Genomic DNA, 72,089 nt, shown 5'->3' on the forward strand with positions numbered 1-72,089 from the left:
TGTTTGATTTATCCGTTAGGTCTGACTGAGCCAAGTGAACATGAGGGATCGATATGTCTAGGTTTTGAAAAGGTCGGGGACTTAAATGTATTTTTAAATCCTGAAGGACTTAAATGTCTATGGATCAAAAGGTCAAGGACCTATTTATCTTTTTCTCTTAAATTAAAAATGACTTTTAATAAGTACAAGCAATAATAAATGTATTTGATAAAATAGCTTTTAAAATAAAAGAAATACTATAATAAACATTAATGCAAGAATTAAATTTGAATATTAATTAATGTATGAGGTTATATTAGACTTTTTAATTTTGAAAAGATTTTTCTTAGATGCTTTCAAAAGTACCATTAACTTTTAAAAACTGCAAGTACAAGTACATGAACTTTTTTATTTACCAAATGCAAAATGAGGTGCTTGTACTTTTAAAAAGTCTCAATGTTGTCTCTTTTGGACGGAGCTTGCAAGAATATCCTTCAATGTCAATCTTTTATGGCACTAGCTACTCATTGCAAAATGAACAACTAATAATAGAGGAACTCAAGTGTAACACCCTTACTATCAGAATGTCACGCTTCTAGCTGCGCCACTCTGGTAGTTTAGGTATTACGACGCCTCTAAATATATTTAATACTAAGATAGGAGCCTGGCTAAAACTTTAAACCGTATAACCTTTCAAAAGACTTTTAGTTGAAAACATAAATACATACTTACAAACCATACACAACACTTGACAAGTATATATATATATATTGAGTTACAAGCATTACATAATATAAATTCTATCCCTCTTACAAAATGTGTGAAGATAAAGACGAGAGAAAAACATAATATCTAAAACAATACAATACATCATATAAACATAAACGAAATAAGCTCTTCGTGACTTCTTCACCCATATCCTGAAAAGGAAACACCTGTAGGGGAGTGAGAACATCGTCCTCACTAGTTCTCACTATAAGATTAGAGAATTGCTATAATAAGATACGTAAAATAAAATTATTTTCAGAGTATAGTGATCGTTGTTCGCCTTATGTATCTTTTCAAAAACCAAAGATTTACATTCAAAAATTTGAAATCCTTTTTAAAAGAGAATTCCGTTAATTCTTTAAAATCCAAAACCTTTTCCTTTTGTATCAAATATTAAAAGTTTTCCTAGACAGTATGAATGACCAAGCTGTTCCAAGCATAAGTTTATTAAGTTTATGCTAAACTCATCTTGAAACCTCCACCAATGCTTGGACTTCCAATAAGCTCCAACATTTTCAAGTGAATTCACCAAGCCTTAATGAAGTTCTTCACAAGCTTTGAGCTCCCAAAGTCGATCTTCTTGTATGTCGGGATCCCAAATCTTGTTTCTACACCCTTCTTTAAGTGGATCATCATTGTTCCAACTGGGTGGCACGTAATCTGAATTCTCAATGAAGTATCAAACTCTTCTCTTAGATCTAACAAATTGATCACTAGTCCAACCCTTGCATCTAGCTCTTAAATTCTCAACCTTGATGAGTCTTGATTTGCAACTCCAAGCACTAAACATCCTTCTCTTACGCTTCATTCCACAAAGCCTCCTAAGTTAGCCATCTGTTTCAAGAATACCATACTCAAGTGGGACAGTAAATCTAATAGAGATAAGTTTTACCCACTCAAATGAGGGAGTAGATGGCAACCTATGTAGAGAAGTCTCCAACGATCTTGACAAAGCATATTCAACTCCCGTCCAACCTTGCCGAAGGACTTCCACCTTTTGAAAAGATTCTTCACTTTCAAGCTCTTCCACACTGAGTTCATCTAACTCTTCTTCGTCACTCAAATCATAAATATGAGGTTGAGAGAAATCTACCTCAACGTTGCTTTTAATGTCATTGGGAGAAGGCTCTTCTAATTCAAGGATTTCACTTGTGGATGCAAATTCATGACTAGGATGGCTTGATTCATGATCATCATCACCAAGGGAACTTGCTTCTTAATCTATCCCGTCCAATTCTTCATAAGGAACATGCCTTGGAGGTTATGCACTACCCTCCTCAACATTAATTTCAAGCTTCTTGGAGGAATACTTTACAACTCTAGAGTCCCATGGAGGTTCAGCATTTCCTAAGTCTTCAACGACTTCTTCCTCTTCAACAATTACAGCTTCTTCCAATTGTTCCAATACAAAGTCACATTCCTTACTTTCCACCGGAGTTCCTAGTCTCTCCTTCATGCTACGTTCTTCATTAGATTCTCCACATGTAGCCATGGGAGTACTTTAAGTGTCCAAACATTGGGAAACTAATCGACTTACTAACTCGGTCACGGCAGTCGTGAATTCTAGTGTCGTCCGTAGCATTTCTCTTTGCCCTTGAAAAATAAGATCAAGGGTGTCATCCACTGGAGGTTGGGGTGGATGGAAGGGTTTATCAGTTGGGAGAAGGGGTTCATAATAGGAGGGTGGTTCATCATGATAAGAATGTAGCAGTTCAACACTCTCCATCTTTTCCACTTGTTGCACAACACACTCTAGTCCCTTGTTCTCAAGTTGAGATTCCAAGATCTCCTTCATGCTCCGCTCTTCGGTTGACTTTCCACATTCATCCGTGGAAATGCTTTATTTGTTGCATGAGTCTCATGGCTCGATGGTGGCTCTCGTCTTGGCAATATTAGCCATGAGAGTTTCGTGTGCTTTTTGTCCTTCCTCTCGCTCCATTTGATGGATGGTTGCTTAAAGTCGATCCATTGCTTCCTTAAAATGATCCTGTGGCTCTTGTTCTGCTTGGCTAACATAATTAGGATCATATTGCTCTTGGATTGATGGATATGGATATTCCCCTATGGAGGGTTGTGGTGGAAAAAAAATCATGTTGTGGTTGAAAGTTCACATACATTGGAGGTGGTGTATATTGAAGTGGTGGTTCTTGGGAGTAATTGGGTTGAAATTGGGGTGGCTCTATGTATGGTTCATTTGGCTCATAAGGTGGTTGGGATGGTGGATATAGGTTAGGGTCATATGGAAGTGTTGGATTGTAGGGGGCTTGTGAGTATGGTGGTTGAGGGCAATATTGAGGAGGGGGTTCATAGGTATATGGTGGTGGTTGTTGATTGTCACAAAGAGGTCCACCATAACCATTGTCTTGGTATGCATCATGGAATATGGTTGTTGCTCATAGTACATTGGAGGAGGTTGTTGCCAAGAGGGTTGATCAAATTCTTGTGGCTCCTCCCATCTTTAATTGTCCCATCCTTGATGCAAGCCTTCATTGTAATCTCCACTTTTCATAACATAATTGTAACCACACTCATAGCCAAAGGGGTGAGAATTCATGATAGCGAGAGAAAATAAAGACAAATACTAACAAAAACTAATGAAAATAAACTCCTAAAACTAGCAAAAACTAACAAAAAAACAAAAGGCAAATATATTCATAATATTCACAATAACCATTAATAAGGCACACATTTGCAAATTCCCAGCAACGGCGCAAAAAACTTGACAGAGGAAAATTGTCGGTAAAGAATTTCACAAAAATGTCGCGTTGCAAGTACAGTTCTAAACCAACAAATTATTCTCGGTCAATGTTTAAATTGTTTGTCACTTAAGCAAACCCAATAAAATTAACCAAAGTATTTAAACATTGGGTCGTCTCTCAAGGAATTGCAGGGAAGTATGTTTATTATTGGTTATGAGATTGTATCTTTTTGGGTTTTGAGTTTAATAAGCAAGGAATGTAAATAACAAGAAAATAACCAACAACTAAGAAAAGTCCTAGCAAGGATTGAGAATCGGAATTCCTATCCTCATTATCATTGTCAATTGTGATGGTAATTTTAAATTACTCTCACTTAGTTAACCTCTAACAATTGAAGGAAAGTCAAGTGAGCAAATCAATTTGAGTTCACAAGTCCTAATCAAAGACTAGAGTTAGTGAAGCTCAAGCCAACTAGCAACTTTCAATCACCAACCAACAAGAGACTTTGATAATTCAAGAGTCTCCAAATTACTCAATCCAAGCTAAGAATACAAAAATCTAATTTAAAATCCAACCAAGCATTTTATCAAATACTTGGTAGGCATAAAATAAAAGCATGGTAAAATTGCAACAATAATAAAATCTAACAACTACCAATTGAAAGAAATTAACAATGACAACTGAAGAAAGCAATAACAACATGAACATATAAATTACATTAACAAAGATTTGAAGTATCAAGAGTGCATAAACATAAGGATAACAAAGTGAAGGAAATAACAAGTAGAATTGAAGAACAAAGGTGCTAGAACAATAAATTGCAAGGAATTATAAATAAAAACATAAATTAAATCTAAATCTAAGAAAAATTGGAGTAGAAACCCTAAAACCTAGAGAAAGGATAGAATTCTACATCTAAAACCTAAAATTGTGTGAATGAAAGTGAGTTCCCCTTCCAGCTCCACTCTGCAGCCTCTAATATGTATTTTTGGGCCTGAAACTGGGTCAAAAGCAGCCCAGAAATCGCCCCAGTGAATTCTATTTAATACAGCACGTGACGCTTATCACACGTACGTGTCACTGGACTTTCCACTGGCCACGCATAGGCGTTAGCCACGCGTGCGCGTCATTTGTCTGCTGCACCAATCACGCGTGCACGTCATTCATGCGTGCGCGTCGCTACCTGATTCTGAAATCCTTAATTTCTTGTGTTCCTTCCACTTTTGCATACTTTTTTTCCATCATCTAAGTCATTCCTGCCCTATAAACCCTGAAAACACTTAAAAAACATATCATGGCATCGATGGTAATAAAAGAGGATTACAAATTAGCAAATTTAAGGCAAAAGAAGCATGTTTTCAATCATAGCACAAAATTAGGAAGGATTTGTAAAACCATGCAATTTATATGAATAAGTGTATGAATAATTGATAAAATCCACTCAATTCAATACAAAATAAACCGTAAGATAGTGGTTTATCACCTAGGCCCAAACAACTCCATCAACTAGAATTCAATCAATTTCAATCACAAACACAAAAAAGAAGGTTCAAACACAATAAAAGCAGTTACATCAAGTATAGCAATTAGCAGTTAAACAGAATTATTCACATAGGCAAACAAATTACAATATGCACACTAAACAATATCACATAGATGCATATCATGAATGTCTATCCTATTGGCTCGTGATATTACTTGCCGGTTAAAATGCCAACCCGACACATCCCTGGGATGTCACCTTCCTGCCACACTAGGGATATAGTGCCCTGCTCACTCTCAACCCATGGATATAGTGCCTAGTATACTCTTTCGGGTTATAGTGCCTAAGTTCACTCTTGCAATAGAAAGGTTATGTGAGCTGGAGACTGCCACAGTCTTTACTTCTCAACGTTGGCGGGAGACTACCTCGGCCCCTACGCCGGCACCGCTACCTCGACAAGCGGGAGACTACCACATCCCTTGCTAGAGGCGCATAGCGACTTTCCAAATCAATGCATGTCACGTGAGCGAGAGACTGCCACAGCCCTCACATCCGAACGTAGGTGAAAAACTGCCACAACCCCTACGATAGAGAATAATACATATCATACTCACATACTCAATCTCAGAGATCACTGTTCATAGCATCAGACCATTATTTTCATTATCCATAATCATTCGTTTTCAAGTCTCAAACTCATCATCAGTTTTCAATTTCTCAAATTAATTTCTTTTAAAATCAAAACCCATTCTTTTTTGTAACATTCTTCGAAAATGAAAACAACTTTAAAATCATTCCAAATTGTTAGTTTTTTTTAAAAGACTCAAGAATATTTCACTCTTAAAATTAGAATTTAGTAATTAAAAACTCTACAGCAGAGTCTCAAGACTTTAGGGAAGAAACATCCTATCTCATTTCTTTAAATTTGTTGAAAATCCTTAAGATCATAGCTTCTTGATTTAAATCAATCAAATAAATTTTAAATCAAAACCGAATAATGTAAATCAAACGTGTAAGAACCGGCTTAGTCGCTTTAGTAAAAATAATAATTTTTAAGTGTCTGGAGTAGATTCAAAATTTAGAAGTTTTAATTTGAAAATTTAAAGGTGAAATTTGATTTCAATGAATTTTCTGAGTTGGAAAATGTATCTTTTTCGATAAGTTTTTGTAAAAATGCGTACTGGCACTTAAGCTGGCAGTACCGACTCTAGTCTATCTAGTACCGCATATTTTGGATAATAAGATTTTGAAAGTTGATTTATTATTTTAAAAAGATAAAAATAGTTTAGAATTGAAAACCAGGCGCTAACCTTAAAGGTTTTGGCCCAAAGTGGGCCAAACGGACTAAAAATGCTAACGGATAGTGGGCCAAACGGACTAAAAATGCTAACGGATTGGACTGAGCCCAAGGCCCAACATATATATACATGTTTAATGAGCTTTCAGCTCATTTTAACCTTAGAAACATGAGAGGGGGCGCTGAGATGGTGAAGGGAGGAGAAGAGGGATGGCACTATTCACCTTCTCCTTGTTCTAGCCATAACTTGAGCTACGGAACTCCGACTGACGAGCCGTTTGCGGCCACGCAAAGTTCTTGTCAAGCTCTTCATTTTTATTTAAAAAAATCTGGTAAGAACTTGAAGCTCAAGCTCCAGTTTTCAGTTATAGATTTCTGCATTTTTGGATTAGAGTTTTTGAGTAGATTTTTGTGATTTTGCTTGTTTAGGTGATCTCTAACAGCGGGTAATTGTCGGGCTTTGTCGCAATCACCACTGGATAAGGTAAGAAACCTCTATATCCATGTGGTTTAGTGTAGTGTGAGCTTTAGTTATTAATGCTTGGTTATGTTGTATGTATGAAGCTTATTTTTGGAGTTGGTTGTGGCTTTTGGTTTGACTTTGCTGGTTTGGAGCTTGATGGAAGCTTGTTGGAGCCAAGCTTTTGGTGTTTGCGCATATTGGGAATCAGCCAAGGTATGGTTTGGGTTTTTTTTATGTAATATGTAATGTTTCTGGACACTTAGACTAGTTGACCTTAAGATAGGATTGAATTAAATAAATGGTGGATTGTATTATGTATGTGGCATGTGAATTGAGATAAAGATTTTATGAGTTGTGTATGTTAGAGTTGATTATGATGTTGATGAGAAAATTAATTATTGGTGTTGTTGATGGAAATTGATAGATGTTGTAGTGGTGTTGTGTGGAAGGAATTGGAATAATAATGATGATGATTATATGATTTGATGATGAATGATGATAATTGTGTTTATGGCTTGTATATGGAATAATGTTATTGTAATTGGGGTTATGGAATGAATTGAGGAATGGAATTGATTTGGGTAATTTGGTAGTGATGTGTGTTTGATTGATAAGGTACATGAAGTATAGGATTGGGATTTTGGTGTGTTAGATTTGTGGTAGGAAACGTTAGAAGTGAATGAGTGATTAGGTGTGGAGATGTTTGGGATATGATTGAGGAATAATGGTAAATGTGTGGTAGTGTTTTGGTCATGAATTATGGTTATAAATGTTTGGTTTGGTTTGAGTTTTGGAAAAATAGAGAACCTTGTGAAACTTGGTAAAAATGGATTTTTGGTGAACTTTGACAGATCATATCTTGAGCTACGGTTTTTGAAATTGAATGATTTTTGTATCAAAATAAAGATAATTCAAAGAGATTTAAAACGATATCAATTTTGTAGAAATATGAATTTTGTAGAGAAAGATATGATCGTTGAAAGTTGGTGTTCGAAATCTGAATTTTGTGAATGCGGCAAAATTTGTGATTTCTGGTTTCTGTGCGCACACACAGCCTTGTGCGCACGCATACCCCTGTGAGTTTTTGAACCTGTGCACACGCACAGCCTTGTGCGCATGCACACACAGGGGAAGGCTTGCTGTTGAGAGCGCTAGCACGACCTGTGCGCACACACAACCAACGAAGTTTTGCAACATGTGCGCACGCACACGTTGGAAGGTGCACTCTGTTGAGGGCGTTCGCACGTCTTGTGCAGATGAACAGAGTTAAAAATTTTACTACCTGTGCGTACGCACACCTCTATGCGTACGCACACATTTGAAAACTTTCCTAGGCGTGCACGCGCACACCTCTGTGCATACGCACATGCCCTATTTTTCAACTAAAATCTTGTTTTTTTTTTAACTGCTTCACCTTCCCAACAAGTTTGTAAACTTCTGTGACACCTATTTAGAACTCTTTAGCTTATTTTTCGGGTATCAAAATATGGGAAAGGTCCTAGGAGATTTAATTTGGGTTTTACTTTGAAAAGTTAGCGAACGAAGGTTTAGGTTTCTGGTGTATTAAGGATGAGTTTGGTTGAGAGAGAAGGAAGAGTAGTGAACTTGGTGATTACTGACAACGAATTGAGAAACTGAAGAACCAATGAGTTCGGAATGGAAAATTATGAATTGATGATGGTTGTGATGAGTTGAGAACTTGAAAAGGAATAATGAGGAAATTATTGGAGTATATGAAAGTGTGCAGAGTTTATATCTCCGGCGTAGCAGATTCTCTACTGCATGACTAGTTATTGTTGAAAGTGTGCGGAGCCTATATCTCCGGCGTAGCAGATTTTTCTGCTGCATGACTAGTTGTTATTGAGAGTGTGTGGGGCCTATATCCCTGGCGTGACAGATTGTTCTGTTGCATGATTTGTTGTGGTTGTTTCCTTCTCTACTGCATGAAGTGTGCGGGGCCTATATCTCTGGCGTAGTAGACTCCCTACTGCATGAGTGTGCAGAGAACTATACCTCTGACGTAGCAGATTCACTACTGCATGAGTGTGTAGGGCACTATATCTCTGGCGTGGCAGAAAAGGCTACATCTGAAAGGATGTGTCGGGTTGGCATATACGGACCGACAAGTGATATCACGAGCCAATAGGACAGGCATTCTTCATATGCATCTTTTATGTGTTTGTTTGCTTTGATTACTTGAGTTTCCTTAATTGTATAATATGCCTACTTGCTTCTTGAATTACTTATTATATATGATTATTACTTGTGTATTACTTGCTTGCATTATTTTTTATTGTTTGGTGCTGAGGAGGTTAGGTAGGTGGTGGCGATGGGATCGCACGGATGTTAGGTTGGGGAAGGCTGTGGGATACAGCGGCGTGATTAGTATTAGTTAAAATTCCCCTAAGTTTAGATAACCCGGTTTATGGTTTAAGTTCTTTATTTATTTATTTTATTCTAAGCTTGAATATCCGTATTCGATGTGAAGTTCAAGGATTGCCTTCGGCGTCCCAGAGCCTTACATCTTACATATCGAGCACTGTTACCATACTGAGAACCTCTGGTTCTCATTCCATACTTTGCTGTTGTTGTTTTCAGATACAGGTCGTAATTTACCTCGGTGAAATTGCGGACATGGTGGTAGAGTGGAGTATGGTTTCTTCCTGGTTTATTACTGTTTTATTTTATTGTAGTACTTTCTCTCACCCTTTTTATTTTAGACTTTATGGCCTTAGAGGCTTACTTGAGAGATAAGTTGTATAAGCTATTTTAACTCCAAAACTCTGTATTTTTTTGTTTGTAACTAGTCGGCTTAAACTCCGCAAGCTGCGGCTAGTTCCCTATGATTATTATACTCTTATATCTATATATGTTCTATTCTCTTGCATCTATACCTTGTGTCTTGTGCGTTAGCTTCGTGTGAACGTGTCGCGCTTTTGTAATTCTGTTTTTGAGCTTAATCCTTCATCAGGCTTCTAGAATATATTATTTCCTTCTATATAAATATGTATAAGCCTTAGAATTGTCGTAACCTTTGATTAACCTTTGCTTTACGGCTAGAGGTAAGGCTTAGGGTAATTAGGGTGTTACAAAACGTCCCAATCCAATTTCAAAACCAAATCACTTAAAACAAGGTCAAATCCAATTTCTTTTAAATTCACTAAAACTCCTTCGAATGTGATCCCTTTAATCAAATTCAAAATATAAACTCTATTTACATCCAAATCAAAATCGAAACATAATTATTTTCCAAATAATTTGTACTCAAAAAATAATACTTTTCTTAATAAATAAAGCTCAATCATAACTCTCTTTCAATAATTCACTCAAAACATAATTCATTATTTTCTTAACTAATTCAAGTGAAATGATATGATTCTTAAATTCATAATTTCTAAATAACATTTCAAGCAAAATCTCAAAATTTATAGAAATTTCGGTACCACCTCCCCTAAAATTTGGACTCTACCACCCTTTTCGGGTCCCAACCAAACCATTTCCAAATCAAGCCAATCCGAAATCAAATCATTTTCAACAAATCAAACTCCTTTCGAAAACTTTAAAGAAACAAATTTAGCAACCGTCCGTTTCACAAACCAAACAATAATCTAATCAACCAAACAATCATATTCATCCACAAATAGCTAGACAATATATAAGACTTATACAATTACTAAACACTGTATTTCTCACATCAATAGCTATTTATAACAATTTTAAATTATAAAATTGAGTTTTTAAAAAGAAACCCCTACCTCGATAAGTCGAAACCATAAACCGAACGCGTCAACGGAACTTTTTTATCTCAACCCAAAATCAACGGCAACCGCAACCCAGTTGCTAACCACTCTCGCAGCAACTACAACAACTTAAAGACATGCAACAATTAGAACTCGAACCTCCGTTACCAAACCTCAGAGGCTTTAACCAAACATAACAGAATACTAACACATGGGTTTTTGAAACATAAATACTTACTGTAATAAGAAAATAAAACAGCGGTGGTCACTGAACTAGTTTAACGGCAGCCCGGCAACCACCTCGAGTGACAGCGGCGACTAGAACTCCAGCGACAGTGACTATAACAAACATGCAGTGATGATAACGTTTCCGAAAATTCAAAAGAATGAAAATCAACTCAAAATCCTTACCGGAAGTGGCCATTGGCGATGACAGTGGCGTTCTCCAGCAGCATAGGCTCAATAGGAGCTCCGGTGGTTCAACAGCAGCGGCGGTGGCTCCCCATCTTCTCTTCCATTCGTGTTTCCTCTCCCTCAGATCAGATCGGCGGCGGACCTCCAGCAGCGGCGATGGAGCACGAGACGGCGGGGCCTGGGCTCGTCAACGATCGCGGCAACGATGAGGCTCGGATACGGTGACGGGGTGGTGGCACTGGCTTTCCTTGGCGACGACGGCACAGACAGTAGCAGCGGCATGTATCCTTTTCTCTCTCTCTCTCTCTCTCTCTCTCTCTCTCTCTCTCTCTCTCTCTCTCTCTCTCTCTCTCTCCCTCCCCTCTGGTGTGGGTGGCTGGCGCGATGACAAGCTGGACGGCGGTGAGGCGCGGCGCCGGTGCAGTAGCGGTGATAGCTCCTCCCCTCGGTGCACTCTTCCCTCTCTTCCTCTTTGCTTTCTTGGATCTCACTTTCTCTCCTCCCTTCCCCAATCGATTTTCCCCTTTCTCTCTTCCCTCCTCCCCCCCCCTTTTTTCTGTTTCCGTCGGTGAGGGCTTTGGGGGTGGGTGAGTGGCGGTTGGGAAGAAAAAAATTAGGGTATGTATTTGGGGATTAGGATTTGAGTAGAATTAGGTATAAGAGAAATTTTGTAATTTTAATAAAATTAGGGTAATAGAGTAACTGAAAATTAATTTTAATTCAACAAAATTATCTTTAAAAAAATTTATTTAATCATAAATTTATAAATTAATTTCAAGTAAAAATACTCTAATTCAAGAATTAGAGGTAATATAATTAATTTTTTATTCATAAAAATGAAAATATTGAATTTCAAAATCTTAATTAGTTAAATCAATTTATATAAAATTCTTACTATTTTACAATTACTAAACTTTATAATTTAAATATAAAAATTATCTAATAATTATAAAATTAGATAAAAAAATTCTAATTTAATTATAAAAACTTGTTTTAATTAACTAATAATTTTGGAAATTAAAGTCTTTAATGAATAAATAAATTAAAATTAACTTATAATAATATTTTTTAAAAATTCTAGGTCTTAAATCAAGTATGACAGGTATCAATTAGATACCTTAGCATCATTGATATTGTGCACGATGACTATAAAACAGAAGGAAGCTTATGACAAAGTCATGAGAACTGTAAAACAAATCCAAGGGAGGATTTTTTTTTTCCTTTATATATGGCCACAAGGGTTGTGGACTTGTGGTAAAATATTTCTTTATAATTTGATGTCAGCAAAAATTAAATCAAAAGATAAATAGTGGTTAATGTGACTTTTAGTGAAATAGCCTCACTTTTCTACCAAAAGATAGGATTGCACACTCTACGTTCAAGATATCTCTAACTGTAGATGAATATTTTACGTGCAATATCCGACAAAATTCATCTCTTACCAAATTGTTGATAAGGACATGTTTAATAATATGGGACAAGACATTTATGCTTAACAAGTATTGTTATGAGGTACTGAATAGATGTTTGAGGGATATTATGAGGCACACATTAATTACTATTGGCGAGCATCCATTCAGGGGAAAGGCGGTTGTACTCGGTGGAGATAAGACTTTAGATAAATATTATTACAAGAGAATCTTGACAGGATATAGTACATGCAACCATAAATTCTTCTTACCTTTGGGAGTCTGTTGAAGTTCTATGATTGTTGAGGAACATCAGACTAACTATTGAATGCGAAAATGAAAACCAACAAAAATTAAGTAATTTAGTTATTGGTTGTTAAAAGTTGGTGATGACCTAATAGGAGATAATTTAGATGGAGAGTTGAAAATTGAGATTCTTATGAATATGATAGTTCTACATTTTGAATAGACATTTAATGAGTTAATCAACTTTGTCATTTCGAGCTTGGTGCATATTTATCTGTCAAGCAATTACTTTAATGATAGAACAATACTAGCGCAACCTTAGACGTTGTTGACAAAATAAATAGTCAACTACTATCCATTATTCCTGGTGATGAAAAGGCGTATTTTAGTTCAGACAATTTTTATGTTGAAGAAGGTAATATGAAAAGCCACTTAAAATTCTTTGGTCTAGAAGTATTGAATGCTCTTAATTGTTCTGATCTTCTACCTCATAAGCTCACACTTAAGATTGATATTCCGGTGATGCAACTTAGAAATATAGACTAATCAAATGATCTACACGACTACACAGGTTAGGAGATTTAGAAATTACTTGGTTGAATGCAAAATATTAACAGGGACCAAAATAGGAGGAATGCAACCTAAGAATGAATATGGTTTCAAATAATGATGGCATTCCAATCAAGTTTTAAAAAAGATAATTTTTATGATAGTGTCTTTTGGTATGACAATCAACAAGACTCAAGGATAGACGTTGAAAATTGTAGACCTGTACTTACTAAGATCGATTTTTTACGCATGGACAATTATATGTGGCACTTTCAAGAGTTAAGAGCAAACAAGGGATAAAGATTTTAATTTAGAATCATGAGGATGTCTCTTAAAATTACACGATTAATGTTGTGTATAGAGAAGTCTTTGATAAATTGAGATGATCATGTATTGTTTAATCAATTAGTATCTCTTTATTGTTAATTATGTTTTTTTATTTTTTATTTTTGTATTTGGATAGAAATTTTTATATAAATAATATTTAAAATTTTATTTGATACAAGAACAAAGATAAAACCTATAGATGTAAAATAATCAATGTTGGAAAAATAATATGTACGCATATTTTCTCGTAGAAATTAAGACATTGATTTATTACATATTATGCATTTTTTTAATTAATCTAAATATTTTGTGAATTTATTTGTTATGTAGTATTGTTTAGTATTCACATGAATCAAAAAAATAAATTAGACTTAATTTAAAATTAAATATATTAAAATTTTTTATTAAAAATATTTTAAATATAAATAAAATATTAAATATTTTTTATACATCGCATGGCACCTACATTAATTCTTTTGTAAATACATGTGTAACATGCAATATATTATATATATTTTTTATTGATCTTGATTGGAAGTTAATATAAGTTTTCAATCATTTACATAATACTTCAACTTGAACTCAAATTGTATCAAATATAATTTTAATTTTAATTTATTCACTATAATAGGTCTAAATTATAAACTATGGTTTTGTTCCGTTATTGACAATGAGAAAGAATTACTTTTAACTTTATGTGTAATCATCATGTTTTACCTGAACTGAGTCCTGTTACCTGCATTTTATTTTCATGTTGGTCATATTTAATTTTAATGTATTTTATGTGAGTTTGAGAATTTAAATATGTTTTTATTTTAAAATCATTTTATGGTTATATCTTCAATCTGGGTTAAATATATTATGATGCAGATTTAAATCCTGATTTTAATTATATAATGTCCACTTGGAATAATCATATATCAAATTAAACCGACTAAAAAACTATTTTACATTTATAAAAATACTGATAAACTAGGTTAGAACAAATCTTGTAGTAATTATATTATTTATGTGATGAATTGTTTACTTCTTGAATCTTGAGACATAGTAAAAGTAAGAATAAGAATAATAATTTACCATAATAAGAAAATAAATTCCTATTTATACAGATGAATATTTAAAATGTTAATAAATCCAAAAAATTATAAAAATTAATCTTATGCTAATAAAAGATAAATTTTTGTGTACAAAATTACTCATACATTAAAATATTTACCATAAAATTTCTATACTTTCTTAACCTAATCCAACTCTTCACCACCACATTATTTCACTTGTAGAGAATTAGGAATTAAAAACTTGAGATTTGATTAGATTAAAAGAAATAATTTAAAAATATTGAATATTTTTTTAGTAATTTTATTTGGATTAATATTTAATTTGATCCTTAAAATTTAGAGTAAACTAACATTTGTACCCACGAAAGTTAAAAACGCTGACATATCTACCCATAGAAAAAGAAAATTACCATTTGTATCCATGAAATATGGATTTCGCATAACAAAATTATCCAAACACTAAAAAATTTCCTAAAATCCCTAAAATACCCTTATCTTCACCACCACACCACCTCCTTCACCCAATCACCTTCTTAACCCTAACCCTCTTCACCAAACCACCACCCCTCTTTCCCTTCCTAATCTCAAATCCCACCACCATCCTCTTCACCCAGCTACCACCCCTCTTTCCCTTTCTAACACACTCTCACCATTAAGTCGAAAACCTCAGCTTCATGTTCTGCGTAACAGAGCCCCTCTCTTCTTCTGACTAAATTCAACTTCAGGGCTCAGAGCTTGAGCTACAATGGCGCCGAAGAAAAAGGACGATGGAAGCACCAAGAAGAGGAAGCGGATTCCAGCTTCGGGCTCTAATGCCGAAGCATTACATGAATCCCCTTCTAAGGCTCCTAAACTCTCTGCCTCTAAGAAACCCTTCAAATCCCTCAAAACACGCAAACCAGACGCCGTTCCTAAAGACAAGACCAAGAAGGCTCCCCTTACAGGTCGAGAACGTCGTCTTCATGCTAAGGTCTTAAAACGTTACCAATTTACTTTCAAATGCATTTGAATCTGTGTTTTGTTATTGTTATGAATTGGTGGAATATTTTGTTGTTTGATTTCAGGAACTTGCGGAGGCTAGGAAAAAGAAGAGGAAGCGCCATTTCACTCTTGAGCAAGTTTTACTTTGGAATTTTGTATAACTCAAGGCTGGTGACAGAAGCTCTACAAAAGATGAAGGGGAAATTCCTGAAATTGCAGGCCCGCCTCGCCATCTGCAAGGTCTGCTGGAACGGCGGTTGCTTCGACTCTGACATTCTCGTAGCTTTTGATGCCGCCGTCGCCAATAAGGTAGCGTGAAGAGGAGGGTCTCTGACGTGGTAGGCTCTGGTTTTTGGCTGATGGTGATGGTGGCGAGGAGAAGCTGGCGCGGTGCTCCTGGGCTGGCAGAGATCCGCGACGTTGCTAGCAGAGAAGGGTGAACGATGATGAGGAGGGTGAGACGGTGGTTTGTGGTTGATGCTGGGATTGGGTGGCTGAGAACATTGAGAGAGAGAGAGGAGGGAGGAAGGAGATGATAATGTGGAGAGAAGGGTAATTTAGGAATTTTAGATAATTTTTTAGGGTTTGGATAATTTTGCCTGTAAAAATATTTTTTGATGGGTACAAATGGTAATTTCTTTTTTCTATGGGTAGATATGTCAGCGTTTTCAACTTTCATGGGTACAAATGGTAGTTTACTCTAAAATTTAAAGCCGGATTCAATTAATTCTTAAAATTATATAATTGATTCAATTTGACCTCAAAAATTAGAATAACAACTTACGTTAGTCTCTAAACTGATTTCTATAAATGGCATATTAATTTTGCACGTTAATTACCAAGATTTGGACTCTTCATCTAAATTTTATGTGACTAACAACAATTTTAATGAAACTAATTTTTTGAGTATCACTTTTGACCAATACAGTAACTAAAATAATTTAAAATTAATACTAGCATTAGATATTATCTTTGAAATAATACTAGTATCAGTAAAGAGATACTGAATCATTTTGATGAAAGATCTTAAACCTATTAAATGAACATTCTAATGTTGTAACAAAGACTCAATCAAAATATATTTAAATAAATAGATGCACTCAATTGTACTCATGTATTTTATAACTCTATTTTTTTAGAGTTATGCTACGTGTACACCAAAATCAGCTACCAAAGTCAGCCACCAGTATAAAATACATGCTGAAATACAAATACACATTGAAAATAAATTAAACCACACATATATGATATATTTATACATAAATACATTGGTAGCTGATTTTAATGGCTGATTTTGATGTACAAATAGTATTTTTCATTTTTTTATTATCTTCTTATCAATTTGATAGAAAAATAGATCTGAATTAATTTAACGTAAGTTCTTTTTTCAATTATTTATATAATTTTATTTTTTTTCAATATAAATGCACAAAATTCTCAATCTTTACCTCCACTAAATTTTAATTTTCATTGCATTTTTTTTTCAAATTCAATGATATCTTTTAAATATGGTATATAATTATTAATTTTGTAATTCTATATTTTTTATTTTAGTTAAATTTTTATAATTTAATTAAAATTATTTAAAATAATTAAAAATAATTAAAAATAATTTAAGTTTAAATTAAAATAAAATTAAGTATTGGAGTAACAAATCTCATATTGAGTTTCAAATTAAGTTTTATGATATATAGTCCCACAAATATTTATGTGATACTTTGTAGAACCTAAAATAAAATGAAATTAAAATCAAGCATTGGAGATACTCTAAGACTTACTAGACTTCTTAGAAACTTGATTAACTCCTCAATATCTTCACGAAAATGATAATAATAAGTTCAATTTGAAAATTTTGCGGCTCTAGAAGCAACAATCAAGCTTATTGATCTCTAATAAATCTTGATCACATGGAATCTAAATAAAGAATCTAAATCCTAACAAGTTAATATAATAAATCAACACGTTGTTAACGAAGATTCAGCCGCTGACAGAAAGGTCCCCGAAAAATGTTATCGATAAAACAACCATTAAATAATTTAAAAATACAACAAAAAAAATCAATAAATATGATATTTTTTATAAGTAACAAAAAATTTCATATTTAGCAAATCTCTTATCCATTTGATCTAAATTTTTGTGGCAATATTTGAATAAATATTTAAAAGTACATAAAAAAATTTGGAGCAAAATTTGATACCTAAAATTTTACTTTTTATTTTTCAAAAAATATGTTCATTCAAAATAACTGTTTTTAAAAAATTTTACCGGACAACAAATATCAAATTTTAATAATAAAAATATATTTTTTAATTATATAATTAAAAAAATTTACATTAAAATTTATCATCTAAAATTATTTTTTAGAATATATATTTAATATCTAATATTTTTGTTCCTTTTTAAAATCTTTTACGAATTTATTTGTCGTTAGCATATTTTAAAATTTATTTTTGTTAGCAATACAAATTTTTGGTATTATTTTAATAATTTATTTATTTTTAAGTAGATTGGTTCTAATTTGAAATTAAACACAAAAAAAAACGAGTCACCAAAAAAAAAAAAACAAAACAAAACGGCTATTGTACCCGGACCGGCCCGGCCCATTAAAGTGTAGATGCTCAATATAAAGCGCCCAACTGGAATTAGGGTTTCTTTGGCTATTCCACTCGTTCCCTACTGCAGAAGCTCTCAGCTACTTCGATCCCGTAACCATGGTATCTTCTATCTCTCTTCTCTCATTTCTCTTCCAAAAACTTTCAAATTCTCGATTCACCTCTTTGATTAGAGTTTTTGTTTTCCTTCGGATCTAAGGTTCCACCAGTTAGGGATTTTATTGCTTAGTACTAATGTGATTACTGCCAATGGCTCCCAAGTAAATCATGGTTGCTGAAAACGCACAAGTTTGCTGATTCTGCGTTGGAATCTGTAGTTTTCCTAAAATATAATTAAATAGGACTATTTATTTATAGCTATCATGGATATTTTGTGTTTTCATATTTCACTTTTACTGGTTTTTCTTTTTGTATTGGACATGGAGTTTTAACCCTAAGTTGACACTGGCCCCCCTTTTTCAGACTAAGAGAACGAAGAAGGCTGGTATTGTTGGAAAATACGGTACGTTTTATTAGCTGTGATTGCTAACTATGCTTCACTATTTTGATGCGGTATTTTTTTTCCCTACTAGTAGTTGTCTAGTATCTAGATGAATTATCATTGATTATTAATTGTTTGAGATGTTGATGATAGATCGAGTTATGTACATGAAGACCTTGATTGCATAAGCTTGTGCGGTTATGCCTGTTAGTTTGTTTGTTTTGTATATAGCAAAATTGCATAACACTTGATCTATGTGTAATGCTTTATCTTTGATATGGTCATGTAAGTCGAGCTGTGGGTTAGACAGGCTGGCCGTGTATTTTAGCTGATGTCCAGTTCCTTCTGTTTTGAGCACTTTTTCAAAGAATGAATTGAGTTATGTACTTATTGTAGTATTGTATAGCATGGTATACAATCTTTTTGGGGGTCTTAAAGGTTTAAAATTTTGGTCAAACTTAATGTACTAACAACTGTTATTCTTTACCACTGCATATGTCATTGCTGAAGTATAATTTGATTTTTTTGTCACTGTAAATGCTGTTCCTGAGAGACTAGCTTTGTTTTTTTTCCTGTATCAGGTACCCGTTATGGAGCTAGTCTGCGTAAGCAGATTAAGAAGATGGAAGTTAGTCAACACAGCAAATTTTTCTGTGAATTTTGCGGAAAGGTAGAGCCGAGCCACAAGTTATTTTCTGTGTGCTCAGTGAAGATATAAAAGCCCTTTTGGAAAGGATTGAATTCTGATGATTGTGTTTGCAGTATGCCGTGAAGAGGAAGGCTGTAGGAATATGGGGATGCAAGGACTGTGGTAAAGTGAAAGCTGGTGGCGCCTACACTTTGAAGTAAATTCTCCTGTTCCTCTAGTCGATTGGATTTTAATTATTTTTTCCTCTTTTGAGAGAATAATGCTGTGTACACCAAAATCAGCCACAAAAGTCAGCCTCTAGTATAAAATACAAGTTCGAATACAAAATACACATTAAAAATGAGTTAAACAACACATGTATTTATACAAATACATAGTGGCTGATTGTGGTGGCTGATTTTAGTGTACAAAGTATTTTTGCTTTTGAAATAGTCATTACTGACTTTGTTCTTACTATTTTCCACAGTACCGCGAGTGCCGTGACCGTGCGGAGCACAATTAGAAGGTTGAGGGAACAAACTGAGAGTTAAGGTTCTGCTTGATGCTTTTATTTTGAGCAATTAGACTTTTTATTAGTTTTAAGTTTTGATGAACTGGTATGATTGTATTCGAGGTAAACAATTAATCTTTTGTCTTTGAAGACTTAAAATCTTTGTTAATTCTCTTTGCTTTTTAACTTAAAGTGGCTGAGTTGTTCCCTGTCTGTCATTCATGGTAACCTTAATTTTAACTTAACCCTGGAAAATTACCGTTTTATGCCTCTGATTCATTCTCGGTATGGCAACTCTAGTTTTTGCATGATAGTGGTGACTGCCTGACTGGTGAGTTTTTACCCCTAGTGAAAATTAGATTACGACATTAAATTGTTTTGTACTTATAGTATTCACGAGTTTCATTTAATAAAAAATTTTACTGGATCAAAAATAAAATTTTATAAACTTTATAATACCAAAAAATTTTTTTTTTATAATACTAAAACTAAAACCGGATATTTTACAGATTGAAGAGCGTATTTATACTTTATCTTTACACTTTTTTTTAAATAGAACAGAGCATGTTATTTCGGCTCCTTGTATTAAATATTATTCACAACCAACGAGTTTAAGGGATTTTTTCTTTAAATAAATTAAAAAAATATTATATTTGTTGAGATAAATAATTTTTGAAAATTATTACTAAGGTTACGAAAACTAAACTGGTCAACAAACCGGTAAGGTGACTGGTTTATTGGTTTAACGGTTGGACCAAGGTTTGATCGGGGTTAAACTGGTTTAATTAAATATTAAATAAAATTATTAAAAATTTAATATACAATTTTAAATAATTAAATTCAATAATTTTAAATATTAAATAACATTGAGTAAGCTCCATATTTTTTTTACATTGCTGCTTGAATTTTTCAAAGTAACATTAAAGACAACATCAAATCCTCTTGCTGCTGGAACTCTAGCCAACAACACTCCTTCTAAGTTCAGATTCAATCTGCATGAACTGCAAAGAAACAGTAGTTAGAAGCATAATAATAAGTGTAAAATTAATGAAAAGAACTTATACGAACACTTGCAGTCTCATCTAATCCCAAGCATAGCTTCTTTTGCACCTAACAATGTTTTATTAACTGCTTTTTTATTGGATTTAGAAACTTACTTTATCCATCCATTGTGAGAATTGCATTTTCAACATCAACACAAAAGAAGCAAAAACATGAGAGCCTGAAGTGTAAAAACATGACCAAAATTAACTAAAAAAAAAAAATACAGAATCATTCAGCAACTGAAAATCAGTAAAGCCAGTTTAAATTAACAAAATCAGTAAGTCCAGTATTAACAAAATCAGTGCAAATTAATAAAAGTATTAAGAAAATCTGCAAATCAGCATTCAACAACTCAATATTATTAATAACAGAGGAAATTATAAAACAAGCAAAAATAATTCCAAGCAATAGTGCTTACTGGCGGTGAGGGAGGAAAGGAAGTGACGGCGACGGAGGAGCGGGAACTACCGGCAAAGACAGAGAGAGAGAGAGCTCGAACAGAGGAGACGATGACCGAGAACGATGAGAGTAGAAGACCTTCCTACGACGGCGGCGAAATGAGGAAGGATGAGAAGAGGGATGGCGGTTGCAGGCTGCGTTCGAACTTCCGCCGAACAGAGCTTCCAACCTTCCACACGCGAAACCGCACCCATTGTTAGTGTGGAGGAGAAGAGCGGCGATGACTTCGAAGAGAAATGGTGGCTACGGGCTGCGTTCGAAGTTCGGAGGAGAAGAGTTTGGCCGGGGTGGGGTCTGGGATGGCAAATACGGTGTAACAGCCCAGACCACTCGCTAGAATGATATTGTCTGCTTTGGCACACAATGCCTCACGGTTTTGCCTTTGACGATAGAGATGATAGCCGAAACTCCCCACACTCACTCGTCAAAACACGTCATGCTAGGGGGAGGTATCCACACCCTTATAAGGAATGCTTCGTTCCCTTCCCCAACCGATGTGGGACCTTACATACGAGGGTATTGGGGCAGGGCATTTTTTTTTTTATATATATACTTAAACAGCGCCATTTTGAGGTAGCCACAAAATCGGAAATCTCTAAAAAACCTGGCCGGTTCTGACGGTTCACCGATTAACCATCGGTTCGGTCGGTTTTTTAACCGGTTTTTTGTCAAATGATTTTTATAGTCAACCGAATCGATTAGATGATCGGTTTTCGATTATTCCAGTTGAACCGGTCAGTCCGGTTCGATTTTCAGAACCATGATTATTACTGAAATATGTCATCTAATTTTATTTCGTTTACCATATAAACAATTATAAATGTATCTTGTTTATTGTGTAAATGAGATATATAGAATTTAAAAAAATACACATTGTAAATAAGATATGTGTATAATTGAATTAAACTAGTGTATGTTTTCGTACTCTGTATGGGATAATACATAAAATTATATAAAAATTTTATTAAAAAGTTAAATAAAATATACATAATAATTATTATAAATATTTTATAAAGTTATAATTAAAATCAAACTCTCAGGATTTTTAATATTAAAATATTAAAAATAATTAGTATTAATTGAGTTTGTTGAGTGATCATCTTACTCGTTCGATTAAACATCTATTAGGAGTTAGAACTTCGCCTTGTGTATGTAGCAATCTATTGGTTAGCGACAAATTTTTAATAAATGGAGCATTAATATGTGGTGAGACTTGGCAAGAGTACCCCAATACGCGGGTACCCGACCCGTCCATACTTGACACGACTCAGGGTAGATATTGCTTGGGATAGGGCATAGTTGGGTTTAGGGTATACCCGTCCCGACCAGTTGAAAATAGGCATGCATGAAATCATTTTTGCATGTAATTTCTGATTTTTCTCGTCCAAATTTGATCTATGTGGTTGAGTATTTTAGTATAGCGATCACCGTGATTTCGTTGCGACACTAATGTGATAAAAGTTGCGGTAATTTCATAACTTATATATAAGACAGACCAGATTATTAAAGTAATAAGGGAAATAACATTCAGACGTGCGCATAAAATAGATTTATAAGATGTGATTATTTCTGGAAAATATATATGTATAGCTCAAGTGAAAGATTGTTAGGAAATTATTATTTCTTGATATATTTATGGGCAATACATATATTAATCAAATCGCAAATTAAGTAATTTCAAATTAAATGACGTATATAATGGTAATCTCATTTATTGTCATAAATGTTGAATTAAATAAGTTATTATTACTTTTGATTTGGATAAATGAGATTAAAACCATTGATATTATTTTATTTGAGTTTTGGGATTTAATGAGTGTCACACTCAAATATAAATAATGATTTCAGAATTTTGGTCTCCAACACATCAAACTTGTCTTCGTAGCTCTTTTTCCACTGTGGAGTTGTGATTCAACCATATCAAGAATACATAAGGTTTTGATTGACGAAGATCAAAGAACCACAAAAGCCAAACTCTCTGATCTCAATCATGCTCTCGAATGGAGGGACACTTCTGCGCTCTCAGTTATATTTTTTAATGATTTAACATAGATGATCTTGAAGTTGAGAAATCCTAAATTTTCAGATAAAATATAATTTTTATTCAATCAAATGATGATAAATAATTTTATTGAATTAAATTATATTAATATGATCATTGGATGATAAAGAATGCTAGAAAAATAAATAAATAATATTTTAAGAGTATAAAAATATTAAATGGTCATTTCAATTTACTTTTTTAATCAACGACAATAAATATCTTGAATTAATTAAATTTTTACAAAAAATTTATATACCTAAAATTATTTCATTTCTTCAAAAATCTTTTCAACATACAATGGTTCAATAAGAGGTTGACTATTGAGAATTGAATATAATATTTTTAAATTCATATTTTCAATAAAAAGATGTACTTATCCATCCTAAATAATTCTATATTCATTATTACTTATCTATCTAAATAATTCTAACATTGATAGAATATTATTTTTAGATGCAAAATATTTAAAATATATTTATTCTATTTCAAAAATTAATATTCATATTTAATTTAAGATTTCAACAAATATGGCAGAAAATATTATATTTTTTAATTAAAAAAGTAAAATATCTATAAATATATTTTTGTACTTTAGCTTTAGAGTTTTTTAAAAATTTTTGGCAAGTTAATGGAATCAAATCATATTTCTATAACATATATAAAAATGTATATTACACATAAATAAAAAATGTTAGGTGTAATGAGAACAAATACATAAATTAAAGTAAAATTTAAAAAAAAAAAGAACCAATAAAATATTTAAGGAACGAAATATAAATAGAAGAGAAACAAAATTATTAGACGGAAGAAAAATAATTTAATAAATTTTATGTGTATATAAAAGAGAAATAAAAAGAAGATATACAGTACCTTGTTTAATTTAGCAAGATTTATAGAAATAAATACATAGAATAAAAGAATAAAAATAATAATAAAAAACTAAATATCTGAATTAATATCAAAATAAAAAATAATAAAATAATAATAATCTATCATAATGTTAATTTTTTAATATAATTAATTAATAACAATATAATTAGTCTACCATAATCTTAATCTAATCTTTTAAAATAATTAATTCTAATTAAATAATCAAATAAATTGAATATAAATATATCTAATCTAATCGTATAAAAAAATAGTAGATTTTCTACAATTAGACATATGTAGAAAAAGAAAAAGATAAAACAAGAAAGAGATGATAATACGTTACTTTAAAATGAGATTATTATTATTAATAACATATAAATATTAAAATTATATTAATGCATTAATTGAAATACATTATTAAAAGAAAAAGTTACAAAAATTAAAATAATTGAAATTTATTAACTTTAATTAATTAAATTAGCATAAAATAAGAAAGAGATGATTAATCAGATTAAATAAATTAAAAAATATTACTGAACAAAGCAAATATCACAATAATTATATTACTAATTTGAAAAAATCAACTCAATTTATTCAAATTTTTATTTAAAACAGACAATTAAAAATCACCAATAAATAAAAATGAATGGGATATAATAAAGAATAATTTTGGTAGTATAAATAATTAAATTAAATTATTATATACAATATTTATATTTTACCTTATTATAATTTAAGTTAACATTAATGATAAAAAAACTAATTTTAAATAGCCTCAATTTATATTTTACAACATAATTAAAGTACAATTCATACCTTTTTATTTTTGTGATTAATCAACTTTTTTTAAATTTTTTGGTTAAGTCTTCTATATTTTATGATCGATAATTTTTTTCTATAAAACACAAATTTTTGATGAATTATGAAAATCATAATTAATTAAGAAAATCAAGAAAAAATTATTAAAAAATCAAATAAAAGATAAAAAATAGAGTAAAAATTTATTTTGAAACTAAAAATTTGTCAATTGTGCTAGAAATTCTAAAAATTTGTATATTATTATATAATCAATTTTGTTACTCACTTCAACTTTATTATCCCTTTGTATCCAAAAAAGTATATAATGTCACACTTATTTCAAAAAAGATGAAACTCTTCAAATACATGGTATAATGTATATTTAAGAACAATAAGATAAAAAGATCTAGAATTTTATAATAGTATTTAAAATTTTCAATGACGATAATACAAAGAGTTTAAATCTACCAAATGAATTTGATAGTTATCCTTTACACATCTTATTCAAATTTAAATTTTAAAATTTAATTTGTATCCTCTTTTTTTCCTAATATAAATTATTTTTGACAAAAAATAGAAAAAAATCTATTAGACTAAAAAAGGATTCTATCAAAGAATTATTATAAGAAAATTTAAAATTAAAAAAAAATAATAAAAGCATTAATAATAATAAAGAAAAAGAAATGAAACTTATATTAAAGAATGTTAGAAAAGAAATAATAAAGTTCGTATTAATAATAATATTGAGGAATGATGTTTGCTGCTTTAGGCATCTAGTATTCGCCTTTGGCCATATTTTTTTTTCCTTTTTTACTTTTTTATTTAAATCATCAAGTCGAAAAGTGTACGGTAAGTCGGGTACCGGACGGTTCGGGTTGGTACTTGAGTGGATGAGAGGGGGAATCACCTAGTTCCGGGTTGCTGGGTTGGAGGAGGTGTAACCGATGTCCTGAGCTCTTCGTGTGAAGAGGGGGGTGTCACCTGCAAAGACACTCCGACGCTTTAGTCAGTCAAGTGTGCAGGCGAAAAGTGGGAGAATGGTATGTGACGTACCTTGGGGGAGGGGTAGGACCCTCCCCATATATACCGTGTCAGAGGCGGGTCCCACAAGGGCAAAACCTACCTTCCTCGAAGCTTCCCCATATAGCTGTAGTAGAGAGCTGTCCAGGACGCGTGTCCGAGTCGGTAATTGAACGCCTCGCACCCGACCGTTCGGGTCGGGTGGTTCGTGAGTCGGGTCGGCCCATGTGATGTTTGTGCCAGGCCGTAACAGTGCCCCCAACGCGCCAGCAATGATCGTGAGGGTCGTTGGTGGCGTGTTGTCTCTTCTTTCGTGCATTGTCGCCAGGTCGGCCGCTCGTGGAGAGGGCGTGCCTCTTGCGCGCGTGTCTGTTCGTTGTTGGGGATAACCGTTCGTCGCCTTGTTCCTCGCGCTGAGCATTAAATGCTCATAATGGGTTATTTCAAAACCCCGCGCGCAAAGACTATTTTGCCCCTTGGCCTTTCGCGCTTCTTGAGTCTGGCAGTTTTAACTAGTTTTGCCTTTTGTTTTTATCTCATTTCTTCACTCCTTCCATCTCCATCTTCTTCTCTCTCGAGTTTCCCAAAGCATCATTTCTGTATCCTTGTGCGTTCGTTTCCTTTCATTCCCTTTCAAATCTTTGCAATTGATCCAGGTAAGCATTCGTTTCCTCACTCTCTGCTTCATGTTCATCTTTCCTTTGTTATTAGTGTTTCTGTGTGCATGCTGCTTTTCTGGTTCGATTTGAACACTAGATGACCTTAGTAAGTGCGTTAGGGGGGGTTACCATTCCAGGGCATTTAGCTTTTTAGGCTTTTACTTGGAATTTGCTTCAGCCATGCTTAATGTTAGTTATTGAGTAGGCTAAATGTATTTTCTGGGCCTTTTCCGAGCTCCCGACCTCGTAGACTAACCGAGTGGTGCCCCCACTGTAGGTATGCCTCGCATCGTCTCACGAGCTTCTACCTCCAACACGGGTTACGACTCGTACGCTTGGGTGACCTCCAACGTGAAAGAGTCCCCGAACCAGATGGGCGTAGAGGAGCTTACCGAGTTCCGCCAAGCGGAGTACTTATGCGGCGGGACTGACGAGGAGGCCAACTACGACGTTTTCGTTCCTGCCCCCAACGAACGGCTATACGAACTCAACTTCCATTCCCCCGGGTTGCCGATTGGATTTGGTTCTACAAGTCAATGTTCACCCAAGTGGGGGTTCGTATTCCCTTTTCTTCTTTTCAAATGGCGCTCCTTAACCGGATCTCCGTGGCGCCGTCACAGCTGCATCTGAACAGTTGGGCTTCCATCCACTGTTTCGAGATGGTATGTGAATATTTAGAGCTGTCGGTGTCCGTCGATGTTTTCCTTTATTTCTTCAACCTTACGAATCCTTTCAAGGAAGGGAAAGCGAGGAAAGGGTTCATGTCCTTCCGATCTGCCCAGGGTCGGAGCTTGTTCGAGGACTCTTACCATGGGTATAAGGATAAGTATTTTAAGGTGCGTCCAGCCAAAGCTCGCCACCCCTTCTGGCTGTCGTTAGAAGGGAAACGCCTCATCCTGACGTATTGGAGTTTCGGGGCGGGGTCCAATACCTTTATTAAGGTGACTTACAAAGGGATGTTTGCCGTGGACAAAAAGATTGCCGACGTGTTGTTGGCCGTTTTTGGGAGAAACCATGTGAATCCTCACCTTCTTATGGGTGACCGGGAGGTCGCCAGAACTTATATTTGTGAGTAGCTTTGACTTGTATTTCTTGCATTACTGCTGCTTTGATTGGTTATGCTGATTTCACGACTAACTTGCTTATTTATTTGTTGCAGTGGGAATGTCTGCCGAGATGATAGGCCTTGAGAGTTTCTACAAGACCTTTTTGGAGGAAAGCGATGAGGAGAATGCTGACGGGAAACCGGAGGCCCCTCCTGAGAATAAGGAGGATCAGGCGGTGCCTTCGCCTCGTGATACCGGGATGTCGGACAAGCATTCTGACGGGGCGCGCGTCTCTCCCATTCACGAGGAGGCGGCCGGTACTGGGCATTCGACCTCCGCTCAACAAGTCGATGATGATGACTTGAAGGTTATCCCCACCCCAAGAGGCAGAGGTCATTCTCCAGCCCTGAAGGATCCCTCACCGTGATGGAGAGGAACTTTGACGCCGGGACCTTCATAGACTCCCAGTTGCTTCCCGGCACGGAGGAACACTTCCATGGCTCCGACCTTGCGGGGCAGGCGAGGTGGATGTACCGTACCCTCATCCGCGGCGCTGCTATAGCTCAGAAGGCCGAGTTCGAGTTGTCGGGGATGCAGTCGCTGCGTAGGAAGCTCGAATCTGCTGCTGTCCAAGGCGGAGGAGAAGCTTAAGGCTTCCGAGGAGAAGGCTGCGTCTGCCGAGGGAAAATTGAAGACCTCTGATGCTACCGTATCCCGTCTAACTGAGCGGGAGATGACTTTGGAAAGCCAGCTCAATGCCGCGCAAGGTCGGGTGGTCGCTTTCGAGAAGGAACGTGATGTGGCCGTCTCGTCGGCTAGGGCCGCTCAAGCCGAAGCCGAAGAATTCAAGAAGAAGCATGAAGAGACCGTGAAGCAGGGAAAAAGCGTGATCCTGATGACTGAAGAGGCTCTTAAAGCTCAGGTGAAGATCGTGGCCCCTGACTTCGACACGTCGGCAATCGGGGTCTTTAAGACAATCAAGGATGGCAAGATTGTCGACATGCCCAAGAAGTGACCTCTTGTAACTTTGTATGGAGTTTGTGATTTTGTTGTAGGACTTGTGGAACTTACTTTTTGATATACTTTAATAGTCGCTTGGTCGGCTTGTGATTATCGTCTTTCTCTGCTTATCTGGTAGCGTTTTCATTCTGTTTTGTTACTGTTTTGTTGGTATTGGCTTGTCGCTCGTGTTTATTTACCGTTGTGTTGGTAATTTGGCGAAGCCAAGTCGTTGCTTTAATATTGCTGTAGCCGTTTGTTATGGCTTTAACTTAGTTGGCTCCCGGGGTGATCGGTCTTGGGGCGCCGTATCCTGGTCCCGTTTAACATGTATTATAAGGAACTTGTTGCCGTAAATGGAGAAAAGTAAATGGGAAGGTAATTTTGACAAGTAAACATTAATCGATAGTTAAACAAGTCCATTGCCATAATAAGTACTTAACAAAGGTAAATCACTGAGCTCGCCAGATCGCCTAATCGGCGTGTTTGAGCTAGGAATAAAATCTTCTCAAGTTACCTGCATTCCAAGTTCTCGGGACTTCCTTGCCATCGAGCTTCTCCAATTTGTAGGCACCCTTGCCAATCACCTCTTTGACTCTGTAGGGGCCTTACCAGTTTACCGCCAGTTTACCTTCCCCTTGGGTCGGCAGCCCGATATCGTTGCGCCGTAGGACGAGATCATTTTGTTCAAATTCTCTCATGAGCACTTTGGTGTTGTAGCACAGGGCCATTCTTTGCTTTAGTGCTATTTCTGACAAATGGGCCATCTCCCTAGCCTCATCTGCTAGGTCCTTTTCCACAGCTTCCTCTACTTCCTTCAGAAGTAATCGTGGGCTCGGCTCGCTGATCTCTACGGGTATCATTGCGTCCACCCCGTATGTCAGGCGGAAAGGGGTTTCTTCTGTGGACGACTGCTCGGTTGTTCGGTAAGACAGAGGACCGAGGCGAGTTCTTCGGCCCATGCACCTTTTTTGTTATCCAGCCGTTTCTTGAGGCCTAGCAAGACGACCTTGTTTGCGGCCTCAACCTGACCGTTCGTTTGGGGATGCTCTACGGAGGAAAATCTCTGCTTTATGCCCAGACCGGAGAAGAACTCCGCGAACTTCTTGTTAGTGAATTGTGTCACGTTATCAGAGACAACGACTTCCGGGATGCCGAATCGAGTTATCACCTGTCTCCACATAAACTTTCGACAATTGGATGAGGATATACTGGCCAGTGGTTCAGCCTCTATCCATTTGGTGTAGTAGTCGATAGCAACTATGAGGTATTTGACTTGTCCCGGGCCAATCGGAAAAGGTCCGAGTAGGTCGACTCCCCACTGTGCGAAAGGTCGGGAGGACGTCAATAGGCTTAGTTCGGTTGCCGGCGCTTTGTGGAAGTTGGCATTCTCTTGGCATTTGACGCATTTCCTTACGAATTCTTTGGAGTCCATCATCATTGATGGCCAGTAATATCCAGCTCGGATGAGCTTTCTTGCTAGCGCTTTGCCCCCGATGTGGTGACCACAGCACCCCTCGTGGACCTCTTTGAGTACGTAGTCCGTTTGGTCGGGATGCAGGCACTTCAATAAGGGATGGCTGAGTCCCTTTTTAAATAGTTGACTTTGTATGATCGCATATTTGGCCGCCTCCTTTCTCAACGCTTTAGCTTCCTTCTCGTCGTCAGGGAGTTTGCCGTTTTCTAGGAAATCAGTGATGGGGTCCATCCAGGAGGGGCCTATCTTTGTCAGGTGAAGGGCAACTGCTGGTTCTTTTACCATGCCTTGAATGAGGGACCGGTTGCCAACTCCCGGTTTCGTGCTTGCTAGCTTGGATAAGAGGTCTGCCCGTGTGTTCCTTTCCCTCGGAACGTGCTGGACCGCGACCTCCTCAAATTGTTTGCTCAACTCTTTGACCTTCTCCAAGTACTTCTGCAACAGCGAGTCTCTGGCTTGGTAGCTTCCATTTACTTGTGAGGTAACGACCTGTGAGTCACTGCACACTTCCAGCCTCGTAGCCCCGACTTCCCGAGCTAAGGTCAAGCCGCCCAAGAGGGCCTCGTACTCCACTTGGTTGTTCGATACGGAGAACTCAAACTTGATTGATTGTTCGTATATGACCCCGGCAGGGCTTTCCAAAATGATCCAGGTACCTCTGGACGTTTGGTTGGAGGCCCCGTCCACATGGAGCCTCCACCGTATGCCCGCCTCCTCGGTTGGGTACCCCGTTACCTCTACCAAGAAGTCTGCCATCGCTTGCGCCTTAATTGCATGTCGGGGCTCATATCGCAAGTCATACTGAGATAGCTCGATGGCCCAAGTCATCATTCTTCCCGCTAAGTCGGGTTTTTGGAGCACCTGGCGGATTCCCTGGTCCGTTCTCACGACCACTGGGTGACCCTGGAAGTATTATACAAATCAAAATACATGGGAGAAAAATAATCTATTATATGATAGAATTAGCATGAGTATATTTTATCATTAAATAAACAAAGTTAATGTCAAATAAAATTACACGTAAATAGAAAAAAAAGAGTTAAAATATCCAAAGTAATAAAAAGATTATTTTTACAATTATATATATATATATATATATATAGATGACTATAAAACAATGAACTCCGAACTAAATTAAATTGCATTTATTATTATTAGAAAGGGTAAGAGAGAGTAGTAGAGAAAATATTTGTATATTCAAGTTGTGTAGAATGATACAATATAAAAGGAGATTTATAGGTGTAAGAGAATCAAAATAATAAAGATGTAATATCCTATAATAAATATTCAGATATGTTAAATAATGCTAATTGATCTAATTGATCCTAATTATACTCTAGCATCTCTCCTCAAACTCAAGTGACAACTTGAGTTTGAAACTTATTTGAAACAACTAAATAAAAAAAATGCATAAACTGATGATAGAATGGGTGCAGACGGAACTGTTTAAAGAAAGCGCAGACAGAACTATCGGAAGGAAGCGCAGACGGAACTACCGAAAGGAAGCGCAGATGGAACTGCCACAAAGAAATGCAGACAGAACTTCTGGAAGGAAGTGCAAACAAAACTGCCGGAAGGAAATGCAGATGGAACTGCTAGAAGAGTACGCAGATGGAACAACCGAAAGAGAACACAGATGGAACTGCCGGAAAACTGTTGAAAAGTGACAAAGTACGAAGAGATGACAAACTATCGAAAGGTGACGGAAAACTTATGGTTTCTCCGTGAGAATAAGTAAGTAGTGGATGTTTGGATGAGCTAATCGGTGAGGTCAGAAAAGCGTTAAAACATTGACAAAAGAGAAGGAAATACTTAGAAATAATTAGCTATATTTTCTTAAAAATATTTAAAAAACACATTAGTAGCAAAATGATACTTGAAAGTGATGAGATTATAAGAAGAACTATGATTAAACCTAAGAAAACAAGAAATTAAAGCAAGAAAAAGTACAAAAGATGTGAATGCATCAAGGTTGAACCTTAAAGAAATAGTTCTTAAAATCATGGAATGAATCATCAAAAATAGAGAATACATTCCTTCCCTCAATAGCTTGGAAAGAAATCCAATGCTATTTTTTAGAACTAAATGGTTTAGTAAGCTGGAAAATGTAAAAGAAAACCTTGAAAGACAATGGAAGATCAAGCTCCTGACTAACTAGCTGATAAACTTTTATGAAACCCGAGGAGTTAGGATGAAGCTGAGAAGCGGCAACTCTACAAATACGAAGGATTTCCAACCCAAAGTCAGTAAAAAGAATATTCACCCCCAACTTAGTAAAAAAGCATTCATACATAAAAATGAAATAACACTTCGATTTATCAAGCCGAGAAAATAAAATCCTATCGTCAAGGTCATGGGCCATATCTCATACTTCTCTTTATCTTCCCTCCCCCTACAAAGCTTATGCTACCTACGAAATGTCTTTATATACTCATTATCAACTACGGAAACAGCGTAAAGAACAGTAACGTCTACCCAATCTAAGTCGAAAGGAACTTTAGTAGACATGCTGAGGACTACTGAGCGAGACATAAAGATTTATACTTACAAAACAAAAAGAAAGTTGTCACCATACAAAATTACGAGCTACAAATCAGGAACAACAACACAACAAACAAAAGTGGTTGGACCATCCTCACGAATGAGACCTTCAACCTGATCTACTATGATGCAAAATGATGCCATTACTCAAAACAAAAATGGCACCATTTGGAGACAAGATAAAATCCCCAAAAGTCAACAACAAAGACACTAATTCAGATTTTACAAACATTTTCTACCAGATTCTATAAATTCTTGCAAACAATAATGAAGGTTCACGATAACCAAGATAATAAGCAAGAATGGAAAAAGGTAGAAACTTCTACGAACAAATATTAAGAACCCATATTTGAAAGAAAACAAGAATATTAACGCAACATAAAGCTATACCAAATAACATATACCAACAACGACAAAAAATAGATAAAGAAAAAGAAAAAACCAACTTTCTCAAAGAAACAGGAGGAAGAAACTGCGATGGCAACGATGAATAATCCTCAAATGTCAAACTCGAACTGGAAATGATCTCCAAGATAGAAAAATCTTGGAAAAAGGTTAATCTAAGCAAATAACAAGGAGGTTTCGAGAAAAATGATGCAAGTTTTTAGAAGTTAAAGCGAAAAAGAAGAGAAAGTAATTGTGTTTTTATAGTCACAGGAACAAAACGATACATTTATCCTTCATTCAATGGCAGGAACGGTTATCAAAGTAACTGAAAAGACGTGCGAACGGTTATGAGAAGACGTAACGTTCAAATTCAAAAACACATCGAATATCCGACCTAGTTCAAAGAGAGGCGGTATACCCGACGTGATAAGATGAAGGCCGAAAGAAATCAAGACCGACTTGAGAATGCTTAAGCCCAAACCAATGAAGTTCGGCCTTAAGTAAGGGCACTGTTCATACCTTGACCTATTATCTAGCTAGGCTCAAAATGAATAAAATCCAAATCTACAGACATTAGTCAAGCCGACACCCACCCGACCTCATAGAGGTTGGATATAACGAACGTGAGTTCAATTCTACTTATTTAAATACCAACCATACTATCACTTCTATCCATCTAAACGGGATATCTCAACAAACTTCCTACCAAAAGGGAGCAACTAATCCACCATCAAATGTGTGGCTACTCAAAAAGCGATTATTGATGCTACATTTACACTTATAAATACCCTGACACCCTTAGGTATTTTTCAAATTCAAATCTACTAAAAACCTGCCTAAAACCCTTACTAACTTAAGTATCGGAGCCCTTTACAAGTACCACCTCCCACCTCCTCATGAGGAACTCAGACGGCGACATCTTGACACCAGAAGACTTCGGATACTACTCCAAAAAGAGTCTGGACTTAACGTTTAGACCCAAATTGATCCGTTTCAAGTCATCCTCAGAACAGCCCTAATTCTAAGAATCTCTATTCTATTCTCTTTTATTGTCTATTTAATTCTATCTATTTCTTGATACAAATTTATATAAGTTCATCCATGCTTTCTTTTATATATATATATATATATATATATATATATATATATGTTTTATTTCATTTATTACTAGTAGTCAATTAGTGTATTTCAAAACAAAAATATCAAATGCAATTAATTTAGTTTAAAGAAATGACAAATTAAGTTTGTAATTACTCCAAAAAATTTGTACATGTCAAAATCTAGTAAGAATATTATAATTATTAATCTATTATTATATATGGCACATATATCAAATAATGTGTTCTAGTATCTGCTTTATTATATAAATTGTTTATATTATAATACTAATAATATATTCCAGGGCCATTAATTTTAAAATTACTAATATAATAATTGTATTTTAGTTTTTGTTATTTGTATATTTAAAAATTACACCTAAAGTTATTTACTTAGTATCATAATAAATAATATTTTTAAATTTAAATAATTTATTAATTATTTTATATTTATTATACCATATATTCATGAATTTATTGAAAAAAAACGTATAAATTTTTTTAGGATAAATAAGTCATTAACAATTAAACTCCTAACTAATTTAACGTCAAAACCACATGGTTTTGTTTGAATAAATAGGAACAAAAAAGTTCTTCTGATTTGGGTTTAGGAACAAATTGGTCCCTCTCAATTCCATGTTGGCATAACTCAACATCTTAACATGACGCGTCAGCAACTTCGTTCAACAGATAATGGTAGTACTAACAAAAGGGTTGCATTGTCTTGTTGAAATCAGGAACAGGAGCTAAAGTAGAGTTTTTATTTGTTAGATTGTGCATTGTCATTTAGAAAAAAGGACAAGGGCCGGATTACTACTTTCCTCCATGTTTTTTTATTTCCTTTTCGGAGTCCAAAAATAAAGAGTCAATGTTGAATTATTTGCTTGTGTTTTTTTTTAGTCTTTACAACACAATACACCCACACTCCACACTTATACACACTATATGGATTCTTTTTTTCCAGTATTGGCTTAAGCTAGATTTGAATCTGGATGTGGCTGTTTAAGAGGCATATGATATGCACTTGAACCAAGCCTCCAACCATGATGTGCTTGGTTTATTATATCACTTTTGAAATAAAACCAATGGTGATTGGATTTGATTAAAGTTCAGCAACCAAAGAGGGAGAAAAGGAACCCATGGAGTTGGATGACGCAAAGCAATTGCCAATTGATATAGCAGATTGCGATTGCTGCAACCAAGGTTGAGATCAGGACAATGAAAGACTAGTAGGAGATGGCAGCCATATATAATGCGCTGCTGCCATGCAATGGACAATGATATAAAAACCATATTTTCTTTTTCAAAATCAGTATAAAATGGTCAATAACCAGTAAACCAACAACCTGCTGGTTGACTGACCCAACCGATTACACTTGTTTCTGTTATTAATCTTTTAAACTAATACAAAATAACTTAGCCTGCTTGAGATTAGATTTCTGTCTATCATCTAGGGGTGAGCACGGATCGGATTGGTTCGAGTTTAGGGTAAAATTAGAACCGAACCAATTGAATTATAATTGGTTCGGTTTGATTCGAATTTACGTTTTTTTTGTGTATGTACTCGAATCAAACCAAACCAATTAAGAACGGATTGATCCGATTCGAATAATTAGGTACCCGATGAAACAGAAAATTAAAAAAAAAAAACAAAATTTTTATCTTAAACATTTTCAAGTACAATAAACATGTAAAATCAATAGAAATATGTTAAGTATCTAAGGAAAGTGGAAAACCACACCTTAAAAGCTAGCTATTAAGGGGGAAGAACCACTCTCCTTATATACAACATCAAGCATCTCATACTACTCGATGTGGGACTTTGAACACCCATAATACCCAAGTCCCTAACAAAATAATTCAAACATGTTAAACACCAAATATATTAAAATGTAAACACATTAAATACAGTGGGAGTAGCTGCACTTGGAGAAGAAGTGCATCCAACAACAATATCACTTCCAGGTAATGTGAAGTTTGAGAAAACTCTGCTGGTTTTACTCCGTAGGGTGAGAAAACTGCTGCTAGTATTAGGATAATAGGGTTACTGGGTGAGAAACTCAATCATTAAAAGACATTTTTAAAATTTTTATTTTTTTATTTAATTAATATATAATCGAGTCCACGGGTTGGTTCGAATTCTGCACCCCTCGAAACCGTTACCCGAACCAATTACTAGAGAGAAGCATTAGTTTGATTCGGATCGGACCCGATTACCCATTGGTTCCGGAACCAATTTAATTGGTTTGGTTCGAATTCGAACAGATAATCGGGTACCCGCTACCCGTGCTCACCCCTACTATCATCAGTATAATGTGAACACCCATGTACTAAAACAGCAGCATGTCTTGCATTTCAACAAATAATACATATTGGATATATGAGCAGGGAATATACTTTTTCTATGCCTAGAATCAATTTATAAGTGCATATATACAAAGGCTATACCTATAACGAAAGAATTCTCGCAAATACTGAATCATACATACTGAGACCAACCTCGACGGGTGTTTATATTCCATAAAATTGAATTAATGTTGGAAACACGGGTTTAGAGCTATCATAGAAGTTGTAACTTTTTAAGATAAGAATATATGGACCTTGTGTTATCAAATTGACGTTGAAATACTACAACAGAATAAAACTGTTCCAGATGAGGCAAGATGAAGATAATTGCAAGAATACAAATTTGTAATAGGCCATTAAAAAAAAGTATAGTCAAGTACCTAAGCACTTGCTAATCTGAATTTGAAGCTGAAAGTGAAACTAAGCACTTGCATCACAAGTCAGCATATATTTTCTTTACAACACACTCCTAAGACAGTAAAAAACCGAGGATCTAGATTGTACTGATTTGGAATATCCATGTCATAATCCGCTGGATGTTGCAAGGGAGTACTTCAAAGAAGTGTTAAATAGGACTCACATTCATGAAAAACTGACTTCAGCTTCATCATGGCTTGTGAAGTTTGAACCCAAAAACTCTTGGAACGTAGCTCTGTGATGGTTTTTGTGGCTTCAGTTGTCCATACGTCATGAGGAAGAGGTGTGGAAATGTTGTCCCAAAGTATGCTCCATCAATGTCTAAATGGAGTCAAGGAAATTTGACAAATTCAAGATACTATGATCAACATCAATTCAAAGAAAAAATATAAAGCCAAAACAGCAAAAAATTACAGCCATCCCAAAACACATGGAGAGACAGCATAGTGAAATACAATAATCCCAGAAATCACATGGAATAGCAAAAAGGAAGTATACCTAGAATTGTGAGCATAACAAACAATCAATAAACTCAAAGTTGATAGAAAAATGGAATAGGTCGTCCTCCAAAAATATCTTATTATCTCCAAAGGAAGTGTTCAGTTATCTTGGATTTCTACATCTTAATAGATTTTGTTGAACATAAACAAGTTCACAGTTTGGAAAAAAGTACTTGAGGTATACAACAGTCGGAAAAATGATTGTTGAAAAGAGATTTTTGAATAAAGCAAAGGCCATTCTGGTAAAGTGGCAGTTGCTTTCCAGAAACCAAACAAATATCTCATTAACAGATGTAGACTAAACCCATCCCAGTGCTGTTACTAAGTATATGCATCCGGACAAATATACTACTTCCACAACAAAAACTAAAGAACAAATCTTCACAAACAATGATGCAATAAGAGATGCAAGAGAAATTTTCACGGAGAGGTTGTTACATAGTTGCAACACTTAAAACCCAAAAAATAAGAAAGTTCAATGATAGGTATAAGGATACTGCCTTGATACTTGGACCGAGGATAATATAGGTCTTCACATCTAGGGCAGTATATCTTCACAGTACTTGACCTAGGAATATCTGACTGACCAACTGGAAGGCAAGGTTGTCCAGAGCAGTAAACTCTTGGGCATCTTCCAAAATCATAGTTCTTGTACTTGTCAAGCTGTAAATACTTGGAAATCAATGAAAGAGCCAATCTCCCAGATTGTAAAGCACAGAAACAGTTATAAGTAATAATGAAATCTTACCATGGCAGCCATTCCTTTGCTTGTCAATACGTATCGAGCATGAATCAGACCATAAAGCATCTCCGCTGCTGATTCAATCAACTCATTTTGTTCCTCTGTGAACATGTCACCTATAAATTTCAACAAAACAAAATAGTATTGATTAAACTAAAATGAACAACAGAATGATCAGCAAAGTAACGAGAAAGACAAATAAATATACTAGGATGAAATTTGAATTTAGTTTCAAGGGCGGTCACTGTTGCAAGGACTCATCAAATTACAACAGGTTTGTCATGAAAAATACAACATCCAAACATTGGAATAATGCACTTGCACATAAAAGTTCAAATTTAAGAATGTAACCTTACCATGGGAGGACTCAACATCCAATATTAAATCAAGAGCATAATCATAGTAAGGCACTTGACTGCTTAACCCACACAGGTTGAAGTCATCTTGGATGTAATCATCGTCAACCTCACAAAAGAATTCATTTCCTCTGAGATTGCAGAACCATGAGATCCAAGAGGTGTCATCTCCATCAGAGCCACTAACATCTGATTCTTCACTGTCTGTTTCAGGTTCCTCTGAGGCCAATGCACCCATACAAAATTGAGTTAGCTTGTTAACCAAGTCATGGCATATAACTAATTAAAATGTCACTCAAGGCAATCACATATGCATTAAGTGTCCTTTTTCCCTCCCAATATGCAAGATACTCACCAGTTTTGGGAAATGATTTTATCCTCATTTGAATAGTATCAACATAATAAAATAGAAACAACTACATACCATGCTACAAGAAAACAGAAAAATATAGGTGACAGAAAAATCATGGAGCATATAAGGTGATGGGAATGCATCGAATCAATGTATCTCCTTCCTAGCTTTCCATTTATGTGAATTGATATCTAAAAATCCTTACTGGTTTGTAAGTACATTATAATAAACATTAAAAGCTGAAGCTTTTCATTGCAGCTGCATGAAGTAATCTGTTAGGGACTTGGGTATTATGGGTGCTCAAAGTCCCACATCGAATAGTATGGGATGCTTGATGTTGTATATAAGGAGAGTGGTTCTTTCCCCTTAACAGCTAGCTTTTAAGGTGTGGTTTCCCACTTTCCTTAGATACCTAACATAATCACAATAACTAGCACTACATCCTGCATTAACTTCTCAAGTCCAGAGCAAAATCTATCAAACTCTTCATTGAAGATGCCTACGAAGCTGCTAAACAAATATTCACCAGCACCAGCTAGTAAATATAACCCGACGACCAAGGTTGTCATGCCATAAAGAACATGTATCTATTCTCCTAAAACTAAAGTGCCAGGTTAGATGAATCAAATGCTCAAGGCCTCTATGTCTTTCATTAAATAAAACTACTGCAAACCATTAGAAAATCATGATAAGATGCAAAACACTCATCAAGCATTTGGAACTTGAGAAGGCCGAGACGGAACAACAATTACTAAAGCAAACACAGAAATGCATCATCCTCTTTTTATTCACCGAGTAAACTTGCTAAAGCTTCCCCCTCAACGCTAACGTCCGCTATTCACAATAAACATTCGATGACATAGTTTGACACAAGTAACCACTTGAACCAACAACAATTGTTATTATTGCAATGCCTCCCAATATAGCAAACCGATAAAGCTCCAATCTTTTGTGTCATGTCACCCATTTTAACAAACCCAAAAAGGTTCCAAATTTTGTCAACATAACATGTATATTCGAAAATACTGCATTTTCACCAACACAGATCAGATCCTATGTTAACAAAGAATAAACAGAAAGCATATACAGATTACGAAAAAAAGAAAAAGATTTAAAAGAAAGAGGGTAAGAACCTGAGATGTTTGAGTTCTTGGAGATAGATGTAGAGCGAGGGTCCTTGGAGGAGGATGATAGAAGGGAAGACCTGTCTTTGCTGCCGCCATTGATGCCACCAACCCTCGAAGTGGACGGTGAGGATCGCTCCAGCTGCTTATCGAGGACGTCGTTGATTCGCTTCCGATCCTCCGATTTGGAGGCCCCAACTAGCCCTCGCTCTCTATACATCCCTAACAAACCCTAAATCCCTATAACAAACTCAATTTTCAATTTTTTTCTTCAAAATGTCCCCCCTTTTTTTTCCTGCAATCGCCGCCCTAAAATGTCATCCAATCATAACGATTATTCGTGTTGAAATGAAACTCAATCGCCACCAAAAAAGAGTTGATATTTGTATATTTTGGGTTCTCTTGGAGAGAAGAAGAACAAGAAGAAGAAGAAGAAGAAAGAGGCGAGCGAGGGAGCTAGGGTTTTTGATTGAGGGAGGGACCGATAATGAGCATAACAAAACAAAAGTAGAGAATGGTAATTGGCAATTGATTATGGTTAGGACTTACGATTACGGGTTATGGCTATGGTAATAGTTGTTTGTTAATTGTTATGCTAAGCTAGCATGTTCCTATCACCCACCCTACATACTCACTTTTCGTTTACCCTCGTTGCAAACTTCACTTTTAATTCATAACGTATTTTGATGAGTTGTCGCAATTTTTGTTAGATTTTTATTAATTAATGTACCAAAAAAATTGGGTAGATTCCAATTTAAATTTAGTGCTTTCCTTAACTTAACTAGTAGATGTTTAATATTCTTGTTCGAGGGAAATAATTACCCGATTTTTGTCATTTTTTTCCGAATCACAATACGATTTTTTGTCCAAAAAAAAAAAAATATTCCGATCTTTGTTTTTTATTTCTATGAGATAATATGACTTTTTTGTTAGTATTATTATTATCTATTAACAAAAATTACTGATATATCACGTTACATTTAAGTACTAATATAAAATGAACAAGGACTAATTTATTTTTAAATTAAAATTGATTAAAAAGTTATTTGTTCCTAAATCAATTATTATTATATAAATATATAACTATAAAAAAAAGAATACAAGAGATTTCAAATTCTAACTATAATTCCATAATACTATTACATTAATTATTAATATGTTCATATTTTAAATTTGAATAATTTATTAAATAATTTATATTTATTATATCATGCATAGAAGAATTTATTTAAAAAAATATTAATATAATAATTATTATAACAATAAAATAAAATTGTATAAATTTTTTTAGACAAATAAATATTTGACAAATACGCATCTGATCAATTTAACATTAAAACGACATATTTTGTTTGAATGAATAAATTCAAATAAGCCATAATCAATTTAGATTTAGCAATAAATCGGTTCTCATATATTCCATATTAGTATTTAATGTCTAACTCAATATGTTAACGTGATACGTTGACGACTTTCATTCAATGTTACTGACAAAAAAATTGTTGTCATCTCATGAAGATAAAAAACAAAGATTGAATTAAATTTTTTTTCTTCAAGAATCACAATATCACTAAAAAAACGACAGAAAATAAGAGGGACGAACTTTAGTCTTTTTGTTTTAAATTTTTTAGCTTAACTAGCTTAATGTTTAATTTGATGGATAAAACTTTCAAGAAATAAAAGTCTTTCCAACAACACCATAAAAAAATATTTTACTAAAAAAATGATTAAAATGATATTTTTTTATATATTTTTAAAATGTGTTCAATACAAAATAGTCAAATCGAGAACAAATACTTTTATCATCGTAATTATGTTTTTATCCATTTTGGTCCCCAAAAAATTTTGAATCAGACATTTTAGTCCACAACTAAAATCAGTTACTCGATTGGTTCCTAACAATTAACTTCTTCAGTCACTTAGGTATTTTGTTCCATCACCTTTAACAGAGGACAAAATGGTCCCTAACAATTCTAACGGGGGACAAAATAGTCCTTGATCCCTCTGTTTAGAAACAATACTGTTCTCCCCCAATTTCCGTCATGTCTCGCATAATTCTAACAGTACGGTAACCTCAAGCTACACAATGCACATTCTACAACTTCAATGTTCACAAGAAAAAAAAATCATCAACTTGTTTTCAACCAATTCATACTCAAGAAACTAATGATTATGTCTCTCAAGTACTTGTCGTCTTCAATGGATTCCATGAATCTAGACAGCAAGTCCGATTTGTTAAGACCCATCGTCGTCGTCACCATCTCCCTCCTCCTCTGTCCTATCATCTCCATGGCCACATTGTCCACCACTCTGATTACTTCCTTCAACTTCTTTTCTGAACCAATGTTTAGTAATCGCTTCATTTTTCATATGAGCGGCGACGGCGACAACGACATTGCTCATTGTACTAATAGCTTGGATATGAGGTCGAAGCTGTCTGTTAGCTTGGACTCTGGGAGAGAAGGAATGAAGTACTTGGAGTCCATTCCAAATGAGAATTTGCATATGATGTCGAAGAAAAATCTTCTCATGATGTCCTAATGTCCAACAATCTATATTACTTGCCAGAAAGTGGAGAAAGGCGTGCCCTTGGGGTAGTTGTGGAACTTGGTCTTGAGAATGTGGTGAACGTTGTTGGATTTGGAAGTAATGCTGTTATCGAGGACATGGAGGTGGATGCTTCTGGAAACGACAAATTTCTAACTGCTATAAAAGGATGTGCAACCCTTGGCATTCTCCACATACATTTCATATCTTCTTCTCTCCCCTTTTTCTTACAAAAACTGGACAAAAATGTCCAGTAATAGCGGATAAGTAGTTGTCTATGTGTACCCCAATTGTCGTATGAGAAACAGCAACAATGAAGTGATATTTGAGTGTGAGAATCCGTTACTATTGCACACTCAGCGCGTAAGTTCGTTAACCGAGTTGAAAAGTTTGATATTGAGCAACCTTGGTGGCACAGGGAGAAGAGAGATCGGAAGGGTGGGGTATAGGTTGCTAACATCATTGGGTAATGGAGTTTTCTGGGTTCAACTATTTTGGCTCTTTGGCGACGAGCATGTGCGACTCATGTTCGACATCCATGGGAGAATCATGACGGAATAAATGATGGAGCTTTCCGCCGAGGTTGGTGATGTTGGTGGTGGTGGTTCTGTACACTCAACATTTGTGTAGGATGACCCACCTCTCGCACCACCACCGATTCATGTTGCCATACCAGTGAAAGACATGGAGGTGGGTAAGGAAGACTCCGATGAAGAGTACGTTGTGGATAGCAACGATAGTGATTCTTCAGAAGATGATGATGAGGAGGAGTTTGTACTGGAGACGCCGGCCAAGACAATGGTGTGCTATGTTTTGCCTCCCCCCTGCGCCACCCGATTCCAGCGCTATCAGATATACCCAGTCACTATCATACATTGGATCTGGACGTCATGCATGAGAAATCTCCTATTTCCAACACCGGGGAAGATGATTATAACCTAGATGGTGGGGTTGAGTTTTGGGTTATACAAAGATACAGTAATGCAGGGTGTGAAGAACTTCAGTATTTGCAGAAGTGTTGAGTACCGAGTGGTCGAATCAGACCGATTAAATTACCATGTGCATTGCCATCAAGCTGCAAATGGAAGTCCATGGAGTCTCCGTATTGTCCTCCGACAGAAATCGGATACTGGTGAGTTCAAGTTTAATTGAGGCGTACTTACTCATTTATGATTGCTATATGTTGAGTAGTTTCCAACCACGGATGTTTTATTTCATTAGGGAGGTCTGAAGGGTTGGTGGAGCGATACTTCTCTAGCACCCACCATGTCCCAAGACCATCGACAGTTGGATAGCAGCATCATCTGCAACGTCATCCTGCCGTTGATACAGTCCAACCCATTCATCAGCATCTCTGTCCTGCAAGGTGCAGTCCGGCAGAGCTATCACTTCAAACCTTCCTACAGAAATGTCTGGATGGTGAAGCAAAAGGAAATTACGTAGATATATGGGGATTAGAAGGAGTCATACAACAAGGTGCTGAAACTGCTGCAGGCACTGCAGAGTTGTTGTCCTAGAACTATTTGTGAGCTCAGGGTCGTACCTTACTATGATGGGCACCTTCTGGTCCACGACAGTAGCATGTTCGATAAAGTGTTTTGGGCTTTCCAATCATGTATTGAGTCTTTCAAGCATTGCAAGCCATTTGTTTTTGTCGATGGCACACATTTGTATGGCAGATACGGTGGGATGTTGTTTATTGTAGTGGCACAAGACGGCAATAGCAATATCTTTCCTATTGCTTTTGCAATTGTGGAGTCCAAGAGTACGGAGTCATGGTCGTTCTTTCTTACTAATTTGAGACTACATGTCACCCCACAACAAGGCCTGTTGATTATCTCTGATAGATCACAGGCAATCAAGGATACACTCAGGGCCGATGATAGTGGTTAGCAACCTCCAAGGGCATTCCATGCTTATTGTATTAGACACATGGCAGCAAACTTCATGTCTCGTTTCAAATCAGCCAAGGGCAAGCGATACCTTATAAATGCCGCTTATAGTCTAAGCAAGGCTAAGTATGAGTGGTACATGGATGCCTTGAGAGGTTTGTCGCGAGAGATGGCGGACTGGGCTGCTCGTTTTAACAAAGAAATATGGCCGCAACACTACGACAGCGGTTGGCGGTTTGGACATATGACAACTGGTGCACGAAATTGTGATCATCAACAATGGCGCCAGAGGACTTGGAGCTTTCAAACATGAATCACATTTTGTCACAATTCCGCACAACTAACCAGCAAGTGCACTGGGTCGTCCAAGTAATAAACCTTACATGAGTAAGGGTCGATCCCACGGAGACTGTCGGCTTGAAGCAAGCTATGGTCACCTTGTAAATCTCAGTCTGGCGAATTCAGATAGTGATGGAGATTTGATAATTAAAAGATAAATAAAACATAAAATAAAGATAGAGATACTTATGTAATTCTTTGGTTGGAATTTCAGATAAGCATATGAAGATGCTTTGTTCCTCCTGAACCTCTGCTTTCCTATTGCTTTCTTCCAATCATTCATACTTCTTTCCATGGCAAGCTTTATGTTGGGCATCACCGTTGTCAATGGCTACTTCCCGTCCTCTCAGTGAAAATGTTCCAAATGCGCTGTCACCGCATGGCTAATCATCTGTCGGTTCTCGATCATGTTGGAATAGGATCCATTGATCCTTTTGCGTCTGTCACACGCCCAACAATCGCGAGTTTGAAGCTCGTCACAGTCATCCCTTCCTAGATCCTACTCGGAATACCACAGACAAGGTTTAGACATTCTAGATCTCAAGAATGACCGCCAATAATTCTAGCCTATACCACGAAGGTTCCAATCTTAGATTAGAAACCCAAGAGATACACATTCAAGCTTGTTTGCATGTAGAACGGAAGGGGTTGTCAGTCACGCGTTCATAGGTGAGAATGGTGATGAGTGTCACATAATCATCACATTCATCATGTTCTTGGGTGCGAATGAATATCTTGAAGAAGAAATAGACTTGAGTTGAATAGAAAAACAATAGTACTTTGTATTAATTCATGAAGAACAGCAGAGCTCCACACCTTAATCTATGGTGTGTAGAAACTCCACCGTTGAAAATACGTAAGAATAAAAGGTCTAGGCATGGCCAAATGGCCAGCCTCCCAAAGAGGGTTTAATCATCAAAACATGATTCCAAGATGATCAAAAGATGAAAATACAATAGTATAAGGTCCTATTTATAGAGAACTAGTAGCCTAGGGTTTACAGAAATCAGTAATTAATGCAGAAATCTTCTTCCAGACCCACTTGGTGTGTGCTTGGGCTGAGCATTGAAGCTTCCATGTGTAGAGATTTTTCTTGGAGTTAAACGCCAGCTTTTGTGCCAGTTTGGGCGTTTAACTCCAGTTTTTGTGCCAGTTCCGGCGTTAAACGCCAGAATTCTTGAGCTGACTTGGAACGCCTGTTTGGGCCATCAAATCTCGAGCAAAGTATGGACTATTATATATTTTTGGAAAGCCCAGGATGTCTACTTTCTAAAACAATTGAGAGTACGCCAATTGGGCTTCTGTAGCTCCATAAAATTCACTTCGAATGCAGGGAGGTCAGAGTCCAACAGCATCTGCAGTCCTTTTTCAGCCTCTGAATCAGATTTTTGCTCAGGTCCCTCAATTTCAGCCAGAAAATACCTAAAATCACAGAAAAACACACAAACTCATAGTAAAGTCCAAAAGAGTGATTTTTATTTAAAAACTAATAAAAATATAATAAAAACTAATTAAAATATACTAAAAACATACTAAAAATAATGCCAAAAAGCGTATAAATTATCCGCTCATCACAACACCAAACTTAAATTGTTGCTTGTCCCCAAGCAACTGAAAATCAAATAGGATAAAAAGAAGAGAATATACAATGAATTCCAAAAATATCTATGACGATCAGTATTAATTAGATGAGCGGGGCTTTTAGCTTTTTGCCTCTGAACAGTTTTGGCATCTCACTTTATCCTTTGAAGTTCAGAATGATTGGCTTCTATAGGAACTCAGAATCCAGATAGTGTTATTGATTCTCCTAGTTAAGTATGTTGATTCTTGAACATAGCTACTTTATGAGTCTTGGCCGTGACCCTAATTATTTTGTTTTCTAGTATTACCACCGGATACATAAATGCCACAGACACATAACTGGGTGAACCTTTTCATATTGTGACTCAGCTTTGCTAGAGTCCCCAATTAGAGGTGTCCAGAGCTCTTAAGCACACTCTTTTTGCTTTTGGACCACGACTTTAACCGCTCAGTCTCAAGTTTTCACTTGACACCTTCACACCACAAGCACATGGTTAGGGACAGCTTGGTTTAGCCACTTAGGTCAGGATTTTATTCCTGTGGGCCCTCCTATCCACTGATGCTCAAAGCCTTGGATCCTTTTTATCACCCTTGCCTTTTGTTTTAAAGGGGTATTGGCTTTTTTTGCTTGCTTTTCTTTTTCTTTCTTTTTCTTTTCTCTTTTTTTTCGCCTTTTGTTTTTCTGCAAGCTTTTCACTGCTTTTTCTTGCTTCAAGAATCAATTTTATGATTTTTCAGATCATCAGATAACATTTCTCCTTTTCCCATCATTCTTTCAAGAGCCAACAATTTTAACATTCATAAACAATCAAATTCAAAAATATGCACTGTTCAAACATTCATTCAGAAAAATAATAGTATTGCCACCACATCAAAATAATTAAACTGTTTTAAAATTTGAAATTCATGCACTTCTTTTTCTTTTTCAATTAAAAACATTTTTCATTTAAGAAAGGTGATGGATTCATTTTCATAGCTTTAAGGCATAGACACTTAGACACTAGTGATCATGTAATAAAGACACAAACATAAATAAACATAAAGCACAATTTTCGAAAAACAAAAAATAAAGAACAAGGAAATTAAAGAATGGGTCCACCTTAGTGACGGCGGCTTGTTCTTCCTCTTGAAGATCTTATGGAGTGCTTGAGCTCCTTAATGTCTCTTCCTTGCCTTTGTTGCTCCTCTCTCATGGTTCTTTGTTCTTCTCTAATTTCATGGAGGAGGATGGAATGCTCTTGGTGCTCCACCCTTAGTTGTCCCATGTTGGAACTTAATTCTCCTAGGGAGGTGTTGATTTGTTCCCAATAGTTTTGTGGAGGAAAATGCATCCCTTGAGGCATCTCAGGGATTTCATGATGAAGAGTTTCCTCATGCTCTTGTCCATGAGTGGGATCTCTTATTTGCTCCATCCTTTTCTTAGTGATGGGCTTGTCCTCATCAATGAGGATGTCTTCCTCTATGATAATTCAGGCTGAATTGCAGAGGTGACAAATGAGATGAGGGAAGGCTAACCTTGCCACAGTAGAGGACTTGTCCGCCACCTTGTAGAGTTCTTGGGATATAACCTCATGAACTTCTACTTCCTCTCTAATCATGATGCTATGAATCATGATAGCCCGGTCTATAGTAACTTCAGATCGGTTGCTAGTAGGAATGATTGAGCGTTGGATGAACTCCAACCATCCCCTAGCCACGGGCTTGAGGTCATGCCTTCTTAGTTGAACCAGCTTCCCTCTTGAATCTCTCTTCCATTGAGCGCCCTCTTCACAGATGTCCATGAGGACTTGGTCTAACCTTTGATCAAAGTTGACCCTTCTAGTGTATGGGTGTGCATCTCCTTGCATCATGGGCAAGTTGAATGCCAACCTTACATTTTCCGGACTAAAGTCTAAGTATTTCTCTCGGACCATTGTAAGCCAATTCTTGGGGTCCGGGTTCACACTTTGATCATGGTTCTTGGTGATCCATGCATTGGCATAGAACTCTTGAACCATTAAGATTCTGACTTGTTGAATGGGGTTGGTGAGAACTTCCCAACCTCTTCTTCGGATCTCATGTCGGATCTCCGGATATTCGCCCTTTTTGAGCTTAAAAGGGATCTCGGGGATCACCTTCTTCTTGGCCACAACTTCATAGAAGTGGTCTTGATGCACCATTGAGAGGAATCTCTCCATCTTCCATGACTCAGAGGTGGAAGCTTTTGCCTTCCCTTTCCTCTTTCTAGAGGTTTCTCCAGCCTTTGGTGCCATTAATGGTTATAGAAAAACAAAAAAGCTTTAGCTTTTACCACACCAAACTTAGAAGGTTGCTCGTCCTCGAGCAAAAAAAGAAAGAAGAGAGTAGAAGAAGAAGAAATAGAGGAGATGGAGGGGGCTTAGTGTTTCGGCCAAAGGGGATAGTTAGTGTGTATGTTGTGTGAAAATGAAAGAGTAAAGATGGATTTATATAGGAGTGGAGAGGGGGGTATGGTTTGGCTATTATGGGTGGGTTTGGGTAGAAAAGTGGTTTGAATTTGAATGGTGAGGTAGGTGGGGTTTTATGAAGGATGGATGTGAGTGGTGAAAAGAATGGTGGGATTTGATAGGTGAGGGGTTTTTGGGGAAGAGGTATTGAGGTGATTGGTGAATGGGTGAAGAAGAGAGAGAGAGATAGGTGGGGTAGGTGGGGATCCTGTGGGGTCCACAGATCCTGAGGTGTCAAGAATTTCTCATCCCTGCACCATGTGGCGTGCAAAACGCCCCTTGCTGCCAATCCTGACGTTAAACGCCAGGCTGCTGCCCATTTCTGGCGTTTAACGCCAGCTTCTTGCCCATTCCTGGCATTAAACGCCAGTCTGGTGCCCATTTCTGGCGTTAAACGCCCAGAATGGTGCCAGACTGGGCGTTTAACGCCCATTCTGCTACCCTTACTGGCGTTTAAACGCCAGTAAGTTTCTCCTCCAGGGTGTTCTGTTTTTCATTCTGTTTCTGCTTTTTCAATTATTTTTGTGACTTCACATGATCATTGATGAATTGGATTTTTGACGGTTTAGAATTTCACAAATGAAATCTCGTTGCAAGTATAGTTTCTAAACCAATCACTAATCCTTTCATACAAAAAAGTTGTTTGTCACTAAAACAAACCCCTAAAATTTACAAACCGAAGTATTCAAACCTCGGGTCGTTCTCCCTAGGAATTGTAATGGAGTGTCTTGTTATCGGTTGTGAGTTATATTTGGGGTTTTGATATGAAGCATGAAAGATAAATGGTGAGAAAGTAAACTAATGGCTAAAAAGGTCTTGGCAAGGGTTGGTGGTCAAAGATCTCTATCCTAATCACTAACCACAATATGAGAATTGGCAAGGATTAATCTCATTAAATCATCCTCTAACTAGTAGTAAAGGAAAGTCAAATGAGCTATATCAATCCTAGTCCATAAGTCCTAACTCTCCACTAATTCAATTAGTGAGAACTAGAGTCAATGAATCCCAATCATCAATTACTTGGACATTAGTAACTCAAGAGTTCCTAAGTTACCTTTCCAAGCCAAGAACATAAAACTCTACTCTAAAATCCAACCAAGCATTTCATCAAACACTTGGAAGGCATAAAAGGAAAGCATAGTAAAATTGCAAGAAAAGTAAATCTACACTACTCAATTTGCAAGGAATTAAACAACAACAAATCAAATGAACACAATTATTATGATTTACCTTGAATTGAATTGAAAGAGAAAGGAAGGAACAAAAGTAGATCTACAACAAAATGCAAGAACAACATAAAGGAGATTACAACAAAAGGATGGAAGAAGAATGAATGTAACAACAAGGAATTGAGAAGATAGAAGTAGAAGAAGATGAATTAAAATCTAGATCTAAAAACTAAACCTAATCCTAATTCTAGAGAGAAGAGAGAGCTTCTCTCTCTAGAAACTAACTCTCACTACTAAACCATACGTGTAGCAACTATGGCAAATCTTATATCGTTTCGAAGCCCCGGATGTTAGCTTTCCAACCCAACTGGAACCGCATCATTTGGACCTCTGTAGCTCAAGTTATGGCCGATTAAGTGCGAAGAGGTCGGCTTAACAGCTTTCCGGTTCTTCCATTTCTTCATGAGTTCTCCAACTTTTCATGCTTTCTTTCTTCATTCCCTTGATCCAATCTTTGCCTCCTAAACCTTAAATCACTTAACAAACATATCAAGGCATCTAATAGAACCAAGGTGAATTAAATTTAGCTATTTTGAGTCCTAAAAAGCATGTTTTCACATTCAAGCACAATTAAAGGAGAATATACAAAACCATGCTATTTCTTGAATAAATATGGGTAAAAGGTGATAAAATCCCCAAAAATCAATACAAAACAAACCGTCAAATTGGGGTTTGTCAACCTCCCCACACTTAAACCAAGCATGTCCTCATGCTTAAACCAAGAATGAAGTAAAGGTATGGCATTTATTCAATGGAAACTAACTAAATGCAATCTACCTATATGCAACTATCTAAATGAATGCAAGTGCTTGGTCAAAATAAATCAATTCCCAAGAAACATATATGCACAAGGGCTAAGGACTAGCAAGTCTAATCCACAATTGAATTGAGTTATTAAATATTTTTACAAACTTGCATGAGGAATGATGATCATAGGTGAAAACATGTAATTGAGCATCAAACCCTCACCGGATGTGTTTGCACTCTATTCGCTCAAGTGTTTAGGGTTGATTCACTCAATTCTCCTCTATTTCATGCTTTCCAAGATTTGTTTTTCTTCTAACAATCAACATTTATTTCATGCATGCATACAAGTATCATGAGGTCTTTTCATTGGTTGTAATGGGGCTAGGGTCAAGGTAGGATGCATATTTGGTCAAGTGAGCTTGAAATTTGAATCTTTGATAAGCTTAAACTTCCCACCTAACCTATGACATCCTATACAATTAAGTTCTAACCTAACTACCCATTTTCTCACTTTTTCACATACTCATGCATTTTCTTTTCATTTCACAGCACTTATGCATTGATCTTATTGAGCTTCACTTTGGGGCATTTTGTCCCCTTTTTATTATTTTTATTCTTTTTTTTCTTTCTTTTTCTATTTTTTTTCTTTTCTATATTGTTTTTTTCTTTTTCACTTTTATTTCTTTTTCTTTTGTTTTTCTTATTTTTTTCTTTTTATATACAAGAACCTCAATGCATAAGGTTTTACATTTGATCAATACATGAGTATGTACCCAATTCCCAATATTTCCAATAACATTACAAAACTACCCTTTTATTCACCCAATGTCCCAAGGTTCCCACACTTGAATGATACTCACACACACTAGCCTAAGCTAATCAAAGATCCAAATAAGGACAATTATTGTTTTTCGCTTTAGGCTTGTAATGTGCTAAAATAAGAACAAGTGGGTTAAGCGTAGGCTCAAATTTGCTAACAATGGAAGATAAAAGGTAGGCTATTTGGGTAAGTGAGTTAAATGAAATGATGGCCTCAATCACATAAATGCATGAATACACAATAATGGACATAAAGAATCAAACAAATCAAAGATTACAATCATAGAAAGAGAATAATGCACACAAGAAGGAAAAATAAGTGGTTATAAGATGTAACCACATCATTAGGCTCAAGTCTCACAAGCTTGTGTTCTTAGCTCATAAATCATGTTCCACAAAATATATAATTCAAGCAAGTTCTATGAAAAGTTTTCCACTCAAATCAATTGGTGCCCTATAGATAGAAATCCGTGGAAAATTTCATTATTTTGACTAAGCTTATTGTGTATATATATATGCAAAAATAAGAAAATGCAACAAAAATCCAAAAAACCTAAAATGAAATGCAAAAGTGTTGGAGTTAGAAATTTGTCACCCAAGATTGCCGATCGGTCGGACGACCTCCCCACACTTAAAAGTTTGCACCGTCCTCGGTGCACTCAAAGATGAGCAAGGGGGTACGGCGACTCTCCGGATTGCTATGTGTTCTTTCTTCCGCTTCCATGGTTGCTTGTGGTGCATTCGTTATGAAAAACAAAAATATAACACCATAAGATGAGAAGATATAAAAGCAAGGAAGCATACATTGTTGGAATGAGGTAAATCACTAGAATGAGGTGAGTGAATTAGTGTAACATTAAGAAATATTAGGTGTGTGAATTCTAAATTGCGCGGTTTAGAATACACATTAGCATAAAAGCTATGTCACAAAAGAAGCATGCACTTCACTTATCCTAATGTGCTTGAGATGCTTTAAGTAAGCTTGTAAGGTAAGACAAGCATTAGAGAAGCATGAAAGCATTCAAGTCAAACATATGGATGGATATAATCATGAACACAATGCATTAAGGTAAATGCACAACATCATCCATCAAGAGGTTGCCTAATCAAAGAATACGGTTCCAAATCACATGGTGGCTAGCTACAACATGCAATTCAAAAGAGTTATAAGCTCGAAGACAATTCTCATCACTTGGTATTTTTTTCAAAAGGTAAGCATGAAGAACTCAAAACCAAGTAACAAAATATAACCTCAATCATAGAATCCAACAAAGATTATCTAAAAACATTCATGCTAAAATAGCATTTAGGCAATAAGGGATATAGCAATGTATAGTAAACAAAGTCAATACTCCAACACTTATGATGAAAAGAGAGAAAATAAAATGAAAACTAAACTAAAACTAACTAATCAACTAACTAACTAACTAACTAATTTGTTAACTAAAATAAATGGTTGTCAATGGTGTTTGGAAGTGTTGGATGAGGGGTAGGAGAAAGGAGAAGGAAAGAAATAGAAAGAGGAGAAGAAAAGAAATGTGGTGAAGGAAGGAAATCTGCGCGTACGCGCGCATGCCGCGCGCGCGCGGATGGCTTATTTCGAGAGTGACGCGTACGCGTCATGTGCGCGAGCGCGCAAATAGGTTTGTGCCAAAGGCACAACGTTGGCGCGGCGCAGGCACAACTCTCTGGAAAATGTATGGAGGTTGGAACTTCTCAATCCACGTGTACGCACGCATGGCGCGTGCGCGTGGATGGTCGAAAATGCTGTAAGTGCGCGTACGCGCCATGTACGCGTACGCGTGGATGGTGCTCTGTTTTTCAAAAAATTTTTTCTATGTTTTTGCACCAATCCAAGCATTCCAAACCTCCAAACACCTACCAAAACACCACAAAACCTTATTCAACATACTTAAACTACCAAACATACTCAACTAACTAAACAAAACATGAAATTAAACTAATTCTACCAATATATACAAAAGAGAAAATGAAAGGATTTTACCATGGTGGGTTGTCTCCCACCTAGCACTTTTGTTTATTGTCCTTAAGTTGGACTTATGGGGAGCTCCTCATCAAGGTGGCTTGTGCTTGTATTCATCTTGAAACTCCCACCAATGCTTGGTTCTCCATTGTGCCCCAAGATTCTTCATGGATTGAGCCAAGTCTTGATGGAGTTCTTCACAAGCTTGGGGCTCCCAAAGTTGATCCTCATGTGTTCCCGGATCCCATATTTTGTTTTCACACCCATCTCCAAGTTGATTATCATTAATCCATGTGGGTGGTGAGCAAAGTGAATTCTCAAGGAAATGACCAAACATCCTTCTAGACCCAAGCGATCTAGTTCTACACCAACTTTTACAATTAAGCTTTGAGCATGCAACCATAATGAACCTAGAATGATATTTCAAACCACTAACCATCTCCTTTTTACTCTTAAAGCCACAAATATGTCTTAGTTGACCATCCGTCTTAAGCAAACCATATTCAAGGGGAATAATAAAGCTTGAGCATAAGGAATTTACCCACTTGAATGAGAGAATGGATGGTGGTGGCTTGGGGAGAGGTATCTCCAATGTGCTAGCGAGCTTCACTCCCTTGTGTTCTTCCTTGTCAATCTCTACCTCTTCATAAACTTCTTCATTCTCAATCCTTTGTTCATCAATTTCATCTAGCTCGTCTTCATCACTCAAGTCATAAATGGGAGGTTGAGAGAAATCTACCTCCACATCACTTTTAAATTCATTGGGAGAGGGTTCTTCAAATTCAAAGGATTCTTCATCAAGAAGATTGGATGCATGATCTTCATCACCAAGGGAACTCAATTCTTGCTTCATTCTCTCCAAGTCTTCATATAGAATATGCCTTGGAGGTTGTGCACATTCCTCCTCAACATCAAATTTACTCTTCTTGGAGGGATTTTCTTTGATTTTAGCTTCCCATGGAAGTTCCGCATCTCCTAAGTCTTCAACCACTTCTTCCTCTTCTTCAATGGTCATAGGTTCCCCCAATTGTTCTAACACAAAGTAGCCTTCCTCCTTTTCCACCGGAGTTTCCAATCTCTCCTTCATGCTATGCTCTTCTTGAGCCATGGGAGTTCCTTGAGTGTCCAAAAGTTGGGATGCTAACCGGTTTACCATCGCATCCAAGGCGGTCATGAATTGTTGCACATCCCTTGTCATCTCCTCATGTCCTTGAAGAAGAACACCAAGGGTTCCATCCATTAGAGGTTGGAGTGGATAAGAAGGTTCATTGTCTTGGAGAAAGGGTTCATTATAGGAAGGTGGTTCTTCTTGGTGAGGTGGTGGTGTGTATTGAAGTGGTTCTTAGGAGTAGTAATCTTGGAATTGTGGTTCCATGTATGGCTCATATGGTTCAAAAGGGGGTTGGTATGGTGGGTAAGGATCATGGTCATATGGAGGTGTTTGTTGAAAATAAGCTTGTGAGTGTGGTTGAGGGTCATGTTGAGGATATGACTCATAGGCATATAGTGGTGGTTCTTGGAAATCACAAGGAGATCCACCATAGCCATTTGATTGATATGCATCAAAGAATGGCTCTTCCTCATAGTGCATTGGTGGGGGTTGTTGCCAAGAGGATTGATCATAAGCATATGGCTCCTCCCACCTTTGATTGTCCCATCCTTGATACACATCTCCATTATAGTCCTCATCACCTACAACATAGTTGTAATCACACTCATAGCCAAAATGAGAATTCATGGTGAAAAGATAAAATAAAAACAAAAGCTAATAGAAAACAAAAGAAGCAAAATTCTACAACTAGCAAATAAAGCAAAAAGCGAGATATTCACACTATTCACATATGTACAATAACCAATAACATAACACCATTGCAAATCCCCGGGAACGGCGCCATTTTGATGAATTGGATTTTTGACGGTTTAGAATTTCACAAATGAAATCTCGTTGCAAGTATAGTTTCTAAACCAATCACTAATCCTTTCTTACAAAAAGTTGTTTGTCACTAAAACAAACCCCTAAAATTTACAAACCGAAGTATTCAAACCTCGGGTCGTTCTCCCTAGGAATTATAATGGAGTGTCTTGTTATCGGTTGTGAGTTATATTTGGGGTTTTGATATGAAGCATGAAAGATAAATGGTAAGAAAGTAAACTAATGGCTAAAAAGGTCTTGGCAAGGGTTGGTGGTCAAAGATCTCTATCCTAATCACTAACCACAATATGAGAATTGGCAAGGATTAATCTCATTAAATCATCCTCTAACTAGTAGTAAAGGAAAGTCAAATGAGCTATATCAATCCTAGTCCATAAGTCCTAACTCTCCACTAATTCAATTAGTGAGAACTAGAGTCAATGAATCCCAATCATCAATTACTTGGACATTAGTAACTCAAGAGTTCCTAAGTTACCTTTCCAAGCCAAGAACATAAAACTCTACTCTAAAATCCAACCAAGCATTTCATCAAACACTTGGAAGGCATAAAAGGAAAGCATAGTAAAATTGCAAGAAAAGTAAATCTACACTACTCAATTTGCAAGGAATTAAACAACAACAAATCAAATGAACACAATTATTATGATTTACCTTGAATTGAATTGAAAGAGAAAGGAAGGAACAAAAGTAGATCTACAACAAAATGCAAGAACAACATAAAGGAGATTACAACAAAAGGATGGAAGAAGAATGAATGTAACAACAAGGAATTGAGAAGATAGAAGTAGAAGAAGATGAATTAAAATCTAGATCTAAGAACTAAACCTAATCCTAATTCTAGAGAGAAGAGAGAGCTTCTCTCTCTAGAAACTAACTCTCACTACTAAACCATACGTGTAGCAACTATGGCAAATCTTATATCGTTTCGAAGCCCCAGATGTTAGCTTTCCAACCCAACTGGAACCGCATCATTTGGACCTCTGTAGCTCAAGTTATGGCCGATTAAGTGCGAAGAGGTCGGCTTAACAGCTTTCCGGTTCTTCCATTTCTTCATGAGTTCTCCAACTTTTCATGCTTTCTTTCTTCATTCCCTTGATCCAATCTTTGCCTCCTAAACCTTAAATCACTTAACAAACATATCAAGGCATCTAATAGAACCAAGGTGAATTAAATTTAGCTATTTTGAGTCCTAAAAAGCATGTTTTCACATTCAAGCACAATTAAAGGAGAATATACAAAACCATGCTATTTCTTGAATAAATATGGGTAAAAGGTGATAAAATCCCCAAAAATCAATACAAAACAAACCGTCAAATTGGGGTTTGTCAACCTCCCCACACTTAAACCAAGCATGTCCTCATGTCCTCTGCCAAGGATGATGGATTCATCTATACACTTCCCATTCTCTAGGACTATGAAATCAGCAGGGATGTAATGGCCTTCAACTTTTACCAAGACATCCTCTACAAGTCCATAAGCCTGTTTCTTTGAATTGTCTGCCATCTCCAGTGAGATTCTTACAGCTTGTACCTCAATGATCCCTAGCTTCTCCATTACAGAGAGAGGCATGAGGTTTATGCTTGACCCTAGGTCACACAGAGCCTTCTCAAAGGTCATGGTGCCTATGGCACAAGGTATTGAGAATTTTCCAGGATCTTGTCTCTTCAGAGGTAATCTCTACCTAGTCAAGTCATCCAGTTCTTTGATGAGCAATGGAGGTTCATCCTCCCAAGTCTCATTACCAAACAACTTGGTATTTAACTTTATGATTGCTCCAAGGTACTTAGCAACTTGCTCTTCAGTAACATCTTCATCTTCTTCAGAGGAAGAATACTTATCAGAGCTCATGAATGGTAGAAGTAAATTCAATGGAATCTCTATGGTCTCTGTGTGAGCTTCAGATTCCCATGGTTTCTCATCAGGGAACTCCATGGAGGTCAGTGGACGTCTATTGAGGTCTTCCTCAGTGGAGATCACTGCCTCTTCCTCCTCTTCAGGTTCGGCCATGTGAGACGTGTTTATGGCCTTGCACTCTCTCTTTGGATTCTTTTTTGTATTGCTTGGAAGAGTACTAGGAGGGAGTTTAGTAATTTTCTTACTCAGCTGACCCACTTGTGCCTCCAAATTTCTAATGGAGGACCTTGTTTCAGTCATGAAACTTTGAGTGGTTTTGATTAGATCAGAGACAATGGTTGCTAAGTTAGAGTGGCTTTGCTTAGAATTCTCTGTCTGTTGCTGAGAAGATGATGGAAAAGGCTTGCTATTGCTAAACCTATTTCTTCCACCATTATTGTTGTTGAAATCTTGTTGAGGTCTCTATTGATCCTTCCATGAGAGATTTAGATGATTTCTCCATGAAGGATTAAAGGTGTTTCCATAGGATTCTCCCATATAATTCACCTCTTCCATTGCTGGGTTCTCAGGATCAAAAGCTTCTTCTTCAGAGGAAACTTCCTTAGTACTGCCTGTTGCTGCTTGCATTCCAGACAGACTCTGAGAAATCATATTGACTTGTTGGGTCAATATTTTATTCTGAGCCAATATGGCATTCAGAGTATCAATCTCAAGAAATCCTTTCTTCTGAGTTGTTCCATTATTCACAGGATTCCTTTCAGAAGTGTACATAAATTGGTTATTTGCAACCATTTCAATGAGTTCCTGAGCTTCTGCAGGCATCTTCTTCAGATGAAGAGATCCTCCAGCAGAGCTATTGATGAGCGGATAATTTATACGCTTTTTGGCATTGTTTTTAGTATGTTTTTAGTAGAATCTAGTTACTTTTAGGGATGTTTTCATTAGTTTTTATGTTAAATTCACATTTCTGGACTTTACTATGAGTTTGTGTGTTTTTCTGTGATTTCAGGTGTTTTCTGGCTGAAATTGAGGGATTTGAGCAAAAATCAGATTCAGAGGTTGAAGAAGGACTGTTGATGCTGTTGGATTCTGACCTACCTGCACTCAAAGTGGATTTTCTGGAGCTACAGAACTCGAAATGGCGCACTTCCAATTGCGTTGGAAAGTAGACATCCAGGGCTTTCCAGCAATATATAATAATCCATACTTTGGCCAAGAATAGATGACGCAAACTGGCGTTCAACGCCAGCTCTCTGCCCAATTCTGGCGTCCAGCGCCAGAAAAGGATCCAAAACCAGAGTTGAACGCCCAAACTGGCACAAATGCTGGCGTTCAACTCCAAGAAGGACCTCTACATGTGCAACACTCAAGCTCAGCCAAAGCACACACCAAGTGGGCCCCGGAAGTGGATTTATGCATCAATTACTTATTTCTGTAAACCCTAGTGACTAGTTTATTATAAATAGGACCTTTTACTATTGTATTAGACATCCGGGATTGTATTATTGATCCTGTGATCACGTTTTGGGGGCTGGCCATTCGGCCATGCCTGGACCTTTCACTTATGTATTTTCAACGGTAGAGTTTCTACACTCCATAGATTAAGGTGTGGAGCTCTGCTGTTCCTCAAAGATTAATGCAAAGTACTACTGTTTTCTATTCAATTCATCTTATTTCACTTCTAAGATATTCATTCGCACTTCACTCTGAATGTGATGAACGTGACAATCATCATCATTCCCTATGAACGCGTGCCTGACAACCACTTCCGTTCTACCTTCGACTGAATGAGTATCTCTTAGATCTCTTAATCAGAATCTTCGTGGTGTAAGCTAGAATGATGGCGGCATTCAAGAGAATCCGGAAAGTCTAAACCTTGTCTGTGGTATTCCGAGTAGGATTCAATGAATGAATGACTGTGACGAGCTCCAAACTCGCGATTGCTGGGCGTAGTGACAGACGCAAAAGGATAGTAAATCCTATTCCAGCAGGATCGAGAACCGACAGATGAATAGCCGTGCCGTGACAGGGTGCGTTGACCATTTTCACTGAGAGGATAAGATAAAACCATTGACAAGGGTGATGCCTCCAGACGATTAGCCGTGCCGTGACAGGGCATTTGGATCATTTTCCCGAGAGAAGACCGAAAGTAGCCATTGACAATGGTGATGTATCACATAAAGCCAGCCATGGAAAGGAGTAAGACTGATTGGATGAAGATAGCAGGAAAGCAGAGGTTCAGAGGAACGAAAGCATCTCTATTCGCTTATCTGAAATTCTCACCAATGAATTACATAAGTATTTCTATCCTTTATTATTTATCTTCTAATTATCTAATCCAATCACATTTAACCCTACCTGACTGAGATTTGCAAGGTGACCATAGCTTGCTTCATACCAACAATCTCCGTGGGATTCGACCCTTACTCACGTAAGATATTACTTGGACGACCCAGTGTACTTGCTGGTTAGTTGTGCGAAGTTGTGAACCATGGTATTGGCATCATGTGTTTGGCGCCATTACCAGGGAAAGAAAGAGCAATGAATTTTACATAATTAAAGTGTAATCACAATTTCTGCGCACCAAGTTTTTGGCGCCGTTGTCGGGGATTGTTCGAGTTTGGACAACTGACGGTTCATCTTGTTGCTCAGATTAGGTAATTTTCTTTTTATTTTATTTTCAAAAGAAAATTTTTCAAAAATCTTTCAAAAATTTCTCATATGTTTTCGAAAAAAAAATGTGTTTTCAAAAAAATATTTTTCTTCAACATTTTTAAGAATGAATTCTAGTGTTTCATATAACATGTTTTAGCTTGGCTGGCTATTAAGCCATGTCCAATTCCCAGGATTTTGATTGAGGAATATGAATTCATTACTTCCTTTTTCCCAAATATTTTCGAAAAAATTAAAAGAAAATACAAAAAAAATCATAAAATCATAAAAATCAAAAATATTTTGTGTTTCTTGTTTGAGTCTTGAGTCATGTTATAAGTTTGGTGGTGTCAATTGCATGTGCATCTTGCATTTTTCGAAAATTTTCATGCATTCATAGTGTTCTTCATGATCTTCAAGTTGTTCTTGGTAAGTCTTCTTGTTTGATCTTTGCATTTGCATGTTTTGTGTCTTTTCTTGTTTTTTCATATGCATTCTTGAATTCTTAGTGTCTAAGCATTGAAGAATTCTAAGTTTGGTGTCTTGCATATTTTCTTTGCATTAAAAATTTTTCAAAAATATGTTCTTGGTGTTCATCATGATCTTCATAGTGTTCTTGGTGTTCATCTTGACATTCATAGCATTCTTGCATGCATCACATGTTTTTATCTAAAATTCTCATGCATTGCATCATTTTTCTTGTTTTTCTCTCTCATCATAAAAATTCAAAAAGAAAAAAAAATATCTTTCCCTTTTTCTCTCTTAAAATTTCGAAAATTAGATTTGACTTTTTCAAAAATTTTTAAAATCTAGTTGTTTTTATGAGTCAAATCAAATTTTCAATTTAAAAATCTTATCTTTTTCAAAATCTTTTTTAAAAATCAAATCTTTTTAATTTTTCTTAGTTATTTTTGAAAATTTTAAAAATATTTTTCAAAAATTTTTTTCTTATTTTTGTATCAAATTTTCGAAAATAACAACAACAATTAATGTTTTGGTTCAAAAATTTCAAGTTTGTTACTTGCTTGTTAAGAAAGATTCAAACTTTGAGTTCTAGAATCATATCTTGTGATTTCTTGTGAATCAAGTCATTAATTGTGATTTTAAAAATCAAATCTTTTTCAAAAACTAATTTCAATCATATCTTTCTATCTTTTTCAAAAATTTGATTTCAAAATATCTCTTTATCTTATCTTTTTCAAAATTTGATTTCAAAATATCTTTTCTAACTTCTTATCTTCTTATCTTTTTAAAATTGATTTTCAAAATTTGTTTCAACTAACTAACTAACTTTTTGTTTGTTTCCTATCTTTTTCAAAACCACCTAACTAACTCTCTCTCTCTAATTTTTGAAAATATCTTCCCTCTTTTTCAAAAATTCTTTTTAATTAACTAATTATTTTAAATTTTTATTTTAATTTTCGAAAAAAATCACTAACCTTTTTCAAAAATTATTTTCGAAAATCACTAACCATTTTTCAAAAACAATTTTCAAAAATTCCCTCTCTCTCTCTTTTCTTCTCCTTTTCTTCCACTCACCTAAAGGGAACCTCTATACTTGGGTAAAAAAGGATCCCTATTATTATTATCTTTCTATGCCCTCTTCTTTGTCATATGAGCAGGAGCAAGGACAAGAACATCCTTGTTGAAGCAGATCCAGAACCTGAAAGGACTCTGAAGAGAAAACTAAGAGAAGCTAAATTACAACTATCCAGCAAGCACCTGTCAGAAATTTTCGAACAGGAAGAGGAGATGGCAGCCAAAAATAATAATAATGCAAGGAGAATGCTTGATGACTTTACTGCACCTAATTTCAATTTACATGGAAGAAGCATCTCCATTCCTACCATTGGAGCAAACAATTTTGAGCTGAAACCTCAGCTAGTTTCTCTGATGCAGTAGAACTGCAAGTTTCATGGACTTCCATCTGAAGATCCTTTTCAGTTCTTAACTGAATTCTTGCAGATCTGTGATACTGTTAAGACTAATGGAGTAGATCCTGAAGTCTACAGGCTCATGCTTTTCCCTTTTGCTGTAAGAGACAGAGCTAGAATCTGGTTGGACTCTCAACCCAGAGACAGCCTGAACTCTTGGGATAAGCTGGTCACGGCTTTCTTAGCCAAGTTCTTTCCTGCTCAAAAGCTAAGCAAGCTTAGAGTGGATGTCCAAACCTTCAAACAAAAAGATGGTGAATCCCTCTATGAAGCTTGGGAAAGATACAAACAGTTGACTAAAAAGTGTCCTTCTGACATGATTTCAGAATGGACCATCCTGGATATATTCTATGATGGTTTATCTGAATTAGCTAAGATGTCATTGGATACTTCTGCAGGTGGATCCATTCACCTAAAGAAAACGCCTGCAGAAGCTCAAGAACTCATTGACATGGTTGCTAATAACCAGTTCATGTACACTTCTGAGAGAAATCCTGTGAGTAATGGGACGCCTATGAAGAAGGGAGTTCTTGAAATTGATACTCTGAATGCCATATTGGCCCAGAACAAAATATTGACTCAGCAAGCCAATATGATTTCTCAGAGTCTGAATGGAATGCAAGCTGCATCCAACAGTACTTAAGAGGCTTCTTATGCAGAAGAAGCTTATGATCCTGAGAACCCTGCAATAGCAGAGGTGAATTACTTAGGTGAACCTTATGGAAACACCTATAACTCATCATGGAGAAATCATCCAAATTTCTCATGGAAGGATCAAAAGCCTCAACAAGGCTTTAATAATGGTGGAAGAAACAGGTTTAGCAATAGCAAGCCTTTTCCATCATCCACTCAGCAACAGACAGAGAACTCTGAACAAAATACTTCTAATTTAGCAAATTTAGTCTCTGATCTATCTAAGGCCACTGTGAGTTTCATGAATGAAACAAGGTCTTCCATTAGAAATTTGGAAGCACAAGTGGGCCAGCTGAGTAAAAGGATCACTGAAATCCCTCCTAGTACTCTCCCAAGCAATACAGAAGAGAATCCAAAAGGAGAGTGCAAGGCCATTGACATAAGCACCATGGCCGAACCTGTAAGGGAAGGAGAGGACGTGAATCCCAAGGAGGAAGACCTCCTGGGACGTCCAGTGATCAATAAGGAGCTTCCCTCTGAGGAACCTAAGGAATCTGAGACTCATCTAGAGACCATAGAGATTCCATTGAACCTCCTTATGCCATTCATAAGCTCTGATGAGTATTCCTCTTCTGAAGAGAATGAGGATGTTACTGAAGAGCAAGCTGCCAAGTTCCTTGGTGCAATCATGAAGCTAAATGCCAAATTATTTGGTATTGAAACTTGGGAAGATGAACCTCCCTTGTTCACCAATGAACTAAGTGATCTGGATCAACTGACATTGCCTCAGAAGAAACAGGATCCTGGAAAGTTCATAATACCTTATACCATAGGCACCATGATCTTCAAGGCTTTGTGTGACCTTGGTTCAGGAATAAACCTCATGCCACTCTCTGTAATAGAGAAACTGGGAATCTATGGGGTGCAAGCTGCTAAAATCTCATTGGAGATGGCAAACAATTCAAGAAAACAGGCTTATGGACAAGTAGAGGACGTGTTAGTAAAGGTTGAAGGCCTTTACATCCCTGCTGATTTCATAGTCTTAGATACTGGAAAGGAAGAGGATGAATCCATCATCCTAGGAAGACCTTTCCTAGCCACAACAAGAGCTGTGATTGATGTGGACAGAGGATAATTGATCCTTCAATTAAATAAGGACAACCTTGTGTTTACAACTCAAGGATCTCTCTCTGCATCCATGGAGAGGAAGCATAAAAAGCTTCTCTCAAAGCAGAGTCAACCAAAGACCCCACAGTCAGACTCTAAGTTTGGTGTTGGGAGGCCACAACCAAACTCTAAGTTTGGTGTTGAACTCCCATATCCAAACTCTAAGTTTGGTGTTGGAGAGTTTCAACAAAGCTCTGCACATCTGTGAGGCTCCATGAGAGCCCACTGTCAAGCTATTGACATTAAAGAAGCGCTTGTTGGGAGGCAACCCAATTTTTATTTATCTAACTATATTTTTCTTACTTATATGTCTTTATAGGTTCATGATCATGTGGAGTCACAAAATAAAGAGAAAAATTGAAAACGGAATCAAAAACAGCAGAAGAAAAATCACACCCTGGAGGAAGCATCTGCCTGGCGTTCAACGCCAGAACAGAGCATGGTTCTGGCGCTGAACGCCCAAAATGGGCAGTGTCTGGGCGCTGAACGCCCAAAATGGGCATCATCTGGGCGCTGGACGCCAGAATGGCACCCTGGAGAAGAGCTGGCGCTGAACGCCCAGAACAAGCATGGTTCTGGCGTTCAACGCCAGAAATGGCCAACAAATGGGCGTTGAACGCCCAAAATGGGCACCAACCTGGCGCTGAATGCCCAGAGTTGTGTGCAAGGGCATTTTACATGCCTAATTTGGTGCAAGGTTGTAAATCCTTGAACACCTCAGGATCTGTGGACCCCACAGGATCCCCACCCACCTCACCCTCCCTCTCTCCATTCATGGTCATCCCTTCTGTTTTCCATTCACCACTCACATCCATACACACATCTCCCCCTCTCCTCCATATTTTCTTCTTCTTCTTCATCTATTCTTTCTTTTTTTGCTCGAGGGCAAGCAACATTCTAAGTTTGGTGTGGTAAAAGCATAGCTTCCATAACCATTAATGGCACCTAAGGCCAGAGAAACCTCAAGAAAGAGGAAAGGCAAGACAATTGCTTCCACCTCTGAGCCATGGGAGATGGAAAGATTCATCTCACAAGCCCATCACTAAGAAAAGGATGGAGCAAACAAGAGAGCACATTCATGGACCTCAACAGGCACATGAAGAAGCTCATCATCAAGAAACCCCTGAGATACCTCAAGGGATGCACTTTCCTCCACAGAACTATTGGGAGCAAATCAACACCTCCCTAGGAGAATTAAGTTCCAACATGGGACAACTAAGGGTGGAACATCAAGAGCACTCCATCATGCTTCATGAAATAAGAGAAGATCAAAAAGCAATGAGGGAGGAGCAACAAAGACAAGGAAGAGACATAGAAGAGCTCAAGGACATCATTGGTTCCTCAAGAAGGAAACGCCACCATCACTAAGGTGGATTCATTCCTTGTTCTTATTTCTTCTGTTTTTCGTTTCTATGTTATGTGCTTATCTATATTCGTGTCTTCATTACATAATCATTAGTAGTTAGTAACTATGTCTTAAAGATATGAATGTCCTATGAATCCATCACCTCTCTTAAATGAAAAATGTTTTAATTCAAAAGAACAAGAAGTACATGAGTTTCAAATTTATCCTTGAACTTAGCTTAATTATATTGATGTGGTGACAATGCTTCTTGTTTTCTGAATGTATGCTTGAACAGTGCATATGTCTTTTGAAGTTGTTGTTTAAGAATGTTAAATATGTTGGCTCTTGAAAGAATGATGACTAGGAGACATGTTATTTGATAATCTGAAAAATCATAAAAATGATTCTTGAAGCAAGAAAAAGCAACAAAGAACAAAGCTTGCAGAAAAAAAAAAGAAAAAAAATAGGCGAAAAAAAAAAGAGCAAAAGCAAGCAGAAAAAGCCAAAAGCTCTTAAAACCAAGAGACAAGAGCAAAAAGCCAGTAACCCTTAAAACCAAAAGGCAAGGGTAATAAAAAGGATCCCAAGGCTTTGAGCATCAGTGGATAGGAGGGCCTACAGGAATAAAATCCTGGTCTAAGCGGCTAAACCAAGCTGTCCCTAACCATGTGCTTATGGCGTGTAGGTGTCAAGTGAAAACTTGAGACTGAGCGGTTAAAGTCAAGGTCCAAAGCAAAAAAAAAAAGAGTGTGCTTAAAAACCCTGGACACCTCTAATTGGGGACTTTAGCAAAGCTGAGTCACAATCTGAAAAGGTTCACCCAATTATGTGTCTGTGGCATTTATGTATCCGGTGGTAATACTGGAAAACAAAGTGCTTAGGGCCACGGCCAAGACTCATAAAGAAGCTGTGTTCAAGAATCATCATACTGAACTAGGAGAATCAATAACACTATATGAACTCTGAGTTTCTATAGATGCCAATCATTCTGAACCTCAATGGATAAAGTGAGATGCCAAAACTATTCAAGAGGCAAAAAGCTATAAGTCCCGCTCATTTAATTGGAGCTATATTTCATTGATAGTTTGAAATTTATAGTATATTCTCTTCTTTTTATCCTATTTGATTTTCAGTTGCTTGGGGACAAGCAACAATTTAAGTTTGGTGTTGTGATGAGCGGATAATTTATACGCTTTTTGGCATTATTTTTAGTATGTTTTTAGTAGAATCTAGTTACTTTTAGGGATGTTTTCATTAGTTTTTATGTTAAATTCACATTTCTAGACTTTACTATGAGTTTGTGTGTTTTTTTGTGATTTCAGGTATTTTCTGGCTGAAATTGAGGGACTTGAGCAAAAATCAGATTCAGAGGTTGAAGAAGGAGTGTTGATGTTGTTGGATTCTGACCTCCCTGCACTCAAAGTGGATTTTCTGGAGCTACAGCGCTCGAAATGGCGCACTTCCAATTGCTTTGGAAAGTAGACATCCAGGGCTTTCCAGCAATATATAATTGTCCATACTTTGGCTAAGAATAGACGATGCAAACTGGCGTTCAACGCCAGCTCTCTGCCCAATTCTGGCGTCCAGCACCAGAAAAGGATCCAAAACCAGAGTTGAACGCCCAAACTGGCACAAATGCTGGCGTTCAACTCCAAGAAGGACCTCTACACGTGCAACACTCAAGCTCAGCCAAAGCACACACCAAGTGGGCCCCGGAAGTGGATTTATGCATCAATTACTTATTTTTGTAAACCCTAGTGACTAGTTTATTATAAATAGGACCTTTTACTATTGTATTAGACATCCGGGATTGTATTATTGATCCTGTGATCACGTTTTGGGGGCTGGCCATTCGGCCATGCCTGGACCTTTCACTTATGTATTTTCAACGGTAGAGTTTCTACACTCCATAGATTAAGGTGTGGAGCTCTGCTGTTCCTCAAAGATTAATGCAAAGTACTACTGTTTTCTATTCAATTCATCTTATTTCGCTTCTAAGATATTCATTCGCACTTCAATATGAATGTGATGAACGTGACAATCATCATCATTCCCTATGAACGCGTGCCTGACAACCACTTCCGTTCTACCTTCGACTGAATGAGTATCTCTTAGATCTCTTAATCAGAATCTTCGTGGTATAAGCTAGAATGATGGCGGCATTCAAGAGAATCTGGAAAGTCTAAACCTTGTCTGTGGTATTCCGAGTAGGATTCAATGAATGAATGACTGTGACGAGCTCCAAACTCGCGATTGCTGGGCATAGTGACAGACGCAAAAGGATAGTAAATCCTATTCCAGCAGGATCGAGAATCGACAGATGAATAGCCGTGCCGTGACAGGGTGCGTTGACCATTTTCACTGAGAGGATAAGATGAAACCATTGACAAAGGTGATGCCTCCAGACGATTAGCCGTGCTGTGACAGGGCATTTGGATCATTTTCCCGAGAGAAGACCGAAAGTAGCCATTGACAATGGTGATGTATCACATAAAGCCAGCCATGGAAAGGAGTAAGACTGATTGGATGAAGATAGCAGGAAAGCAGAGGTTCAGAGGAACGAAAGCATCTCTATTCGCTTATCTGAAATTCTCACCAATGAATTACATAAGTATTTCTATCCTTTATTATTTATCTTCCAATTATCTAATCCAATCACATTTAACCCTACCTGACTGAGATTTGCAAGGTGACCATAGCTTGCTTCATACCAACAATCTCCGTGGGATTCGACCCTTACTCACGTAAGGTATTACTTGGACGACCCAGTGCACTTGCTGGTTAGTTGTACGAAGTTGTGAACCATGGTATTGGCATCATGTGTTTGGCGCTATTACCAGGGAAAGAAAGAGCAATGAATTTTACATAATTAAAGTGTAATCACAATTTCTGCGCACCAGCTATCCAATGACATCTTGGATAGTTCAGAAAGACCATCATAGAATATACCTATGATACTCCATTCAGAAAGCATGTCAGAAGGACATCTTCTGATCAATTGCTTGTATCTTTCCTAAGCTTTATAGAGGGATTCTCCTTCCTTTTGTCTGAAGGTTTGGACTTCCACTCTAAGCTTGCTCAATTTTTGAGGTGGAAAAAACTTTGCCAAGAAGGCATTGACTAGCTTTTCCCAAGAGTTCAGGCTTTCTTTAGGTTGTGAATCCAACCATGTCTTAGCTCTGTCTCTTACAGCAAAAGGAAAAAGCATAAGTCTGTAGACTTCAGCGTCAACCCCATTGGTCTTGACAGTGTCACAGATTTGCAAGAATTCAGCTAAGAACTAATGAGAATCTTCCAATGGAAGTCCATGAAACTTGCAATTCTGTTGCATTAGAGAAACTAATTGAGGCTTAAGCTCAAAGTTATTTGCTCTAATGGCAGGGATTGAGATGCTTCTCCCATAGAAGTCGGGAGTAGGTGCAGTAAAGTCACCGAGCACATTCCTTGCATTGTTGGCATTGTTGTTTTCGGCTGCCATGGTTTCTTCTTCCTTGAAAAGCTCTGTTAGGCCCTCTAGAGAGAATTATGCTTTAGCTTCTCTTAGCTTTCTCTTCAAGGTCCTTTTAGGTTCAGGATCAGCTTGAACAAGTATGCCTTTATCTTTGTTCCTGCTCATATGAAAGAGAAGAGAACAAGAAAGTAGGGAATCCTCTATGTCACAGTATAGAGATTCCTTGAGGTGTCAGAGGAAAAGAAGAATAGAAGGAGGAGGTAGATAGAAGAGAATTCGAACTTATCAAGAGGGATAGAGTTCGAATTGCACCTTGAGGAGGAGTGTTAGTCCCTTAAATAGAAGGATGTGAGAAGAGAGAAAGAATTTTCGAAAATAAATTAAAAAGATTTTGAAATAATTAAAAGAAATTTTGAAAATTTGATTGATGATTTTCGAAAATTAAGATTGGGAAAGAAATTAAGTGATTTTTGAAAAGATTTTGAAATTAGAAATTAAAAAGATATGATTAAGAATTAATTTTGAAAAAGATGTGATTGAGAAGATATGATTGAGAAGATATGATTGAAAATCAATTTAAAAAAAAAGAAGTTTTAAAATTAAAGTTGATTACTTGACTAACAAGAAATTAAAAGATATGATTCTTAAAATTTAAAATTTGATCATTTCTTAATAGGCAAGTAACAACTTGAAAATTTTGAAGTAAATCATTAATTATAGCAAGGATTTTCGAAAATAGTAATAAAAAAAATGGAAAGAAATTGATTTTGAAGAGATATGATTGAAAAGATATGATTTGAAAAAGATTTGATTTTGAAAAAATTATGAAGATTTGAAAAAAATTTGAATTAAAAACAAAATCTTCCCTCTAGTGTCATCCTGGCATTAAACGCCCAGAATGGCATCCCTTCTGGCGTTTAACGCCCAAAATGCTACCTTTTTGGGCGTTAAACGCCCAGCCAGGTACCCTGGCTGGCGTTTAAACGCCAGTTTTCCTTCTTCACTGGGTGTTTTGAACGCCCAACTTTTTCTGTTTAATTCCTCTGCTGAATGTTCTGAATCTTCAATTCTCTGTATTATTAACTTGAAAAGATACAATTTTGAAAATATTTTTGAATTTTTAATGATGAGAAACAATAAAAATGCAACTAAGATCAAATAAACAATGCATGCAAGACACCAAACTTAAAAATTAGACACTAGACTCAAACAAGAGACATAAAAATATTTTTGATTTTATGTTTTTATAAATTTTTTTGTGATTTTCAAAACTTATATGGAAAAGAGAATAAAGAGATTCAAAACTTTTTAATAAGACTTCCAGGAATCATGCAATGTTAGTCTAAAGCTTTAGTCTAAAAAGATTAGACATGGCTGGCCAAGCTTCAGCAGGACATTACATTCAGCAGCTAATTTGATGAGAATCAATCAGCTTTTGTGATGATAAGAACATCACCTTAAAACTCTAGAATTCATTCTTAAAAATTCTGAAAAATAAAAAGAAAAGTACCTAATCTAAGCAACAAGATGAACTGTCAGTTGTCCAAACTCGAACAATCCCCGGCAACGGCGCCAAAAACTTGGTGCACGAAATTGTGATCATCAACAATGGTGCCAAAGGACTTGGAGCTTTCAAACATGAATCACACTTTGTCACAATTCCGCACAACTAACCAGCAAGTGCACTGGGTCGTCCAAGTAATAAACCTTACGTGAGTAAGGGTCGATCCCACGGAGACTGTCGGCTTGAAGCAAGCTATGGTCACCTTGTAAATCTCAATCTGGCGAATTCAGATAGTGATGGAGATTTGATAATTAAAAGATAAATAAAACATAAAAAAAGATAGAGATACTTATGTAATTCTTTGGTTGGAATTTCAAATAAGCGTATGAAGATGCTTTGTTCCTCCTGAACCTCTGCTTTCCTATTGCCTTCTTCCAATCATTCATACTCCTTTCCATGGCAAGCTTTATGTTGGGCATCACCGTTGTCAATGGCTACTTCCCGTCCTCTCAGTGAAAACGTTCCAAATGCACTGTCACCGCACGACTAATCATCTGTCGGTTCTCGATCATGTTGGAATAGGATCCATTGATCTTTTTGCGTCTGTCACACGCCCAACAATCACGAGTTTGAAGCTCGTCACAGTCATCCCTTCCCAGATCCTACTCAGAATACCACAGATAAGGTTTAGACGTTCTGGATCTCAAGAATGACCGCCAATAATTCTAGCCTATACCACGAAGGTTCCAATCTTAGATTAGAAACCCAAGAGATATACATTCAAGCTTGTTTGCATGTAGAACGGAAGTGGTTATCAGTCACGCGTTCATAGGTGAGAATGGTGATGAGTGTCACATAATCATCACATTCATCATGTTCTTGGGTGCAAATGAATATCTTGAATAAGAAATAGACTTGAGTTGAATAGAAAAACAATAGTACTTTGTATTAATTCATGAAGAACAGTAGAGCTCCACACCTTAATCTATGTTGTGTAGAAACTCCACCATTGAAAATACGTAAGAACAAAAGGTCTAGGCATGGCCGAATGGCCAGCCTCCCAAAGAGGGTTTAATCATCAAAACATGATTCCAAGATGATCAAAAGATGAAAATACAATAGTATAAGGTCCTATTTATAGAGAACTAGTAGCCTAGGGTTTACAGAAATCAGTAATTAATGCAGAAATCTTCTTCCGAGTCCACTTGGTGTGTGCTTGGGCTGATCATTGAAGCTTCCATGTGTAGAGACTTTTCTTGGAGTTAAACACCAGCTTTTGTGCTAGTTTGGGCGTTTAACTCCAGCTTTTGTGCCAGTTCCGGCGTTAAACGCCAGAATTCTTGAGCTGACTTAGAACGCCTGTTTGGGCCATCAAATCTCAGGCAAAGTATGAACTATTATATATTGTTGGAAAGCCCAGAATGTCTACTTTCCAACGTAATTAAGAGCGCGCCAATTGGGCTTCTGTAGCTCCAGAAAATCCACTTCGAATATAGGAAGGTCAGCGTCCAACAGCATCTGCAGTCCTTTTTCAGCCTCTGAATCAGATTTTTGCTCAGGTCCCTCAATTTCAGCCAGAAAATACCTGAAATCACAGAAAAATACACAAAATCATAGTAAAGTCCAAAAGAGTGATTTTTATTTAAAAACTAATAAAAATATAATAAAAATTAATTAAAATATACTAAAAACATACTAAAAACAATGCCAAAAAGCGTATAAATTATCCGCTCATCAACAACAAATCTTTTGGAGTGCATCAATGCAATTCTCAAGGGTACACAGTACTTGCTGATTTCTGCCATTGTGCACATCACGTATGAGAGGTTGTAGAAGTTGTTCATGACGAAGGGCAAGGAGGCGCAGTCACAACTGGCGGCTGGAAATTGTTTCTCCCAGAGGCTGATGGCAGCCATTGAAAAGAACAGAGAAGGCATCCCGAAGATGCATGTTACTCATTATGATCAACGGACTTCCGTGTTTCTTGTGGAAGAGTTAGAGCCGTTCGAGGGTTGGTCGCAAGGTTCCTTCTTGGTTCTGCTAGCAGTGGGTACGTGTGACTGTGGACTCTTTCAGTCTCTCCACCACCC

General features: G+C 36.5%; 2 protein-coding genes and 1 non-coding gene across 4 annotated transcripts; 1 reads left to right on the top strand and 2 right to left on the bottom strand.

The window, feature by feature from the left end:
* Nucleotides 1-18,010: 18,010 nt before the first annotated feature.
* LOC112720727 (large ribosomal subunit protein eL43) lies at nt 18,011-19,804 on the top strand. The gene is made up of 5 exons (XM_025771775.3): nt 18,011-18,127; nt 18,488-18,527; nt 19,088-19,176; nt 19,269-19,351; nt 19,622-19,804. The coding sequence occupies exons 1-5, from the start codon at nt 18,125-18,127 to the stop codon at nt 19,683-19,685; spliced, it is 279 nt and encodes a 92-aa protein (XP_025627560.1). The 5' UTR covers nt 18,011-18,124; the 3' UTR covers nt 19,686-19,804.
* Nucleotides 19,805-36,662: 16,858 nt separating this feature from the next.
* Nucleotides 36,663-40,619, bottom strand: LOC112720728 (casein kinase II subunit beta-1). Of its 2 annotated transcripts, none has more exons than XM_025771777.3 (5): nt 39,933-40,619; nt 38,448-38,666; nt 38,098-38,207; nt 37,850-38,012; nt 36,663-37,170 (listed from the first exon to the last, which is right to left on the bottom strand). In XM_025771777.3, exons 1-5 carry the CDS (start codon nt 40,141-40,143, stop codon nt 37,040-37,042), a joined length of 834 nt encoding a protein of 277 aa, XP_025627562.1. In that variant the 5' UTR covers nt 40,144-40,619; the 3' UTR covers nt 36,663-37,039. The 2 variants fall into 2 exon arrangements, with proteins under 2 accessions (XP_025627562.1, XP_025627561.1); XM_025771776.3 differs by having other exon boundaries at nt 37,847-38,012.
* A 21,494-nt stretch (nt 40,620-62,113) lies between these two features.
* LOC112725009 (small nucleolar RNA R71) lies at nt 62,114-62,222 on the bottom strand. The gene has a single exon (XR_003164142.1). It is a non-coding gene; the product is annotated as a small nucleolar RNA R71 (small nucleolar RNA).
* Nucleotides 62,223-72,089: the final 9,867 nt, after the last annotated feature.

The sequence above is a fragment of the Arachis hypogaea genome, chromosome 11, assembly GCF_003086295.3.
Source record: "Arachis hypogaea cultivar Tifrunner chromosome 11, arahy.Tifrunner.gnm2.J5K5, whole genome shotgun sequence".
Lineage (NCBI taxonomy): Eukaryota > Viridiplantae > Streptophyta > Magnoliopsida > Fabales > Fabaceae > Arachis > Arachis hypogaea.

Bases quoted from the DNA above. Each gene is read 5' to 3' on its own strand.
- LOC112720727 (XM_025771775.3), top strand. The intron at 19,177-19,268 runs GTAGAGCCGAGC...TTGTGTTTGCAG, and splicing joins TCTGTGAATTTTGCGGAAAG to TATGCCGTGAAGAGGAAGGC. The intron at 19,352-19,621 runs GTAAATTCTCCT...TATTTTCCACAG, and splicing joins GGTGGCGCCTACACTTTGAA to TACCGCGAGTGCCGTGACCG.
- LOC112720728 (XM_025771776.3), bottom strand. From the start codon at position 40,143: ATGTATAGAGAGCGAGGGCTAGTTGGGGCCTCCAAATCGGAGGATCGG. The intron at 38,013-38,097 runs GTAAGATTTCAT...AAGTATTTACAG, and splicing joins GCAAAGGAATGGCTGCCATG to CTTGACAAGTACAAGAACTA. The intron at 37,171-37,846 runs GTATCCTTATAC...GACTCCATTTAG, and splicing joins TCGGTCCAAGTATCAAGGCA to ACATTGATGGAGCATACTTT.